General features: G+C 36.3%; 3 protein-coding genes and 1 long non-coding RNA gene across 4 annotated transcripts; 3 read left to right on the top strand and 1 right to left on the bottom strand.

The window, feature by feature from the left end:
- Positions 1–8,617: 8,617 nt before the first annotated feature.
- LOC145114255 (uncharacterized) lies at positions 8,618–9,646 on the top strand. Its single transcript, XM_079050257.1, has one exon. The coding sequence runs from the start codon at positions 8,618–8,620 to the stop codon at positions 9,644–9,646; it is 1,029 nt and encodes a 342-aa protein (XP_078906383.1).
- Positions 9,647–12,615: 2,969 nt separating this feature from the next.
- LOC145114390 (uncharacterized) lies at positions 12,616–34,308 on the top strand. Its single transcript, XR_013710978.1, has 3 exons — positions 12,616–13,235; positions 13,821–13,894; positions 34,045–34,308. It is a non-coding gene; the product is annotated as an uncharacterized LOC145114390 (long non-coding RNA).
- Positions 34,309–37,167: 2,859 nt separating this feature from the next.
- SDD1 (Subtilase family protein) lies at positions 37,168–40,347 on the top strand. Its single transcript, XM_079050376.1, has one exon. The coding sequence runs from the start codon at positions 37,231–37,233 to the stop codon at positions 39,583–39,585; it is 2,355 nt and encodes a 784-aa protein (XP_078906502.1). The 5' UTR covers positions 37,168–37,230; the 3' UTR covers positions 39,586–40,347.
- On the bottom strand, positions 39,744–40,674 carry PSB28 (photosystem II reaction center PSB28 protein). The gene is made up of 2 exons (XM_079050377.1): positions 40,520–40,674; positions 39,744–40,344 (listed from the first exon to the last, which is right to left on the bottom strand). Exons 1-2 carry the CDS (start codon positions 40,590–40,592, stop codon positions 39,872–39,874), a joined length of 546 nt encoding a protein of 181 aa, XP_078906503.1. The 5' UTR covers positions 40,593–40,674; the 3' UTR covers positions 39,744–39,871.
- Between the last annotated feature and the right edge of the window lie 31,415 nt (positions 40,675–72,089).

The following is a 72,089-nucleotide window of genomic DNA, read 5'->3' as shown; positions in this document are numbered from 1 at the left end:
AGAAAATTCTATTTAAAATCGGAATCAAACAAGTTTACATTTTTAAAGTCTTAAAAGTATAATGCTATAAGCCTATATCTGGCTTGGTTAGATGTTATAAGTTAAACGTCCCAGAAATAATTTAAAAGTATAATTCTATAAATAGTAACAAAAAATAAAGAAATATATTAAAAATATAATATGTTAATAGAAAAAAAAGAGAATTATAAAGTTATTTGGTAACCAAATGTAAACAAGTTTAGGTTTCAAAGAGTAATTCGTAATAAAAATATAAGATTATAAATGAAATTAAAATGTTATAATCTGTTAAATTTTCAATAAAACAATCTCCTAAATCAAAAATATATATAATATATAATAATATAAACTAGTACCAAAATCAAACATGTTTAGTTATTCGTACAATGATTTATTAGGTTAAAATATAATTACAATGCCTTAATTAGTAAAAATTGAAAGTATAATGCCAAAATCCATAGTCAAAATTAAAGGTGACATTTTTAAACTGCAATAAAAAAAACAAAAATACGTCTTGAAAAGTTGGATTTTGAAAGAATAATATTCAAATAGAAAAAAAATAATGCTTCATGTTGTTAGATTTTCAAAGTATAGATATATTATTGAGAAAAACATTAAAAGTATAATGCTATAGCAACTAAAAAAACAAAACCGTTATAGACTTTTAAAGTAGTCTTGTTATAAGTTAAATTAACAATGTATAAATTCTTAATAACATAAAAAGTTTAGAAATACAATGAACTCATAATGTCAATTTATACACCGTTTAACTCCGCGGACGTAACTTGGCATATATGTCCGCGTAACTGACTTGTCAGTCCGTATAACTGAATTGACAGTCTGCGGAAGTGACTTGTCAGTCCGCGTAACCTATCATGTTAGTCCGTATAACTGATTTGGCAATCCGCGTAATCTATCTTATTATATAATAAAGCTTGTATCTATATGAAATTCACATCTTTTATTCACAAAATGGCCTCCAATGTACCAACTTCTTCGAATGCAGCAAATCCGTCAAATGCAGCAACTCCATCAGATGGTACACGTCCATGGACGACAACAGAGGTGTTGGTCCTAACACGATGCTGGATTACCGTTTACGAATGTCTACCAGCAATGACTCCCCCTCATTGCATTGTTGGTGATTATGGTCTCGCCTAATAGCTTTGTTCAACCATGAGGTGGGAGAAGGACAAGAACGACTAAAACCTTATATTGTTAGTAAATGGATAGATTTAAAGAAAAAAGTCACATGGTTCAATCGATGCTACAATTATGAGAAAATGCGACCCTCTCATACAGACGATGAAGAACTTTTTGAAGAAGTGAACAAATATTACATTTTCGAGTTTGATGGAAATGAGTTCGAGTATAATGATGTTTGGAATCTCGTTAAAAATAAACATTTTTTCACGTAGACGACTCTTTTATTTGTATTATTTTATGTAATGTTTGTCAGTCCTATATCTTATTCGTAATGTTTATTTTTCTGTTTTTTTTTTGTAATATTTTTATGTTATTTGTAATGTTTTTTTTATTTGAATTTATCGTAATATTTGTTTGTGCATTCTGTTTCAAAAAATAAAAGATAAATAACATAATACAAATGCAGAAAAAAATCAACCATAGTACATATAAATAAAGCAATACAAATGTAGTACAAGTTAAAAATACGAGAGATCTTTTAAAAGATTCCAAGGGGTTTCATAGTCGAAAATCTCTCCGTTGCTAATGGATTTCTATTATTCTTTAGCCGCCTCCAAGATGTCTTCCTCAGTATCATTCACACGTACGTCTTCAATGCTCTTATAAAGATCGTTGAATAACACAACTTCTGTTTTTAATTCATACCATTTTGATGCTATATCAAGGGCGCTGCGATGGTTTTCTAAGGTGGTTTGAGTGTCAGTATTGAAGGTATTTGTTAAACGGGGCCAAAACATTATATCATTCAAACTGTTGTTCTCGTGGACATTAATATATGCACGAGTTAGAAGCAAATACTCCTCAGCGGTCCATGATTAGATGAAATGATACATATTTTTGAGTCATTTTATAGTGAAATGTAATTTACAACTTCTTAGTCCGCATAACTGACTTGGCAGTCCGCGGAAGTGACTTGGCGGTCCGCGAAACAAATATAATAACAAAAAATAAAACACATATTTATATTAAACGAAATTACTAAAAACATGTATTCCATATTAATATATACAAAGTTCCTAAAATCAAGTTATATAGTGTCCCAAATAATATTCATCATCCTATTTCTATATATAAATCCCGCATCTCTACGTGGCCTATCAATCTTCACCGATACCCTCGAAACAATCATTTCCATAAACATGTATACGAATACTCCACAATCCTCTCTATCTTCGATGTATTCCTGCTGTGGCACGTCTATAGCTTCAACAAACTCCACAATTGCAGTGTCTCTGTGTCCATCGGGGAAATCGTTTCAGTACTTAATCACATCTAGCTCTGAGATAATACTATCCCCAAAACTTTGGAATTCTCCACCAATCTTGTACTTTGTGAAGAAATTCATAGATCGTGCTGAATCATAAATGTTTAATTTCCATATTTTTAAATGTAGCACTGCCAAAAACCAATGGACACCAACAACATTTATGGTGAATAGAACCTGGAAAAAAATAATTAATTAAATAGTAGTAAATTCGGTAATATATATATATATATATATATATATATATATATATATATATATATATATATATATATATATATTAAACTAAACTAACCCTATCCACATCCTTCCATTTAGGATAGCCTCCAACACCATTTGTTACATTCTTAAAAAAATGATTTTTCGGGTTGCAAATTGAGTTCTTGAGGGTATATTATCCATCATGCGTTCGTCGGCCATCTTTCCATGAGCAAGCCACTCCATATTGCAATATGTTGTATATTTTAAGATAAAAATGTTACAATTATTTATATAAATTATCGTCTAAAAAGTAGTTAAAATTTAACGAATGTTACCAAAGAAATTAACCACCCAAAGTCAGTAACTGAAAGTAACCTTGACCAAAACTCTATATCCAGTGGGAGTATATGCAACCTGTGTGTAGTGTTAAGGTTGGAAGAGATCATATTCCATTCTTTCCAAAAACCCAACATACTAGCAACATAAAGACTGTCTAATAGTAGATGATTTGAAACATCACTAATGTCTTCATTTGCTTTTTGGGACACCCCACTGCTTTTTTTCCTTGTTTTGGTGATTTTCTTCAATTTTGGTGTGGAGTCCATCTAAAAAATTAAAATGTTAATTAATTATCAACAACGTAATATTTTAAAAATACATCAAATTTAAAATAGATTAATACTACTGTGAACGACATCCGCTGATACCATGAAGCACCCGTCGTTCGTTGCGGCCTAACAATAGGGGTGACTGTTTTTTTGTGATGTTGAACCATGTCCGGTGACGGCTCAATATATTGCCCCGTAGGTGTAGGCCTAACTTCCCCCTCCAAACCATGCATAAATGTATCATCATAATGCAAATTTGTACCATGGTAATATGTTTCTTCCTCCTCTTCATTTACCATGTCCTCCTCCTCACTAAACCCTCTATCCAGTTTATCTTTTTTCTGTAATACATAGTCTACTTTAGATGTTAAGTCAGCTACAATGCCTATTAGACGCTTCACCAATGCCTTTGTGCTCGTCTTTTTCTTCTTTACCGACCTTGTAGATGTGTCGCTTGACATATAACTTCTTTCTACTTGAGGCTGTTGCGAGGTAGAAGTATTTGTGGCCGTTTCAGTCGAAGATGTTTCCAACTTGTACTTCTTTCTTCGAGGAGGCGAGGCAACAATAGGTGGTGACTTTGCTGCCGTGGGGGAGATTCTTCATGGTTAAGAGTCCAATTCACATAACGAATATAAAACGGCTCCATGATCCCCGTCTCGTTTGCCACGAAAACAACATGATAGTTGTTAGACTGCAAAAATCAGATTGTTAGTTTAGCATGAGAAAACATTGGAATTTGTAATTATATATAATTTTAATATAAAAATCATACCACAGACACGTTGATTATTCGACAACATTGAACCCAAGATAATGGTATTTTTCTTCTCCACGACCTCATTCGTGGCAATTCTGTCGGCATGCGAACATAATATTGTGTTGCCTTTGGGAATGTCTCCAAAATCCATATCTATGAAAAAAAAAAGGTAAGTATGATGCTATTATAGTATAAAAATGAAAGTACAACGGTATTATATAGTACAAACGGAAGTACAATGCTATTATGGTATAAAAAACGAAAATATGATAACTATTTAAATACATTAGAAACTAACCTTAAACGGAAACATAAAACCGGCAATGGTATACCTGTGTACTTTCTTCGATTCGGGATTGGTCTGCTTGAATATTCTAAAATTTTATATTTTCTCAAACATTTCACGCATCAACCCCGAAGTATAGGTCCAGAAATATGTACCCCATGCAACCTGCAATTTTCAAATTATTTATTATAATTATTATTGTATTTATACACAATTTTTAAATGTAATACGTGTTCCAAGCATATATGTTATCAGCAAGCTTGTATACTGGCGCCGGAATGCCCGTTAACGTACCGTCCATAGAGACCTTTCAACATAAAAACAAGCTGGATAAGCATTACCGCATCTTCATCCTGAAGTGCCAAATAATTCGGAGACATAATGTAGTCTTTAAATCTTTGAGCCACAAACGTGCATCTGTAATGTCTGGGAACAACCGAGCCTGAAGATTTGAATTTGACCGGCCTCTTTCGTCATGAAGTAAATCCACATAAGGACCAACTCTTAACCCACTAATCAAAATATATCCAGTTTCACCAAAATCCAACTGCATCCCCTGTATCTAAAAAAGAAATCTCCCAATTTCAAACATTTCTTGAGACCGTACTTCATGCAACATCATCAAATACACAAGTAAGGGGTCACCATTGGCGACATGCATTCCTAAGAATCTTCCAAACGGTGAAGCTTCAAACAATGCTCGTTGCGATTGTGTTAGGTGCAGAAAATAGTATTTAATGATCGTACTGACCACACCTTTTAAAGTTAAATCTGTTTTTTGTTGGAGATCGTCGTGCTACGAAACATATACATTTAATTTAATATAAAACGTTAGTAATTGAAAATAAAAACAAGGTTTGATCGTACTGACCTATCCCCTCCGCATAATGGATATTAGCCATTTCAATGTAAGAGTAGATCCATTCCGCAGAGAGTATACGTCACTCAGCGGAATGACCTATCCCTCCGCGGAATTGATCTTCGCTATTTCAAACTCATTTTAATCCTAAATCTAAATCTAAACATTTTGCAGGTTATGAATTGCATATTCATACCATTTTAATCTTAAATCTAAACAATACGAAAAAGGGAAACATTAATCTAAAGAGGGAAACGTGAAAACGGATTACCCAGGAGCCGTATCCATCGACGAAAATGTTGGGGCAATTCTGCTCCATCTGCTGTCGCCGAAATATTTCGTCCGAAGTGGGGTTGAAGTCGATGTCGGAAGAAATCGAGGCTGACGACGGTTGTTGTCGGATGAAGGGGAGTAGCGATGCGGAGACACAGAGAATAGATTGAAGTCGAAGAGGAGACCCGTTTTTACAAAGAGGGGAAGGACGGAATTACGAAAATACCTCGATTCCGCGGAGCTTTCTTCAGTCTGCAGAGCCCGTAAATGGGTGCTCTGCGGAATGCATGTTTATAGCCAAAATTTTAGATTTTTGTAACTAAATTTTGAAATTAACCCCAAAAAATGTTTATAGCAGTCTTTTCCCCTACCTCCACATAAAACTTACATGTACGCAATTCAATCCTTTACGTTGTCGCTTTCCCTTTACCATTTCATGCTCTGCATGTAGAAACATCCATCGATTCCCCATTTCCCCTGATCACCTTCCAACGACACGTTCACATCTTTTCTTCGTTGACATCACCCCCAAATTGGGTTTCCAAGATTCCTACTAAAATTAGTTTTCCATCGAATTTCTCATGAATATCGATTTGGTGATCGACGATTACGCCAAAGGTATATTAAAAAAAACGATGTTTGTTTAACCATGATATTTTACTTTTCTAAACTAGGGTTTTAAAGATTCCATTTGATTGTGTAATTGGTTTGATAATTATTGGTCAAATGTGAGTGGTTGATTTGTTGTTCAGAAGCGACACCTTTTTAATGAGAAAATTATAAGCCCTTTTCCGAATTTTGTACTGTATGTTGATTTTGTGGGATGTGTTGCTAAGCGTAAATACATTTAGATAGTATTTTTTTATCACAAAAGAATAGCTTTGATTGTTATGATTCTTACCATTTCTATTTATTTGACTAATATAATCAATTATAGCATTTGCACGTTTCTTTTTAAGGATGATCATAGGTTACTTATTGACATCCATTCAAACATGGGCATAATATCAGAGCATATAATGAAGAAATTGCATCTATCAAGGCCCCTGTCAATATTGAAACTACAACTATTTATGAAGCTTGCTGTTGGATGGATATATTTACAGACAAGGTTTTTCTTAAATCATCATGTAAAGTTAAGGTCAACAGAACATCCATTGTTTGATCAATGTAGGATAAAATTTCACTAATTACCCTTGTGGTGCTTGAAGGATATTGTAACAGGATTTCGTTGCTTGTGAAGTTTATTTTATCTCTTATTTGATACATTTGTAGTGGAAGCCTTGGAAAAGATGGTTTAAGTAAAATTTAGATACATTTTTGTTTTAGAGAATGGGGAGGTTATTGCTTTACCAGACCTAGCAAAATGTTTATATTTTGCTATTGTTATTGTAAAGGAGGCTACCAAGAGATTAACTAGATGCTATACATGCAAATGACATTGTGGTTTAACTTTTTTACATTGAATTTGGATCAATATTTGTTCTAATACTCATTTTTGAGCGAGACCAATTAGGTGGCTGAAGATATATTGTGAACACATGACGTATTTGTAGTTGTGATATATTGATTTTTTAATTTCCAATTTTACCCGTTATTTGATTAAATAACACAAAATGACAATGATGAAGATGAACTCTATGATAACGCAAAAAGAAACTAAGAAAACAGAGAGGTGCAGAAGAACAAGCAACCGAAACAACCGATTCTATTCTAGACAAAAAGGTGCATATGATAGACGATTTGTAGTAAAAATGAAATTGATTGTTGATGAAAAAACTGAGTAATTTCTGACAATACGATCTTGGCAGAAGATGGATATAAAAAAAGCATCCATAGATTACTGCCTTTCTCTACTGCAGACAGATACAAAAGACGTCCTTTTCATTTGTGGTGGAGCATTTGTTGGTTTGGAAGGAACCATATTGAGACGTGATTTCTACATTTTTTTCCACTAAATTCTTTTTGTAAAATAAAAGTTCTTTTGTTTTTTCATATATTAAGTTTAAACTCAAATGTGTATATCAGACGACGAGACTCTTCGATTGGTTTTGGAGTACATGTTCATGCTAATATGAGAAGCGCTAAACTGACTGATGCTAAGTGACATCATCCTTAATTGAATCTGTCCTTACTTAGGGTACCGTTGATTAAAATACCCTTTGAAAGTCATATATTTCAATATAATCATCACCACTTAATTTGTCATATGATACATTGCCTTACTTTTACCAACTTAGTCAAGACTTTGCACTAGGTTAATGTGCTGTTCAAACTTTGCCAGCCTAATAGGCTAATATAGTGCAATTTCTTGTAACTGTCACAAAAAATAAACCCTTATTTCTAATCACTATGTTTTTAGTTAGTTTAAGTTTTGCAATTCTATTTAGGCAACATAAAAAATTGAAAAAAAAAACTTTTTATCCACAATAGTAATATACTTGATATCTATTAGGCCGGACGGAATGGTATGCGGGGAGGGGTGCGGGAAGCGTCCCGCATGCGGGAACACCGCACCGTCGGTGCAGGAAGCGAAGCGCGGGAAAGGGGGTGGGGGTGGGGATGCCGCTTCTCACTCTTCATGCTATTCGTCTGTTATTTTTTTTTTCTTTTTTTGCTTCAAACGGCTATATATATATATATATATATATATACATTAACGGCTATATATATATATATATTCTTTTATTAAATTATAAATACCACAACATCCAACCATTTTTTTAATCCATACCTTATAATTCTCTTCAAAAAATATTAATCAAAATGTCATCATCTTCATCATCCGATTCGACGGCTCTAGAGGAGGCTAAGTTTATCGGTTCCGTCATGGTGAAAACGGTTGCATACTATCAAAACCGACTAGGCGAAACATCACGTGCACGATCTAAACCAAGAAAGCCGCGGTTACGTAGAAATCATGAAGCCGAACACGATCGTCTTATAGAAGATTACTTTGCAGATGACGCCATCTACGCTGTAAAGTTTCGACGCCGGTTCCGGATGAGGAAGGAACTATTCTTACGTATTGTTGGCGATTTGGAAGGCCGCTTTCCATATTTCCAATGGAAAATGGATGCGAGGCGGATAAAATGTTTCTCTCCCATTCAAAAATGCACGGCAGCAATTCGTTAGTTAGCATATGGCATGGGCGCAGACAAATGGGACGAGTATTTTAGGATGTCAGAGTGTACCGTGCGGGAGTGTGTACAAGTTCTGCAAAGCGATCTGTTTGGTTTACGGGCAACGATATTTGCGCAAACCAACTATCAACGATATCCACCAATTGTACACGGTGAATGAAGGCAAGCATGGATTCCCTGAAATGCTTGGTAGTATCGATTGCATGCATTGGGGTTGGTCATTATGCCCCGACGCATGGCGTGGTCAGTATATGAGAGGCGACCACAAAGAGCCGACGATCGTTCTAGAAGCTATCGCATCACATGATCTTTGGATATGGCATGCATTCTTTGGTCCAGCTGGTGCAAACAATGACATCAATGTGCTAGACCAGTCATCGGTATTCAACGATATCTACCTTGGAAAGTCGCACGATGTACCTTTTCAAGCAAATGGGGTAGCATATAAGCATGGATATCATCTTACTGACGGTATATATCCTCCCTTGTCTGTTTTTGTGAAATCGTTTACATGTCCTAACGACCCGAAAAGGAAAAAGTTTAAAGAGGCGCAAGAGTCGGCTAGGAAGGATGTGGAGCGAACATTTGGTGTACTTAAGAGACGTTGGCAAGTACTAGCAATCGGGGCAAGGTCATATGAAGTGAAAATGTTACAGCACGTAATGTATGCGTGTATCATATTGCATAATATGATTCTTGAAGATGAAGGAAGAGCGATATGTCGATACAACGAAAATGAAGTTTTGCCAAATGTCGAAGGAGTAGCCGTTGGTACACAAGAGTATAGGGCGAATAAAAGAGAAGTACACAATCGCGACATTCATCATGCCCTTCGTGCTGATTTGGTGGAACACATTTATAGGGCTCATATTCAGCCCCCGGTAGAGTTTTCTCACGATGATTTGTTTGACGAATCAGACAAGGATTCTGATATGTTCATCGAGAGCGAAGATTCCGATGACGAGAGTGACGTTCGGGAGAATGATGAAGACGATGAGGTCGATGACGAGGACGATGATTCCGAGTGACGTATTTTGTTTTTTTTTTAAAATTAGGATATTAAGGGGCTGTTTGTTTACCTCTTAATTGAAAAATTAAGAGGTAACCTCTTAAAAATTCAGATATGCTATGTTTGGTAGCCTCTTATAAAATGTCTCTTAATTTGATAAATGCCTCTTAAAAAATCAGACATACAGCGGCATCTGAAAAAGAAAAAAAGATGTTTGTGGGTTGTTTGATTTTTTGTTTGCATTTTTTTTAATTTTCTACTTATTTAAATATTAGGTTTAATGTAATTTTTATTTTAATTAATGAAATGCTTTTTATTTTTAATTAAATTTTATGTTTAGTATTAATTTAAAAATTATAAATCATAAAAAAATTAATTTTATTTAAAAAAAAATATAGTAAGGGAAGCTCATCCCACCCATTCCTTGGGTTTTAGGTGAGGGAAAGGAAAGTGGGAGAAAAAGTGGTATGACCCACAAAAAGTGAGGGAAACTTCCCTCCCACTCCCTCGAGTCTTACATGTAATGATAGTCAGGGGCGTAGCTAGTAACATTTAGCTTGTAACATAGAAGATAGGTCCTAAGACCTATCTTTTTTATTTTTCAACAGAGGAATGTATTAATTAAAAAAACAAATGAAGTACCTTAATACATTATCAAAGGACCTATCTAAGAATAGCCCAACATCTTAACCCATAGCCCAATCCACTCTTATTAATCATTTGTCCAATCCATTTAATATAGAAAAAAAGAAAGAAAGAAAATAGAAACATGGCAGGGCGCAACACCGGTTGATAACAAAATTTTGACAATAGTTATTAGTTTCATGCTTCGTAACATTCAATTTCATTTTTCAATTTCAAAATAAAAAATGTCCTATTTTTGAGTGATAGTTTAGTGCCATATATTTTAGTGATAGTTTAGTGTCGTATATTGAAAAAAAAAATTGAAAGTTGAGTATAGTTTACTGTCGTATATTGAAAAAATGTCTTACAAATTATCGACAACGACATAATTATGAATATGTTTCAAGATATAAAACATCTTAGGGTTCAATTGTAAGAATTTTATTATAACTATTGAAGTGATGTTGAAATATTTTTAGGCATACAACCCGATCCGCCATCACTAGTATTTTTTTTTTCTCTTTCATATTTTTTTAGTTTTATTTACATAAGGAACCACGTTGTTTTTGGTTGTAGATTCGCCACTGATGATAGTGTAACTACATCTCTCTAACACTAATACAAATATATAATCTGAAATTTGTAAAATGCTTACAAGTTCTATTTTACATATTCCTATTATCGGTAAAAAAAAAGGGTTAGTACATTGCTGTCACATGTATGTATCTGTAAGTTTGTTGCTATTATGTGTACAAAAATATATGTTTGGTAACAATCCAAATACCAAAATAAGTCCAGGTTGTGATAATAATACTTACTTTTTGCATTTTTTTTCTTTATCTACAGTGTGAAATTTCAATAAACAAACTATAGATAATTTAGACAAAAAATTTGGACAATAACTTTGAAAAATTAAATTATATAGAAAGTTTACTATCTTCAATAGCTTAATTTTAAACTATCAAAGTCTACACATTTATTTACGTGGACCGTGCTAAACACGATCTTTGGAAACACCTAGAAGTTTAGTGACATATAGTTCCATATTGTTATAATGTATTTCAGTTTCCAAAGTGGCCATGACTTTGCATTTTTTTTTCATATCATTATTAATAATACTAATAATTTTTTTTAAAAAAGTAGTTTTGGGATATATTTTTTTTGCTTTTGTGATGAAAGTCTGATAGTCGAAATTCTTCATAAGATGTTTATGGTTCAAACTTTGGCATATCTAAAATATTAATAAAGTTGTGTGAGTGGCCTCCCACATGGACCATGTGACATGTTGATGCGGGTCAATCACATGATACGGTTTACTATATTGTTATAAGAATAAAATCACATGCATAAAATTAACTTTTTAATATAGAGGAAAAACGAACAAAAATGTAATTGATGGTTTTGTCAAATCAATACATGTTAGTTGTATAAAATACAAAACAAAAAATTAATACATTTATGTATGAATTTTGACACGTAACTCATTACTGTAATTACATCTTAGATGTGATATTAAATTTGTGACACCTTAACTCCTTATTTATACATGCTATATTTTTATCACTTCAAGTCATTCAAGTCATCGATAGACGATTAAGAAATTCCTATATGAAGTTTGTTAAGACTTTTGTTGTTTTAGTTTTTTATTTATTAATTTGTACAACTTCCATGGTTTATGGTGGAAAGATCGTTGGAGGGGAGAAGACATTTTGCAGAAATGTAAATGTACGTGCTGCACTTAAAAATGCAAGAACAAATTACATTGCAGCTAAACTTGGTGTCAAACTTGCTGCTATGATAATCAAGAATTTGGGTGGAAAACTTAGTGATCGGGATAAACAGACAAGAGGAAATCATTTAGGTACGTTTATAGGTAATACTCAAGAAATGGCCAATAAGAGGTTAAAAAATGTAGGAAGGGCTATTAATAACCGTGATGGTGGCAACACATCTTAATGAATGATTTACGTGCTTTAGGATATGAAAATGGTGGTGGAAAATAATTATATGTCAAATTTGCATACATTATATCCTCTTTATGTATTATATATTTTTATGTCTAAAAAATCAATAAAATCTTGGGTGCTTCAATATTATCATTAATTTTCATATATATATATATATATATATATATATATATATATATATATATATATATATATATATATCAAAAATCAAATAGGAACCTGGGAACTTATATTTTTAGCTTTATAAGGAAGAGTGTCTGTGTAATATAAATGTTACTTTTGTCAATTGTGAATTTTAATTAAATCTACTGTAAGGGTATTTATGTCATTTTGAACTTTAACACTAAAAACTATCACTTCTTCATTTAGATCAAATACAACACTTCTTCAATTTAGATTAGTTCTAACACTTCTTCATTTCAAACCATCTCAAACTCTCCCACAACACAAACCCTAACACCACCTCCTTTAGGCTTATCATATTCTCACTGACTTACTCCGATCTACAAATCATCAATTATAGCTTAGATGTTAACTTTATTCTGGCAACACATCAACTGCGACGACTTCACCTTCTTTAAAGAAGGTTATGAATACCACCACAATTGACTCGTTCCTCTGCTGCCTCCCATTACAGAAACCTAGGCGGAACCTTAGACCTACGATAGGGTGAAATGTTGTCACCAGATCTACAACTGTACCAGATCTACCATCATCGCCATCTTTCTTTGCCAAGAACCATCGACCATTGCTGCTTTTTTATGACTGGGCTATCAGCTATGAAGTGGCCCGGTCTGGATTTATGATCTTCAATGGTAGATCTACGATCTCCGACGACAAATCTACAATTTTTGTCTATAGATCTATGATTTACACATCAAGATATAAGAGCTCTGATGAGATTGAGAACTAGAGGTCGGCGTCAACAGCCACCACCATTGTTACCCCATAGTAATGGTGAAACACCTCCAATTTACTTCCATCTCTTTCTCTTTGATCTATGGTGAAACACATTAGGTATGCCGATATTTCTGTTGTTTGTTTTTCCTTTTGTGAAACTATGTATTTAATATTTTAATCTCTTATTTGTTGTTTACTTTTGTTAATATTGGTTTTAGCAATAGTTAAGTTGTTAATCCAATTTTGTTTTCTTTTTTGTTATTATGTTAGTGTTTTCAAAAATAATGTTAATTTAGATTTTAAGTTGTGAATTATGATGTTTTAATGTTTCAATTATTGAATTATGATGTTTTAATGTTTCAATTATTGATTAGTTATTTTAATGTTAGTTTTAACTGTTATTAATAGGAAAATATAAGTTTTAATTTGTTAATACATGAATTTTTATAAGTGCTAAGTTGTAAATGCATGACTTTTTAGAATTTAAGTTGTGAATGCATGATTTTGTATAAAAATATGAGTGTTTCAATGAAAGATATAAGATTTAAGCTATAAATGCAAGGATTTTTTTATAAGTTTTAAAGTTGTACACACATGATTACTTATACATATCTAATTTCTTCAATTAAAAACTTAAGTTTTAAACCGTAAATGCATGATTTATCATAAGTAATAAGTTGTGAATACATGATTTTTTTACAGATCCAAGGAGGGAAAGATGGCGGCAATGGTCACACCGGTGGTTGGAGGCAGCGTGTGACATCCCCAATTTCACGGTCAGAAAAAAATGATTTCGTTTATGCTTTTATAGTAAAACCAGAGTAATCTTTCAAAGAAAAGTGTTGCATAATGTGTTCCCAAAACAAAATATGATAAAGATTTATCAAAGCATTTCCTTAAAGAAATGTATTTTCATTGTATTACAAAACTCGGGATGTCAACATCGATACAGATCAAAAGCATAAACCAAAAGACATCCTAGGCCACAAAACAAAATTGGCCTAAAAAACAACCTAGGCCTTACAACATTCTATTTATTTTCTACTGGCCTAAAATCCATAATCTCTCGTCAGTTCATCCAACTATGCTCTTGCCACTACCTGTAATACAAGAAACTGAATGAGTCAGGCTGGGGAGCCTGGTGAGCATATAGGGTTTTCAACCCACAATAAATAAGTTTATTAATTTTATCAAACCAAACAAACCCGATTACCCGTTCGTGTTATCCTCACTTTATGTCCCTAAATCATCTAATAAAAGGGACCTAGCCTAAAGAATTTCATCGGGGTGACAACACTGCTTAGGGGATTCCTGAGCAATTTATGTCAAATATGGCAACAATGAGGGGGATGGAGTACAACTGGTGAGCACATATTTCAAATAAACACCTACAGGTTGCGAGCCTGCTAGCGTTCCACTGGACTGTCTAGAAAAGTCTTTGGTCGTCATCCATACTCCGCTAGATTACTGGATCATCGTCAAACCGAGGCCTATCATCATTTTATTTCATCACACACCACCTATTACATCTACCCATGTTTTACCCAACATATTTGTAGATATAAAACACATATACAGTTCAGATATGAAAACGAAGTTTAAAATACATATATAGTTTAGATCTGAAAAGTTTAGATCTGAAGTGAGAAAGTCTAGATCTGAAGGAAAAAGTTCATATCTGAAAGAAAAAGTTTAAATCTGAAGGAAAAAGTTCAAATCTGAAAAAAAAAAAGTTTAGATCTGAAAGAAAAAGTTCAGATCTGAAAAGAAAGAGGTTTAGATCTTTTATCCAGCATAGATCTCAAGTAAACAGATAATATATATACACATAACACGTAATTTATATAAAATACTTCATAACTATGTGTAAGATGAAAGTGACTATACACTCACTTGATAAGGTGGTGATTTGGACAGCGTTTCGCTTCTTAAAATGATCTCCTTTGATGAAACTGGGAGGTTTGCTTGAAAATCGGGCTCTGCGGGGGCAGAGTTTCTAAACCGAAAAACTCTTTTTCTCGGAGCCTTCGGGCGCTCTGGGGCCTTCTTCTAATGCTAGGGAGGTTTCCTAGGCTTCGGGGTGGTTTTGGTGGGTAGAGAGAGAGTAGAGAGAGAAAGAAGGTGTAAAAGATGTGAAAAATCCGACAACTCTCGCACCCCTTTTATAGAGGCGAGGCCTCGCATTACGCTGGGCGTACCCTCGGTGGTACGCTGCGCGTAGAGGCACGTGTACGATATTCGGTGGGGCGACGCGGCACGCTTCGGACCGTAGAAGAGAGAAGACCGCTGAACGTATGTGTGACATCCCCATTTTCACGGCCAGAAAAGACCGATTTTGTTTATGCTTGTTTGAAAATTAGAGTAACATTTTAAATAAAAGTGTTGCGGAATTTGTCCCAAAACAAAATATGATAAAGATTTATCAAAAGCATTTCCAAGGAAATGTATTTCATTAAAAGACTCGGGATGTCATGTTCGATACAGATCAAAAGCATAAACAGTACAATATAATCCTTACTACATTATTTCATATCTACAGGCCTATATTCGTAATCCTCATCCAAAACGTCACATCTATGCTCGAGCGCCACTACCTGTAATACATGAAACTGAGTGGGTCAGGCTTGGGAGCCTGGTGAGCACATAGGGTTTTCAACCCACAATAAATAAGTTTATTAATTTCATCAACCAACAATAACCCGATTACCCGTTCCCGTTATCCTCACTTTACGTCCCTAAACACCTATCATAAGGGACCTAGCCTAAGGATCATCATCGGGATGGACACTACTGCTAAGGGGGTTTGTAACATCCCAAAATTCAAGCCCAAAAATTTCATTTTTGATTAATTAATTCATAAAACATTTATTAGAAAATATTGTATAAACACGTCATCTCAAAAAACCAAGTATCATGTTTAAAACCCACAACATAAACAAATGTCATATCAGAGTACAATCCCAGAGAACACCATGCGGAAAATCATGTGTGTGTGTGATGCCATGCTACGCCGCCGGCTCCTTCCCCTTAGACGAAGAGGTACCTGAAACCAAAACTGAAACCGTAAGCACAAAGCTTAGTGAGTTCCCCCATCATACCACATACCATACTATATCATCGGTATCTTTCAACCGGTAACCATTCATCGGTATCTTTCAACCGGTAACCATTCTTCGGTATCTTTCAACCGGTAACTATTCATCGGTATCTTTCAACCGGTAACTGGGGACTATTCCACCCCCTACCACTAACATACAATACAAGATATAAGCATACAGTCAGGCATATCCGGGTACTGACCTACCCCTCGGTCCTAAGGACCACTATCAGGGAAACTATCCCTACCATGCACGTAACATATCATACAGATATAACTCATAACCAAACACATAACCATACCAAGATGAATATCACAAAGACAATCATCTTCTAAATACTCCTCATTGGTGGGCCAGCATTGTGGCCGTAGACCCACCCCTACTGGAAGGTAACTCACCTCGTACAAGTGGCTGCTGATAATCTGTGCGGGAAACCTCCGTCCGCTGCTGCTCCGGAAATCCTCCGGCTACAAACCCCATAAACACTCAGTTAGAAACTGATCTCTATACTTAGGGTAAAATGACCATTTACCCCCAACCAAGTTAAGTCAAAGTCAAAGTCAAAGTCAACTTCCAGTTGACCCGACTCGCCGAGTTGGGCCGTCAACTCGCCGAGTCCCTCACTCTCTACTCGTCCTCATCCGTGACCCTACTCATCGAGTTGGGCCGTCAACTCGACGAGTTCTTCTCTCATTCGAACGCCCCATGAAAACACATCCGACTCGCCGAGTTGATGAACAACTCGTCGAGTTGGCCTTTATCTGATGAACCAGATCTGTCCTCAACTCGCCGAGTTGATGAACAACTCGCCGAGTTCTAAGGAGATTGCCTTGGACTCGCCGAGTCCGTTCATGCACTCGCCGAGTCCCATGAACTTCCAGCACAATGGCTTAGTCCAGAACGTTGGGTCACTCCCTAGGACCCCCTTAAAACCTTTCCACACTCAACTGGGTTCTTTTGACCCTCAACAGAAAGGGCAAAACCCTTAGACTCGCCGAGTTCAATAGTGGACTCGCCGAGTTGGTCACGTCCATACCCTAAATCTTTGCTTTCTGATGTACACATCGTTCACAAACACCTACAGGTTGCGAGCCTGCTAGCGTTCCACTGGACTGTCTAGAAGAGTCTGTGGTCGTCATCTATACTCCGCTAGATGACTGGATCACCAACAACATCGAGGCCTCTCATCATTTTATCACACATCGTCTTATTACATCTACCCATGTTTTACCCCAACATTTTGTAGATATAAAATACATATACAGTTTAAAACATTTAAAACATGTATAAAAATCTTTCATCAGCATAGACAGCAAGTATTCAGATAATATGCACACATAACACGTAGTTTATAATAAATACTTCATATCTATGTGTAAGATGAAAGAGACTATGCACTCACCTGAAAGGTGGTGACTCGGTACTCGAACATCACTTCGTTATCTCAAAACAATTTTTCCTTGACCAAAACCTAGTATTAATACCACTAGGGTTTAGTTTTAACGTTAACCGCGACTAATTAATAGTCTAGCTATTATTATTATTATATAAGCGTTAAATAACACTCAATATAACTCATAATAATAACCCAAATAATTATTTTAAGGACCTAATAAAATTACTATAATTATTTAAAAGTTGTATTAAAAATTGCATAGGCGTAGCTCACTTACAGCGGATTTTAAAGAAAACCGGGCCTTGCTCGGTGCAGCGTTTCCGAACCGAAAGACCCTTTTTCTCGGGACTCCGGGAGCCTCGAGGCTTCCTTTGGGTGCTAGGGATTTTTCCTAGGGTTTAGGGGGTTAAAATGGGTAGTGAGAGAAAGCAGAGAGAGAAAGGAATGAAGAAATGAGTGATTTCCTCGGCAGCCCTCGCAGGGTATTTATAGGGGCCGAACTTCGGATCTACGCGGGGCGTTCAGCAAGTTACGCGGGGCATAACTTCGGATAAGGGTGCCAGCTCGCACCAGCTGGCTCGCACTCGCAAGAGGATCAGGTTCGAAGGTACGCTGGGCGTACCAGCCTTGGACGCGGGGCGTAGCGAAGGGGCGATGTGTCCTTCATCCGAAGCGAGACCGTGGGGAGCAAGCAACGGCTAGGATCTTGCCACGTCATCACAGTTTCACAAATTGCACTATCGACTTTAAAAATTTGTAACTTTCACATACGAGCTCCGTTTTCGACGTTCTTTATATCCACGCGTAGGCGGGAACGTACTCTACAACTTTCGTTTAGACTCCGTCGGCTAACTTTGACTTTATTTTAAAAGTTATATTTTTAACAGGCCGGGACAGGATTGGTCCGTTAAAAATTCATAACTTCTTCATCCGACGTCCGTTTTCGTCTGTCTTTTTATCCTTACGCTGCTATTAACGAGATATTCGATTCTCGTTTAGGTTGTGTCGGCTAAAAACCGCTCGATCTAATATTCGAACTTCGGGCTGTACACTGCTAAGCCGAAACTTCGAAAAATCATAACTTCCTCATACGAAGTCAGATTTGGGCGTTCTTTTTATGGACGTTCTCGGTTTAACGTTTTCTACGACTTTCATTTAGATCGCTAAGGCTAAAACTCGCTCCATCGTAAATTCACTATTTACGCTTCCCGGTGCCGTGCCGGTTCCGTCACGAAACTTCGACGAGTTATAACTTCTTCGTTATAACTCGGATTTTGGCGTTCTTTATATCTCCGGAATCCTTGTTTCGACCACTACAACTTTATGTAAAGATATCGGGCTTATCTCATACTTTAATTTTGACGCTTATTTTTATCCTTTATTAATTATCCTTTAAAAAGCGTTCTGAGTGAGTTATTTCAACTACACACTTTCTTTCCTTTGAATCAAAATTAGAACATTAAGTTCAATTATTTTGAGCAAACAAGTAATTAGTTTATCGGAATCCAAGTTAAAATTAGACGAATGGGGTTTTCTTTGTTGGCATAAGATCTAATTATATTATATAAAGAATCAAAAGTCACAGAAAATCCGCCCCTACATTTATAATTAAACAATAAGCATATAAATTTACATAATTCACAAAATACTCAAATATTTCATCTTTATTACATCAAAAGAGTTACAATAGTTGACCTAGACTATTACATCGTCTAAAATGCTTAGCCCCGAAACCCGGGCGTTACAATTCTCTCCCCCTTAGGATGATTCTGTCCCGGAATCATGCGTCAGCAAACATATGCGGATAGCGACTCATCATGTCATCCTCTGTTTCCTAAGTGAGATTCGGCCCATTCGAATGTTTCCACTGGACTAGCACTAAGTCGACCATCTTGCGTCGTAACTTCTTAGTCTTACGGTCAACAATTGCCTCGGGCTCTTCAACCAGCCTCTTGTTTTCATCCATTCTTAACTCTGAGATCGGAATTATGTCGGGAACTTCTCCCGTGAATTTTCTCAGATAACACACATGGAAGGTGTTATTAATACCATCGAGTTCTTCGGGCAATTCCAGCTTGTAAGCTTGGTTCCCAATCTTATGAAGAACTTTGAATGGTCCAATAAACCTTGGACTCAACTTTCCTCGTTTCCCGAATCTTATAAGTCCCTTCCACGGTGAGACTTTAAGCAAAATCGAGTCCCCAACTTTGAAGGTCATCGGTCGTCTTTTCTTATCAGCATAGCTCTTCTGACGATCCTGAGCTGCTAACATTCTTTCCCTAATCACCTTCAGTTTCTCAGCAGTCTCATGGACTATCTCGGGGCCCATAAACTGCTTTTCTCCGGCCTCAATCCAACAAGACGGCATATGACACTTCTGTCTGTACAAGGCTTGATAAGGTGCCATCTTGATGCTCGAGTGGAAACTATTGTTGTAGGAAAATGCTGCCAGAGGTAAGTGTTCATCCCAGTTACCTTGGAACTCGAGGGTACATGCTCTCAACATATCTTCAAGCGTTTGAATCGTTCTTTCGCTCTGACCATCAGTCTGCAGATGGTAAGCCGTACTCAAACACAACTACCCAATTCCTCTTGTAGACTTCTCCAAAACCTTGACGTGAAACGACTATCACGATCCGATACAATCGTTAGAGGAACACTGTGAAGTCTCACAATTTCCTTCACGTAAGCATTTGCAAGCTTATCCATAGACCACCTTTCGTTGGCAGCTATGAAGTGTACACTCTTTGTGAAACGATCCACGACCACCCAAATCATGCCGTGACCGTTCTTCGTCTTGGGTAGTTTAGTCACAAAATCCATGGTGATGTCCTCCCATTTACCCATGGGTACAGGTAAGGGTTCTAAACTCCCATACAGTTTCTGATGTTTTGCCTTAACTCTTGCACAAGTTACACACTCGGCCACATACTTTGCAAAATCGAGCTTCATCGTCGGCCACCAGTAGTAGGGTTTTAGGTCCCTATACATTTTTGTGCTACCGGGATGAATCGAGTACATGGTCTTGTGAGTTTTTTCCATCAGAATATCTCTTATTCCTCCCGTCTTAGGTACCCAAATCCGATCTTGGAATACCTTCAGTCCTTGACGGTTTGTACCGAATACCAACGTCTTTCCCAAACGTTCTTCCTTTCGGTCATTCTTTTCTGAGGCTTCTTCTTGAGCTTTCTTGATACTTTCCACAATTGTCGAGACAACTTCAATTCTCAATGCTCTTGGCCTTTTCCTTTCAAGATTGACTTTCCGACTGAGAGCATCAGCTACAACATTTGCTTTACCGGGGTGGTAAAGTATCTCACAGTCGTAGTCCTTGAGTAATTCTAGCCAGCGTCGTTGCCTCATGTTCAATTCTTTCTGATTAAAAAGATACTGGAGACTCTTATGATCAGCGAAAAGTTTGTACTTCGTGCCATAGAGGTAATGCCTCCATATCTTTAGAGCAAAAACTACCGCTGCCAACTCCAAATCGTGAGTGGGGTAGTTCTTCTCATGCTCCTTCAATTGTCGAGATGCGTATGCTATCATCTTTTCTCTTTGGGTCATAACACAACCCAACCCGACTCCAGATGCGTCACTATATACTGCGAAGTCTTCAACTCTATCGGGTAGAGAAAGAATCGGTGCTTCACATAACTTCTTCTTTAGCTTCTCGAATGCTTCTTCATGATTCTCGCTCCATGTATAAGTAGCTCCTTTATGGGTCAAAGCAGTCAATGGAGCAGCTATCGAAGAAAAGCCTTGGATAAATCGTCGGTAATATCCGGCTAATCCTAGAAAGCTTCGAATCTCTGTGGGAGTCTTCGGTCGTTCCCACTTCATTACAGCTTCGATTTTTGTTGGGTCAACCATTATTCCCTCCTGGTTAACCACATGACCCAAGAATTGGACTTCTTGGATCCAAAAATCACATTTGGAGAACTTAGCGTAAAGCTTCTCCTTTTTCAAGACTTCCAACACTTCTCGTAGATGCTTGCCATGCTCCTCCTGGCTTTTCGAGTAAATCAGAATGTCGTCGATGAACACTATCACGGATTTATGGAGGAATGGTTTACAAACCCTGTTCATCAAATCCATGAACGCTGCTGGAGCATTGGTTAGTCCAAACGACATAACCAAGAACTCATAGTGTCCATATCTTGTTCTGAACGCAGTCTTCTCGATATCCTGCTCTCTCACCTTCAGCTGATGATATCCTGACCTAAGATCGATCTTTGAGAAATAGCTCGAACCTTACAGCTGATCGAATAGGTCATCAATCCTTGGCAATGGATACTTGTTCTTCACCGTTACCTTGTTCAACTCTCTGTAGTCTATACACATTCTCATGCTTCCGTCTTTCTTCTTCATGAATAGCACCGGAGATCCCCAGGGTGATGAACTAGGTCGAATGAAACCGTTGTCCAACAACTCCTGAAGTTGCGTCATAAGCTCCTTCATCTCCGTCGGTGCTAATCGGTATGGTGCCTTTGCTATCGGTGTTGTACCTGGTAACAAGTCTATTCGGAACTCTACTTGTCTATCGGGCGGTAATCCGGGAAGATATTCGGGAAAGACTTCCGGATAATCACACACGACTGGTATACTCTGCACCTCCTTCTTTTCCTTCTTAGCATTGATAACGAATGCCAAGTATGATGCACATCCCTTGGACAAACATTTTCTGGCTTTCATCAGGGAGATAATTCCAGAATTCACTCTGCGTTTGTCCCCGTACACCATAAATGACTTCTTTCCGGGTGGGTTTACCCTTACTATCTTCTTTCGGCATTGAATTTCAGCATCGTTGGCGCTAAGCCAATCCATTCCCAAAACGATGTCAACTCTATGGGTAACAGCTCCTCGTGGAATTCGTTTCCATTTAGGTCGATGACGATGTTCCTAATACGATCACTAATAGGTACGAATTTGCCACTGGCAACTTCTACAATCAGGGCATTATCAAGTTTTTCTATAGGCAATGCTAATTTCCCACCAAATTTATGCTATACAAAGGAATAGTTTGCTCCCGAATCAAATAGTATATTGACAGGCAATCCATTTACAAGAAAGGTACCTGAAGCGACGTCTGCTGCCTCCTTTGCAGCCTCGAGCGTCATCTGGAAGGCTCTTGCCTTCGGCTTCGGTGGAATGTTGGGTCTTCCTGCCTCCTTCTTCTTCGGGCAGTCCCTAGAAATGTGCCCTTCCTCGCCACACCCATAACAGACTTTTTTGGTGAGGGTGCATTCATTGGCATAGTGTCCAGGCTTTCCACATTTGAAACAAGTGACTCCTCCGTCACATTTCCCCTGGTGCTTCTTCTTACACTTGTCGCACCATTTGGCTTCACCTCCTCCAGACTTCTACGTACCAGACCTTGAGAACTTGCTTTTCTTACTGAATTTCGACGACCCATCAAATTTCCTTTTCTCTCCCACCTCCGCTCTCTCCAGACCCTTCTCTCATATCTGGGTCTCCACATTCTTAGCAGCCCAGATGGCGGCTTTCAGAGTGGTTGTTTGCTTGACCATTGGACCGAAGTCCACTGGTAATCCGAGGGCAAACTTGTTAACCTTGGAGAGTTCAGTTGGGACGAGGTGAGGAACAAGCTTCATTTTCTCTGTAAAGCTTGCAGCGTATTCAGTAACGCTCATTCTTCCCTTCTTCAGATTCTGGAACTCATTGTTGATCTCCAGAAGATCATGCTCAGAGTAGTATTGCATCTTAAGTTGCACTAGAAAATCCTCCCAAGACATCTTGCTCGCTTCACCCTTGGGCATTGAATCAGCTAGCAGCTTCCACCAGCTTAGTACTCCAGATTTTAACAGAGGAACAGCGAAAGCGGTCTTCTGCCTGTTGCTGCATTCGCAACTCTCAAACATTGTCTCCATCTCGGAGATCCAGTTCATGACTTCCACCGGTGTCGGGTTTCCAGATAGACACGGTGGTTTGGATGCCATGAAATCCTTGTATTTGCATCCACGTCCATCATTTCCTTCATCCTGGTGGTTTCGCCTAACTATCGGTGGGTTGGCTTGACCAACAGTCCCACTGTAGTTTCCTCCTTCAGACGGCCCATCATTCAGCTCGGGCTCTACGATTGGTATGGTAGCTTCCTCGCGATTTTGTTGGAGCAAACGCCTGGTTTCCTCCATTTGACGATCCAACATCATCTGGATCATCGCTTGCACTCCGGCCATCGTGATTGGCTCAGGAACATCTGCTACAACAGGTATTTGCTGAATCACTGGGGGTTGATTCCTATTCCCATTTGCATTCCCAGCTCCACTGCGGGTTCTTGCCATTTTGATCTATACACCGAATAAGGTGAATTTAGATCTTTATTCAGGATAGACGTTTAAATCATCCTTATCTCTCCGAAACGTTTATATGCTAGTTCTAATATCGTAGTCGTACGTTTAGAATCCTAAACACATAAGGTTTCCAGATCCGGTCGGCAACAGACCATAGATCCGAACAATTAACAGCACATAAGGCATAAAACATTTAGCACATAAAAGCATTTTTAAATAAAAGTGTTGCGGAATTTGTCCCAAAACAAAATATGATCAAGATTTATCAAAAGCATTTCCAAGGAAATGTATTTCATTAAAAGACTCGGGATGTCATGTTCGATACAGATCAAAAGCATAAACAGTACAATATAAGTCTTACTACATTATTTCATATCTACAGGCCTATATCCGTAATCCTCATCCAAAACGTCACATCTATAAAATACATATACAGTTTAAAACATTTAAAACATGTATAAAAATCTTTCATCAGCATAGACAGCAAGTATTCAGATAATATGCACACATAACACGTAGTTTATAATAAATACTTCATATCTATGTGTAAGATGAAAGAGACTATGCACTCACCTGAAAGGTGGTGACTCGGTACTCGAACATCACTTCGTTATCTCAAAACAATTTTTCCTTGACCAAAACCTAGTATTAATACCACTAGGGTTTAGTTTTAACGTTAACCGCGACTAATTAATAGTCTAGCTATTATTATTATTATATAAGCGTTAAATAACACTCAATATAACTCATAATAATAACCCAAATAATTATTTTAAGGACCTAATAAAATTACTATAATTATTTAAAAGTTGTATTAAAAATTGCATAGGCGTAGCTCACTTACAGCGGATTTTAAAGAAAACCGGGCCTTGCTCGGAACAGCGTTTCCGAACCGAAAGACCCTTTTTCTCGGGACTCCGGGAGCCTCGAGGCTTCCTTTGGGTGCTAGGGATTTTTCCTAGGGTTTAGGGGGTTAAAATGGGTAGTGAGAGAAAGCAGAGAGAGAAAGGAATGAAGAAATGAGTGATTTCCTCGGCAGCCCTCGCAGGGTATTTATAGGGGCCGAACTTCGGATCTACGCGGGGCGTTCAGCAAGTTACGCGGGGCATAACTTCGGATAAGGGTGCCAGCTCGCACCAGCTGGCTCGCACTCGCAAGAGGATCAGGTTCGAAGGTACGCTGGGCGTACCAGCCTTGGACGCGGGGCGTAGCGAAGGGGCGATGTGTCCTTCATCCGAAGCGAGACCGTGGGGAGCAAGCAACGGCTAGGATCTTGCCACGTCATCACAGTTTCACAAATTGCACTATCGACTTTAAAAATTTGTAACTTTCACATACGAGCTCCGTTTTCGACGTTCTTTATATCCACGCGTAGGCGGGAACGTACTCTACAACTTTCGTTTAGACTCCGTCGGCTAACTTTGACTTTATTTTAAAAGTTATATTTTTAACAGGCCGGGACATGATTGGTCCGTTAAAAATTCATAACTTCTTCATCCGACGTCCGTTTTCGTCTGTCTTTTTATCCTTACGCTGCTATTAACGAGATATTCGATTCTCGTTTAGGTTGTGTCGGCTAAAAACCGCTCGATCTAATATTCGAACTTCGGGCTGTATACTGCTAAGCCGAAACTTCGAAAAATCATAACTTCCTCATACGAAGTCAGATTTGGGCGTTCTTTTTATGGACGCTCTCGGTTTAACGTTTTCTACGACTTTCGTTTAGATCGCTAAGGCTAAAACTCGCTCCATCGTAAATTCACTATTTACACTTCCCGGTGCCGTGCCGGTTCCGTCATTAAACTTCGACGGGTCATAACTTCTTCGTTATAACTCGAATTTCGGCGTTCTTTATATCTCCGGAATCCTTGTTTCGACCACTACAACTTTATGTAAAGATACCGGGCTTATCTCATACTTTAATTTTGACGCTTATTTTTATCATTTATTAATTATACATTCATAATTAAACAATAAGGATATAAATTTACATAATTCACAAAATACTCAAATATTTCATCTTTATTACATCAAAAGAGTTACAATAGTTGACCTAGACTATTACATCGTCTAAAATGCTTAGCCCCGAAACCTGGGCGTTACAATATGGACTTCGTACGCGAGGCGTCCTTCGAACTACGCGAGGTAGCCTCGCACCCATCTCGCAATTTACACCTTCAAATTCTTAAATTCGTAACTGTCGCATACGAGCTCCGTTTTCGACGTTCTTTATATCCACGCGTAGGTAGAGACGTACTCTACAACTTTCGTTTAGACTCCGTCGGCTAATTTTATTTCTATTTTTAAAGTTATATTTTTAACAGGCCGGGAAACGAAAAGTCCGTTAAGAATTCATAACTTCTTCATCCGATGTCCGTTTTCGTCTGTCTTTTTATCGATGAGCTGCTATTAACGAGACCTTCGATTCTCGTTTAGGTTGTGTCGGCTAAAAATCGGTTGATCTATTATTCGAACTCCGGGCTGTGTACTGTTAATACGAAACTTGGAAAAATCATAACTTCCTCATATGAAGTCAGATTTGGGCGTTCTTTTTATGCACGCTCTCGGTTTAGCGAACACTACGACTTTCGTTTAGATTGATAAGGCTAAAAAGCACTTTATCGTAAAATCACTTTTTACGTCATGTAGTGTCGTGTCGGTTCTGTCGCGAAACTTCGACATGTCATAACGTCTTCGTTATAACTCAGATTTCGGCGCTCTTTATATCCCTGGAATCCTTTTCACGATGACTACAACTTTCTTCATAGATATTGAGCTTATCTAACGTTTTATTTTTGACGCTTATTTTTATTATATCTTTACAAACAAGTATATAATCACATAAAAGCAAATAATTCACATAATATTCAAATAATTCATCTTTATTACTTTAAAATAGGTTACAACAGTTGACCTAGACTATTACATCATCGTATCAATGCTTAGCCTCGAAACACAGACGTTACACAACGTGTGGTAATTGGTGGCGGCGGTGGCGGTACAGTTTGAGTTTGACTTATGTTAAGCTGCAAATTTGTATATAATGGATTGTATTAGGTTGTGAATTAATATATAATTTTGTGTTAAATAGTAAATGACTGAATTAATATGTTGATTAAATCGTGAATATAATATTTAAACTATGAATATGTCTTAGTTGAAATGTGAAAATGACGTTTTTTTCCCTTTTCACCTAAAAAACAAAAAATGAAATTTTCATAAATACAACATATCCATCCATCCATCCACATATATATATATATATATATATATATATATATATATATATATATATATATAAAACTATTTTCTCTATCGAGCTCAAACCATAAGCTTTTAAAAGGTGTTAAAAAGCCATAAATTTATTATATGTCTCCAAAATAATCATTACAAACAAGTTTTATTTATACACTTGAAACTAATAATGAATTATGAAATATTTTTCATCCAAGTATTTTGTTGTAACATGATTTAGTTTAAACTAGGGAATATAGACTACACAAAGTAAATAAGACCCATAAACCAATACAATTCTTATGTGGTTGATGTATTATATCTTTATACCACCTTTTTAACAAATACTTTGATGTAATCTATTTCATAAACCCTTTTTCATGATGCAAAAGATATATACAACAAATTAAACCATAATGTGATACAATGTCATCTAACCCTACAAAGCTTCCAGTAGAGTTTGAGAATGGAAGTCTCATCGAGCGACCGCTAATTGTTTATGGATATTCGAGTGTCTTACACAAAGGCTTCCTAGCAACATGGGTGATGGAAAAGTAGGGGTAGTTATCTATAGTATGCGACTTGGGAACGGTTCCATGAGTTTAAGACTACATATGCTCATTGCCACCTTGAGGACAAGGTAACCAAAGTATGGAAATAACAATGAACTTTCATGTACGAGAGAGAGAGAGAGAGAGATCTTGACAACCTAGGAGGTAACCAAAAGCCCAAGATAGCATTGAGCTTAAGTGATTACCATGTAGAAACATTAAAGTACAAATAGCAATGAAATTTAGTGAAGGAGAGAAGCAAGTCAACCTTAAAGGTAGCCAAAGTCGATAAATAGAAACGAACTTCTGAAAATACCATGTTGAGCATCCAAGAAGCAATTGAAGCACCAAATCGCCAATAAACATATATGTAACAATTTGTTCAAGGGTCACTTGTATGGGTAGACAATCAAATTAAAAATATAGCTAGTCCAAAATCCAAAATAACCAATCAACTTATGTTTTAGTGATGAACACTAGATAACACCAAACAACAATAATGCATAAGGAGTCAACTGCATTGATGTAACGACACTTGATTTGAATTGGAATTGGGGCCAATATAGCATATCGCAAGCCACTCAAACCTTCATAACAACCAAAGATAAACATATCAAGTAAAAACCATGTGTATTATTAGCTAATAATTTGACATTTTTAGTAGATTTCATCTTGACCATATCACATAATGTGCTGAGTTTTAATCTACCATAAAAAACTATCCATAAGATCATCTAGATAAAATTTGACCAAAACTCAAAATAAATGTAATTGTACTCATTTAGGATTTCACAGACTAAAAATTAGAACTCGAAGAACGTTGTATACCTATGTACTTTCCGTGTAATATTTTGCACACATTGTTTAGCAACATCAACTTTATGTTGGGTTTTGAGCACTATAACACTCCTATGGTGCACATGCAACCCTAAATGCTTTGGATCTATGTTTTCTCTAATTATACATGCATTTTCTTTTTCCAAAGCATTCTCCCTAACTAGCATACAATTGAAGCTGTATAATATAAAACTTAGTTTGGATGCTTACCTCTTGAGTAGGGTAGAGTTCTTGACCTTTGAAAGATTGAGCACCTCAAGTGTGATGCCTCTATTGGTTCACAAACACCAAAATGCAAGAGTAGGTTTTAGGAGAATAAGATTCTTGACTCCAAAGAGTGTGTAGGCGATTTTGGCTTATGGGGGTACTATTTATAATGTGGCAAACACTAGGGTTACACTTTGTAAACCCTAATGCTCCATGACTTTTCACATTCTTATGCTCCATGGGTTAACCTCCATGGACTATCCATGGATTATCTTATTGGTTTAGCCCAACCATATAGTCATGGATCATTAGCCCACATTACAAGAATCATTGATTTACATAATCAATCCCTATATATTTAACTAGTCTCTTTTGATCACAAAATTAATTCCAAATTAATTCTTGATCAATACCAATTAAACAATATTAATATATTATACTTGTAATATATTAATAAATCACAAATAACCTTATTCTCAAAAATCCTTCCTATCAAATTGCACTGGTGAAGGCAACCCAAAAAGGGACCATGCTACAATCGGGTCAAGTATATATCAGTTATAGTTATGGTCTTAGACACCAAATCCAACAGTCTCCCACTTGGATAAGTCTAATAACTATAGCTGCCTATGTAACTTCAGGATCCGACTTAGCAATCGTAAGCTTTCAAAAGCCTTTGTCAACTCTGACCCAGTCAGTGACGCATCCTTTAGATAAGTGATCATATACTCCTCTATTCTCAAGATATCGGCTAGACAAATACATGGAACAATGTCATACTCATTGTCCAACAGTTTGTTTCCCGATTTCTGATTCATTTGACATAGAACATAACTGAACACGTCAATTTAGTTCTGACCGGGCCCGACACATAAGTCAAAACAGAATCATCGAGGGGCCCAATATATCGCTTTTAATCCTCTTAGGATAAAAGGAACAGATAAACTTCGACATTATATGCTTGTACTAACAACTCATCAAATCATGCACAACGACACGTTTTATAACATCAATTTACTGATGCGTTTTCGTGCCATCAATGCACAACCGACTCGTAGTCAACAACTCATATATCTTGGTTTGAAGACTATATGATATTATCGTCTCACAATTACTCGTGATAAATTCCATGAAGTAATTCAGGTGAGCGCGGGTTGATCCAATACTCAAATCTTATTTCAGAAGTACTCATGAATGGTGTAGAAAACTGTTGCTCTGCCTAACTCCTTAGACAATCTACAAGCCAACTCATGACAGTCTTCTTTCATACTTACTTCCAACGTATGATCGACTGTGGATAATTTGAATAATAATTATAATCACATTTTTTATTATTATTCTGGAAGTCAAAACATGCAAAGTGAAACAATAGTAAATAATTGGCACAAGACAGTAACTTTACTTATAAATAAAACTCATTTTATTTAATCATCAAATGTCAATTACAATTTAGCTATTACAAGTTTCTATTTATCTAACTACTAAAACTAATATCATCCGTTAGCTCAATGCCCCTTGCATGTTGCAAGTGCTTAACCCAAGTCAGTCCCTTTGTAAGAGGATCTGATGGGTTGTCCTCTGACGATATCCCCTTTACCATGAGGTGCCCTTCTTCTACTTGATGTCTTATAAAGTGGTACTTTCTGTCGATATGTATGGATCTACCATGATCTCTCAGTTCCTTGGTTAAGGCAACCGCCCCTTTATTATCGCAGAAAATCTCCATAGGTTCCTTTATGGATGGAATGACTCCAAGGTCTCCAATGAAGTTTTTAAACCATATTGCCTCCTTCGATGCTTCGCTTGCTGCTATGTACTCTGATTCACACGTTGAGTCAGCTACAGTCTCCTGTTTGGAACTTTTCCATGTCACTGCTCCTCCATTCAGGGTAAACACCCAGCCCGACTGAGAGCGGAAATTATCGCTGTCGGTCTGAAAGCTGGCGTCACTATACCATGTCACTCTCAAGTCATCACTTCCACTGAGGGTAAGGATCAGGCCCGGCCCATGGGGGTGGGCAAGCTGGGCGACGGCCTAGGGCCCATCGTTGGAATGGGGCCCCAAAAAAAATGGACGTTAATAATTATATATAATTAGTGTTATATTTTTAACAAACATGATTACAGACCAACTGGAAAAGGCGCTGCCTCTGTTCAAATCTTGTACGTCCCAAGTTCAATTCTTGTAGTTAACGTGACTTTTTGAATTTAGATTAAATGGGTACAGTAATATTCATTAGTTTAAACCTTAAATAGACCGGCCCAAATCTTGGTTTACACACATATTTACGGCCCAAATGCTTTACACACATATTTAATGACAATTAGTTTAGACTTTACACACTTAAATTATTTTTTAATATCACACAAAATTCTAATTATAAATTATCAAGTCTATTTATTTTCTTATGAAATAAAAGTTAGTTATTTATCCATTTTTGATAAAAATCATACTCACTAAAAATTTATAAAACGAGTTTTATTTAAGAGGGCCAATTTTAGAACTTGACAATAGTTTATTTTAAAAAAAATTAATTTATATTTAATTATTATTTTTTAACCCAAAAATATAATTCACTTCTAAACTATTTTTAATTTTATCTATGTTTTAAATAAGACGTAAACTCTCCATCTCAAAAAAGAAAGGAAAACATTTGATACGGTTACACTAAAAACAATTTGTTTTTCGAAGGGCCCCATTTTTGTTTTTGCCCCGGGCCCAAAATATCCTTGGACCGGCCCTGGTAAGGATCCAGTCCTTAGTCCTCCACAGGTACTTAAGAATATTCTTAACCGCAGTCCAATGAACTTTACCAGGATTCCCTTGATATCTGCCGATCATGCTCAAAGCAAAGGCCACATCAGGGCGAGTACAAGTCATAACATACATGATCGAGCCAACTGCGAAAACATATGGTATTCGACTCATCTCTCCTATCTCCGCCTCTATACTCGGACTCTGAGTCTTACTCAATTTGGTATTGCTTAGGATAGGTAGGTTACCTTTCTTGGAGTTCTCCATGCTGAAACGTTTCAACACCTTGTCCAAGTATGTACTTTGACTAAGTCCAATTAGTCTTTTACTTCTGTCTCTCAATATCCTTATCCCTAGTATATAGGCAGCTTCTCCAAGCTCCTTCATAGCGAAACACTTCCCAAAGCCAGGACTTAACCTCCTGTAAGGTTGGGATGTCATTTCCTATGAGTAGTATGCCATCTACATACAATACCAGAAAGCTCACTATACTCCCACTAGCTTTGACATATACACAGGACTCATCCTCGCTTCTCGAAAATCCAAACTCTTTGACTTTCTCATCAAAACAAAGATTCCATCTACGAGATGCTTGTTTCAATCCATAAATGGATTTCTCAAGCTTACACACTCTATTAGGGTACTTTGCATTGACAAAACCCTCTGGCTGACTCATGTAAACATCTTCAGCCAACTTTCCATTAAGGAAAGCAGTTTTGACATCCATTTGCCATATTTCATAATCAGGAAATGCAACTATGGCCAACATAACCCTTATAGATTTAATCTTCGCTACTGGTGAGAATGTCTCATCATAGTCAACTCCCGGAGTTTGAGTAAAGCCCTTCGCAATCAGTCGCGCCTTATATGTGTGTACTTTCCCATCCATGTCAGTTTTCTTTTTAAAGATCCATTTGCACCCGACTGTCTTACGAGCCGATACATTATCAACCAAGTTCCAAACTTTATTGTCATACATGGACTGAATCTCGCTGTCCATAGCCTCTTTCCATTTTGCAGACTTTGGTTTGATTTCGGGTTTTTTCTCCACATTGTCTTTTTGGGAGGTTTTATCTCATAACATTAACTTATAAAAGTTCAATAATATAAAAACTTAGAAATTATTAAATAACTTTACATAATTTGGAAGATAAAAAATCATATCATTGCAACAACATATCTATAGGGAATTTTTAAAAATTGTAGATGTTGCTATATGGATAATCTTGCTCGGGGTTGTAATATTCTTGGTTGGTGCTGGTTTTAGACACGGCCTTTTCAAACATAAAGGTCGTTCGAAGATGAAACATAATAAAAATCCATTATTATTATTATTATTAATTTATATACTTCTTCAACAATGAAACTTAATAAAAATCAACTAATTTTTTATATATAGTTTTTTCTGACTTTTAGATATGAAATTACAAATAATATATCAAGATCAGCATTTAAAACGAATAAGCATGATCATCGTCTTAGATGATTTCCCTTTTACTAAATGTCTTCATCATATTTTGTTAATTGATATTCATAATTACATGCCTTACAAAGAATGTCTTTATATGTTTCTTGTTAACCTCTACTATAAACATAATAACCATAAAACTACCATCAAGAGAAAGGATGTACTGTAATATATAAATGTTTGTCCTTTTCAACTCATGGGGTGGTTGACTATAAACAAAATTTGTGATTTTAGAAGAAACTCAAAATTAATCATATCATTAAAAACTTGCATGCTTACCATACATATTTAGGACTGTAAACGAACCAAACGTCCCATGAATTGTTAGTAAACCGTTAGGCAGAAAGTCTGTTTATATAATAAATGAACGAACATGAACACAAGTTCTCGTTCGTTTAGTTAAACGAACGAACATGAACAATGATCTCATTCATTCAATTATGTTTGTGAATGTTCGTTTATGTTATTCGTTTATGTTCGTTTATTTAAGTTCCTTTTATGTTCATATAAATTCAATTGTCTTTGATTTCATTACTATCTTATATGTTTGCTATGTTCATATATGTTCAATTATGTTTGTTTATCTCCGTTTGTTTATGCTCGTTTAGCATGTTCACGAACATAACAAACGGATATGAACAATCTAATTTGTTAAACGAACGAACATGAAAAAAGACAACTCGGTCATTTATTCGGCTAACTTAAACAAACGAACATCAACAAGCACGTGTTCGTGTTCGTTCAGTTCGTTTACAGCCCCATATAAATATCCAATATTTTAATTTCATAAATCAATTCATAAGAATGGTTTGATAAGCATGGGGGCTATTTGTTTTGAATCATGACAAAAACATGTTGCATCGAAAAGCACATGCTTATTAATAAACTTAAGCTCATAAAAGATATAATTATGAATAATACATATTGTAAGTGAGTCATATGCCATAGTCTTGAACATATATCATTCATAAATTATGAATTTCGTCTCTAAGCTTAAGATAAAAAAGAAGTTAGAATGTTATAAATCACTTATTACTTCTAATGATTTCCTTTTTCGTTCATAATGTAGTTGACACCTGACGAATTTTGAGCTTCGGAAATGGGAAAAAAATGTTTGCTATGTGATTGCTACTGGTTAAGGCCAAAAATTTTGGGGCCCCTTGGAATGATGGGCCCTTGGTGTTCGTTTATGTTGACCACCATCTGAGACGGCCCTGGTTTTAGACAATGTATTTGGTCTGTAATTTGGATTACGTTCTTGATTGTCAACAATAAAATCTTCCTTCGTTTTTTCGACGTGGGTGTTGTTAATATATGATGACATTTCTGACTATCTTTCCAATTTGTATTCAAAAATCTAATTTTCCATATCGTTTAAGCATTTTCTTCAAAATATGAGTACGTTTGTGCTCTCTCTCTATCACATCATAGTAGTCTTTATACATCAACATTTGCACCAATTCTTGCGTCAAAATACACTTTTTAGAACTTAATATACCTTGTCACTAAGATACAACAAATGTTTTGAAGTTACGGTACTATGTTGGACCGTCAGTACATTCATAGCCGCTGATGTTAGTATTTCATATTAAGCAAATTGTTCTCTTTAGTGATACCATTTAAAAAAAAATCAAATTTAGCACATTTTTTGATGTTAGTATTTCATATTAAGCAAATTGTTCTCTTTAGTGATACCATTAAAAAAATCAAATTTAACACATTTTTCGACAGTTATATTACAAGCATAGTCGGTCAATTTATAAATAGAAAGTTTGTCTTGGGACGTTTGAACTTTTGAACGTTTTGATTGAGAATAATGTTCAAACCATGAGACCCTGATGATACTCATATGATACAAGCCCGCTCGAGAAGGCAAATCTCCCAAAGAAGAAGACAAGAGAATGAAGCAATTTTTTGGGGTTTTTCACTCATGTACCAAAAACGACACTTACAAACAATTTAAATATGCATGCAACTAAAGGAGACTAGGAACAAACTGGTCATGGACCTTGTGGAAAATAAACATGCTGCTGACTCTGACTTTAAAATTAAGGATTGACTAATTCAACTAAGAGACTTCTTCTGCCCATGTGCTCTTTGTTATTCTCTGAACCTTGCAGGCTTTCAGTGTTCCTTTTGGGCCTTGCATAGTCACCTGATGGTTTGGTAGTTTGTGGGCTTGCATCCTCCGTATGGGTTCGTATCATCATATCTCGTGTGTCTTTATTGGAGTCTTCATTATATTACTTGTCACTAAGATACAACTAATATATGTGTGTGCGCGCGAGCGTGTGTGTTTGTGTGTGTGTTTTGATAGCAATCAAACCCAAAATGAGAGCGTGCATCAACCATTCGGCTAGACCAAACATGAACCGAATCTAGACCGGTTCAAATATATATTAGGCTCACAACAATAAAAAAGAATTAGAACTTTTCAAGGTATACACACTTCGTTAAAATATCTATGATCAAACTGTCAACAATCATGTATAACAAAAACAATAAGTTACTTACAATATAAATTGAACTAATTTGTGAAAGATAAATATTTATTTAATGTGAGACTAATCCACGTGGTAGAGGTTTTGCCTTTTAAATTAAATATCCCGGGTTTTAATGCTGACCTTGATGATTTCTTTTAATTTGGTGAACCACTAGTCACCCGTTAAATAATAATAATAATAATAATAATAATAATAATAATAGTATCAGATCAACATGATTTAATATGTCTTCACTCTTCATGATGTGAAATGGCCAAACCATGTAATATTTTCTTATGACATTAATAATATAAAGTAATTGCTTAGCAACTTAATTTTAAACAAACATATATCTATGGATGCTATACTGACAAAAATAGTCGATAAGAGAGATACACCTTGACTTCTATAATTCTTAAAATATGTCATCATACTTGATAAATGATTAATTATAGTATCAAACCACAGTTTTGTATTACATTTTTTTTAAAAACCATATAAACAGTAGAAGGAATATCATAACAAGTGCGCCAAGTATTATCTTTTTGGACCTTAAAATCTAATTGTTATATCATACTTTTTTTTTTCTAATCTTTCAACAATTATCGGATAAAAATTTCAAAGTTAAACTCGAAACCTTATCTACATCACACTTTCCATATTTTAAAATAACTAGGAAAATAATGCATATACACTTTATAGAGTTTTGTTTGTTTAATCTCTCAAAACTCAAAAACGTGCTTTGTGATCATTTTCCGTTGGTATTGGAGTATCGTCAAACAACTTAACGTCTATTGCAGTTAACAGTCCAAATAAAGCTCGATGCAAGGAACGTAGTAGGGTAATATCTCTAAGAAGAACAAAACTTGCCCCATATAGGCAAAAATGTGCATTTGTTTGAAAAAGACTATTTAAGACAATGCCGAAGAGATACAAAATATTTCACCCCTTAGCAAAAGCCGAAAAACAAATACAAAAAGAAGAAAATAGCACATATAATTGCTTCTAACAATTCATTTAAAAGTCCAAAAACCAAAAACAGTTTCTTTTTTTATATGAAAAAACTAAAGAAAAGAATTGATGCTGGTCCGGTTCCCGTTTAATTTCTCGTTTTTCTGAATCTGAAGTCTGAACCCAGCCAGAACCACTCGTAGTCGTAACTTACTAGCCCAATTCTGGCCAATTCTACTTTTTTAGGAAAAAAATACTTTGCTAGGAGCCTGACGAGAAATAAATGTACAACAATAAATATGATGGAGCCATTTTCCTCATTAATAACTACTGTACTACACATATGTGTCTCACCACTAACCAAACAAACATCCTTCCTTAAACCCCTACTAGGCTACTACACTTATTGCATCCTTATATATCCTTTTATGTTAAAGATGCATGTTAAATCACCAAAATAACCTTAATCCTTACCCAAAATTTGGTTCAAGGGCCGGGTAATTAAGTATTAAGTATTAACTAAACCAAAAAAAATCTCGTGAAAACCAAGCTCCTGCAAGACACCCCCACTCTCTCTCTCTCTCTCTCTCTCTCTCTCTCTCTCTCTCTCTAATCCATGCAACAAAAGATCCTCGTGATGAAGAGCTCTTAATTTTCACGAGTTTTATCTTTTTTTCTCAGAGCCTTCAGACATTTGAATTCTCTTCTTCAGTTTCAATTCCATTCTATTCCTCCAATCCTCCTAGTCCAACACATAACATAAATGATAAATACCCCCCAAATCCACCATTTTCTTCTCTACACATTCCACACCTTCTTCAATGGCAACATTCAAAAGCATCTTCCTTTTCTATTATTCCATTCTATTACTATCCTCCATCTTTTCCACCCAAACCACCTCCTCCGCTGATCACCAACCCCTCAAAACCTACATCATCCAACTCCACCCACAAGCCATGTCATTATCACCCTCCCTTTTCAAATCCAAACTCCATTTCCACCTCTCATTTCTCCAAAAAATCATCACCGACCCTCCTTCCTCCCGTCTCTTATACTCATATCGATCCGCCATGGACGGTTTTGCAGCCCAGCTCTCAGACTCCGAGCTACACTCCATGCAAAAACTCCACCACGTTATCGCAATACGACCCGACCGAGTCCACAAACTCCACACCACCTACTCCTACAAGTTCCTGGGCTTGAGCCCAACAATAAAAACCGGTGCTTGGGTCAAATCCGGGTTTGGACGCGGGTCCATCATCGGTGTACTCGACACCGGGGTATGGCCCGAAAGCCCGAGCTTCAACGACCAAGGAATGCCACCTGTTCCTACCAAATGGCGAGGCCTTTGCCAACCTGGAGACGACTTTAACACTTCCAATTGCAACAAAAAACTAATCGGGGCGAGGTTTTTCAGCAAAGGTCATCGGGTCGCTTCATTGACTCCAACCGAAAACGAAGTGTCCGAATATTTATCTGCCCGAGACTCCCACGGGCACGGGACCCACACCGCGTCAACCGCAGCGGGGTCCGCGGTCCCGATGGCGAGTGTCCTCGGGAACGGGGCGGGTGAGGCGAGAGGTATGGCACCCGGGTCGCATATCGCGATATACAAAGTGTGTTGGTTTAGCGGGTGTTACAGCTCGGATATATTAGCAGCAATGGATGAGGCAATTAGAGACGGGGTAGACATTCTTTCGTTATCTCTCGGTGGGTTTCCGATTCCGCTTTATGATGACAGCATTGCAATCGGTAGTTTCCGGGCCATGGAGCATAAGATTTCCGTCATATGTGCCGCCGGGAACAACGGGCCGATTGCAAACTCGGTGGCCAATGTGGCTCCGTGGGTTGCAACCGTTGGTGCCAGCACACTTGACCGGCGGTTTCCGGCGGTGGTTCGTATGGGCGATGGAAGGTTTCTGTATGGTGAGTCTATGTACCCTGGGAACCTACACCCGGGTTCCGAGAAGGTTCTAGAAGTTGTTTACTTAAATGACGGAGATAGAGGAAGTAATTATTGCTTTCAAGATTCTCTTCCGAGAGATAAAGTCGCCGGAAAAATGGTGGTCTGTGATCGTGGTGTCAACGGGCGGGCGGAGAAAGGGCAGGTCGTGAAGGAGTCTGGTGGTGCCGCCATGATTCTGGCCAACACCGAGATAAACATGGAGGAAGACTCCATTGACGCCCATGTTTTACCCGCGACATTGATCGGGTTCACAGAATCGGTTCATTTGAAGATTTATATAAACTCTACAAAAAGACCAACGGCCCGGATTATATTTGGTGGGACCGAAATCGGGAAAACCAGAGCCCCTTCGGTGGCTCAGTTTTCATCACGGGGTCCAAGTTTCATGGACCCCGTGATACCTAAACCCGATATTATTGCCCCAGGTGTTAATATTCTAGCGGCTTGGCCACAAAACCTAGGGCCATCGGGGCTTCCGGAAGATTCTAGAAGGGTCAACTTCACGGTGATGTCGGGGACATCTATGTCATGCCCTCATGTTGGCGGGCTAGCAGCTTTGATACGGGCCGCACATCCGAAATGGAGCCCAGCAGCCATTAAGTCAGCACTTATGACAACAGCCGACACGACAGATCATTATGGGAAACCTATCATGGATGGAAACAAACCGGCTGGGATTCTTGCTATGGGGTCTGGACATGTGAATCCAGAAAGAGCTATACAACCTGGATTGATATATGACATCAGTCCAAATGATTACATCATTCATTTATGTGGCATCGGGTATACAAAATCACAGATTTTCACCATTACTCATAGGAACGTGAGTTGTCATGATATCATGAAGAAGAACAGGGGTTTCAGCCTCAATTACCCTTCCATTTCTGTGGTTTTTGGATCCGGGATGAATAGTAAGATGATCAAAAGACGTGTGACAAACGTGGGAGACCCCAACTCGGTTTACACAATCAAAGTGGTTCCACCAGAAGGAGTCAAAGTACGTGTGAGACCAAGGAGGTTGACATTCTCACGTTTGAATCAGAGTTTGAGTTACAGAGTTTGGTTGATTTTAAGAAAATCATCAGGGTCAAAAAGAGGGAAGTTTAGTCAAGGGCAGTTGACATGGATGAACTTGAAGGATGACAAAATCAAGATCCAAAGTCCTATTCTAGTCACAAGGTCATCTAACAAGAACAAGAATCATATGTAGTAGCAGCAGCCTTAGCCTAGGCAAATTTTATTTTAAAGTATTGCTAGATTCTTTATCATTTGATAAAGATCCACAACATTCGATATAAGGAATGTATTGTTCCATTATCCATGCCAATATATTCAAAACCCCATGAATGATATAATATCTCAAAAGAATTGAATTTGAAACTTTATCCGTAGATTGTACTCATAATATCTCAAATGTGTCACATTTCGGATGACCTAATTACAGTAAAGAAAAACACAGGGGTGGGGTAAGGTAGGGTAGGATATATACATTGCCTTTAGCTTTTGATGAACTGCAATCCATTGACATTAGCATAACGCTCCATGAACCTCATGAACCTGTCCCAATCTCGTGGAGTCCGCATCACATACTTGGCTTCAATCCCTGCGGGTCTTCCATTGACGAATTTGGCACTGACATCAACTGACTGGAGTGTCCCTTCATCATCAATCATGAAAAAACCAGTAATATCTCCAACTTCACCAGATGAGTCAAACACAGATGGTTGGTCAAACTTGAAAATCGCCATACCATTAGTCCCATCCCTTGATTTCGTTAGCTTCACGTCTGGTATCGTCTGTTCATCTTTACCTGGTATGAACTGGATTGATGGTTTCACCATCTGTATAGTGAGTGTAAATGTGCGACAGTTGTTCAATCTGTTGGGATTTTGCCTTGAAATCGGTATGCTTAATGCTTGACCAGTGAATGCAGATCGCGAACTGTGACAAACAACTCCTGATATCATTCCTGTGCACAAACAACAGAAAATGTATCAGCTACAATACAAAATCGAGTTCTACCACTATTTTTCATCAACAAACAAGAGAAAATCTACAATTTATAGATTCGTGTTAACCCTAGTTGATTACAATTTACAAAGACGAGTGAGCTAAATGGAAGCGCCATTGGAGGTAAGAAGTACCTGGAAGAAATTGAGGTTTTTTACAACAATGAGAGACCGGTGATGAGAACGCCATAGTTTGCAGAGTCGCCATTGTTGCAGATGCCAGAGAGCCAAAGGTGGTTTTATGGTAGTGCAATTGTGGGTGTGTTCAAATGGTAGCCATTCAGTTGAAGGGATAAGGGAACTGCTTCTTCGAAAGGAAAATCAAGTCGAGTGAAGAGTAGCTATGCATCGTTAATGTGTACGCAACGCATATACAGTTGTATCTTGTTTTGGATACTAATTAACTTGTACTAATTAACTTTGAGGCTTCTAGGTTTGCGATATTGTAAAGTCGTTAATAATGTTTCATCTTGTATACCATTTTTTATACCAAATCTAACAAATTTTTCCTTAATTTGACCACAATAATAAGCTTTTTGATTTTATTTTTATTTTTTGTTTTGTTGATATCTAGAGAAAACAAAATAACATATATGTTTAATTATACATTTAAATACACGCCAAATACAAATTTCTTTGAATAATGTCTAACACTCTACCCTAAAACATTAGTACAAACGATGGATAAATAAAGATATCAAAAAGTTCAAGTTCTTTTATAAAAAATAGAAACTAAACAAATTGATATAGAGTTAAGTTGCATTATAAATAAATAAATGATGATGATTATTATTATTATTATTATTTTTAAATAAACCTAGTTATCACAGTACAACGAATGAGAAGACAAACAGACAACAAGCTACGTCGCAAAACCTTTTTCTATGATAAATCCAAATTTTTGAGTACATGATTTAATAAGTTATTTGTATAATACTAGTAGTAGTATTTTCGTTGGTTGCAGTGGAAATTTTATGTATGTGTAAAAAGACAAGTTAATTAGAAACTATTTATATTATCCTTTTTGGTCTGAAATTGCTATCAAAATGTGTCTAAAACTTTTTTTTTCAAATTCTATAAAAATGCTATTTTTTTTTTTCAAAATATATGTTAGTTAAGAGAAAAAAGTTGGGAAAAATTATATAAAAAAAAAGTTTTGGACCATATTTGAAAAAAATTTAAAACTTGTGATCAAGTATAGGTTGCGAAAAATATATTGCGAAAAATATAGTATGTATAACAAACAAGACATCATTTTCGGTAGGATTACAATTAATTATAACATAAAAATGCTATTTTTTATTTTTAGAACGAATATCTAAACAAATACAGAAGAAATCTTAAAATATATGTATAAAAGTGAAAATGTAATTTTTTTTTCTATAAAATATTAATTTTGTAAAACGATTTGATAAAATAGAATGCATAAATTATTTTTTATAAAGTATAAAAAATAAATTAAAAAATGTAGTCTATAAAACAAAATATCTTTAAAAAAATACATAAAACACAGATAAAAGAAAATATTTGTAAACAAATAAAAAATGATTTCATATAAAAAGAAAGTTATAAAAACTTTCTAAAAGAAGTTTGGTATAAATTTGTAATAAAATCTAAAAACTAGGTCAAAATGTAAAATCACGTAATAAAAAATAAAAAGTTTGGGTTAAAACAGTAAAAGTAAAAAGTTAGGGGGTTAATCATAAATGGAAATGTTTTTTTTTGTTAGTATCGTAATTTAGAAAGGTGTTAATTTTGGAAAGGTTTTATAAAAGAGTCGTTTGAGTTGGGAAGTCAAAAGGGTTGGGTCGGTGTATTGGCGCGTAATATATACCTTCCTTCACTCTTCTCCCATTCCCTCATCCCGCTGCTCTATCCAAACACCGTTCTACGTCGGAGACATGTTTCTTTGAAGAAGAAGAAGAAGAAGAAGAAGAAGAAGAAGCTTTTATTTGGAGCGGACATCTTTCACACCACCATGTTCTCTTTTTCTTCTAAGGACACCACCATTTTTTCTTTCTTTCATTCCTCGCGTTCAAGAATCCTCTATGTTTCTTCGTCTCTTAGGTAACGTTCTTGATTTTTTTTTTGTGTTTTATTAATTTTGTTAGGTATTTTTAATTAGGACAAGATTCTTCTGGTTCTCTCTTCATTTCATTACTAGATTTATCGAGCTACTGAGTTGTACTTTTATGCTTTGTAGTTGTATGACGTCTGGTTGCGGTGTCAGTTTGGTTCACCATCATCATTGATCAAGAAAAGGAGTAAATAACTACAGATATTTCCCTCTGATATCTAGGTAGCGTGTTTAATTGTATCTTTTCAATAATGACGTGTTTTAGGCCAAGTGTATGGTAAGTATTTACAACCTGTAACACTCCAAATCAGGTATAACCTTGTAACCCTTGAAGTATTTCTTTTATATCATAAGAGACCCTTAAGTACGCTGGGCGTACTTATGAGTACGCTTAGCGTACTTGGCAAGGAGGATTGCGGAGAGGTAGCATGTACGCTGGGCGTACGTTCCAGGATGTTCAAACCCTAAAATCCGGACCTGATACCTATATAAATACCATTAACTCTTTTGAGCCTCACCCTTAACAGCCTCCTCCACCTTCAAACGCCTATGAAAACCCTAATATCATTTGTGAGTGCATTTTGAGCTTCAAGAGTGCATTTTTGGTCCTTTTAGTGTTCATCCAAGAAGAAGAAGTTGTCAAGGAAGCTTGGAGTGTCACTTGGCTTCAAGAACCTGCATATTGTCGACCTTGAGGAGCTTCTGGAGGTATAAAGCTTGCAACTTTCCATTTAAATCACTAGATCTAGCTAGGGTTTTCTAGTTTTGTCCCTTTGGTTGGTTTTGGACCTCCTCTTGTGAGCTAAGCAACTCCAAAGGATGGAAATAACAGATCTGAGGTCCCTTAGTCCTTTTTTAACATAAAAATGGAGTCTTGGTGGGTATTTTTACCTCATGCATGGGTTAAGAGCTTTAAAAAGGTCTTAATGAGGGTGTTGGGAGCATATGGGACATGCAAAGGCATAAAGTTGCCAATTTTATGCCTTGAGTCGTCTTAATAGGGTTAGATCTGACTTCTGGACGTAAAAAAATCTAGTATTAAGCACTTAATGGAAAAAGTGCTTAATATGTTAGTACGCTGGGCGTAACCCAGTGTACGCTGCGCTTAAGCCCCAGAACCCCACTACGCTGCGTGTACCAGGATGGTACGCTAAGCGTACGCATCACAGTTGGGCTTGGTTCTGTTTTGGGCATTTGGACTGTTGGGCCTCATTTGGTTTTTGGACTAGGTTGCATTTTGAGAATAGTGGTCCATTTTATATGTTTGGGCCATTGGTGTTATGATTGGGTCTTATTGGGCCAAGAGGCCCATTAATGATTTTTGGACATGGACTTTGGGCCCATTAGCAAAGAAAGGATATTTGGGCCTTCATGGAGGGACTTGGGCTTTGGTTTCTCCCTTTGATTATGATGTCCTAACATGGGTTAATATTATTATTCAGCACGGGAGGTTACCGACTGTTAGGAGAGCAACTTTCGCATTCAGCAGACTGAGGTGAGTCTTCTCACCATACCAATGGGTCTAAGGCACCAAGGCCGGCCCATTTTATGTGATGTAGATTGTGGATTGAATAGGCGATATGATAGTATGACATTTGCATGAAAGACCACGTGGGGGTTCCCGTGGCACTTGGTATAAGACCTTGGAGGGTTTCCATGACATCCTAACATATCTACTTGTATAGTTTGCATTATGTCTTGTTTGGTAAGAAGACCTTGTGGGGGTTCCCAAGGCATGAATACCTTGTGGGGGTTCCCAAGGAAAGAAGACCATATGGGGGTTCCCATGGCAGATAAGACCACGTGGGGGTTACCGTGACATTAGGTGTATGACCCTGGAGGGTTTCCAGTGCTTCCTTATATGTTGTATGCATTGCTTATGTGATATGTGTATCTTTATAGCTAATTTGATATGTGTTATGTGGTTTGTGTGTGGGGTATGCTCTGGGGACTCACTAAGCATTAGCTTACAATTTGTGTATTTGTTTCAGGTACATCTGAGCCCAAGGGCAAGGGCAAGGCGTGATGGTGCGGCGTGCACTCTCTCGCCGACATTTTATGGGACACTCTGATATTTTGGAAATAAAGTTGTAATGAATATGGTTTTGAAAATAATTGTAACTGGTTTTGTGGATGATGAGCACACATTTTGGATAATTAAAAATGAAAAAAATTTCTTTTGAAAATTTGGTCATTACACAACCTCTCTGGGTTTTTTCTCTTTCTCCTCTACTTTTTTGTTCACTTTTTGAATCAAGTAACCTAACCGTAAGCATCCATCATACGAAGATGATTGACCAGCAATTGGTGATGTCAATAAATGTAAATAGTTTTGAATTCCAAAAAGGTATTGTTTAGTTGTAGTCTTGTAAATTGTTATTTTGTGCACTATTGATGATTTTAGTGTCACCATGTCATTTTATGTAATTGGAACTAACAAGTGATCTAACGAGTTTCATAATTTGTACTCTAATATATGTATGGGTATGTGCGGAGTGACACATGTATAAGATCGAATTAGAAGCCGGTTCAACGACAAGTCGGGGGTCCGGGGGCAGCATCCCTGGGTCCGGGGTTTCCAAAGGGGAAAACTTAGAGCTGTATTCAGAGACATAAGAGTTACCCTTTTTTAGGCATCGAAGGGAGTCTCTTAGGGTTTGCATACGTTCATGAGAATCATGCCGATAGGAACGCTCAAGTCTTGCCATACTTCAAAGGCAGTTGCGAGTCCAATAGTTTCCTTCATGGCTGTTTCTGTCAAGGATGAGTGAATGATAAGGAACACACGCTGATCATCTTCAATCCATTTGGCATAGGCCGAATTAAGAACCGGAGGAGTGGCAGCATCAGTGGAGACGATTGTCGTGGCAGGGACAGGAGGGGTGCCAAGGATGTGATTTGAGAGTTTTTGGTAGGCAAGAAGGGGTTGATTGCGCCATATCAGGTAATTTGAGGGGGAAAGTTTCACAGTGATCATGTGAAGTATTGTGTTGAGAGAGAGACTAGTATCGGAAGAGGAGCCGCCTGTCATGATTGGAGATGAAGAGAAGGGATCGTAACCCTAAACCGATACCATATAAGGATTACCACAATTCACCTCAATAAGGTGATCATGTATATATGATGTATATATAGTACAATGAATAACAAATACAAACTAAAATACAGGGATAATCTTATCTAAATCTATACATCATAATATTTGAATATAATGTGATCTTATTGCTAATAGGGGTCTAGGGCACGCCCCTAGCGGGGTCCAAGGGGCAGAACCCCTGGCTGGGGTTCCGAATTCTTGTGGGTGATTATGGTAAAACTGACGAAATCGTCAGTTTTGGAAACCATTGATTTCTTCATTAAATTCCGGATTTTCCTGACTTGCTTCCAAAGCAACCCATGACGGCCAACCCTAAGAGGCAAACCCTAAATCTTGTTTATTATATAAACGACTCTTCTCTTTGAGAAAATACATGCAATCATTAGTTCTCTTTTTCTTCAGACGAACATAGAATCCTTCTATCAATTTGGCTTACGATTTCTATGCCTAGATTCGTAAGTGTCCACTTTGATTATCCTAGACTGAATTTCTTACAACCCAGACATAGGGTAGAAATATCAGTTCAGAAAATGTTCACACGATCAAAGGGACATCCAAATCTCCAACATAAATCCTAATTCCTCCAAAATGCACTTTAGGTGTTCGATGAAATGTCTTAATTAAGTTAAAGAGCATTTTTGCTTTGTTTTGAGGATGAAAATGTTCTTGGGTTAAATTATGTAGAGAAAAGTAAATAATCATCAGCCAAATTAACGAAGGATGTAATATATATTTGTATTTTTGCTACTGGAGATTGCTTCTTGCTCCAAAAGAAAAGTAAAACTTCAAATATTTTACGATTATCCGTATTAAAGGCACAGTATCTTTGTTTGAGTTGTTAAATTCATGTACTATTTGCTTTTACCTTTTGTTACTGACATTGCTTTACAATTGTCCAAACAAATGTTTGACTAAGAAGTTTGATAGTGACTATTAAAGTCTGTCATGCGAACGCTATGTATTATGCTTTATATATATATATATATATATATATATATATATATATATATATATATATATATATATATATATATTTTGTCTTTTGTGAATGGCTATTGATATTTTTGCTTATGTACATATTAGATAAAATTAATAAGTATTATTTGTGCCAATACAACTTTAAATTAACATGCAAATATTTGTGGATTGTAATTTGTTTTGAAGTCGTAAGTTGTTTTGGAGACCACATATACATGCACTTTGTTAAAATAAATAAATGCCTTTAGCCCTTGTGTTTATATTATCTCTCGTTTTGAGCTGTACATATAATACACATATATTCTCTTAGCTTTTATTATTATTTGACTTTGCCGTGTATATGATTTAAGAAAGCAGTTTTTTATGTGATAATGTTTACTGTTGTCAGCATGTCTACAATTTAATTACGTTAGTGTGCATGCAATTTAATTAAAGAGCTACATTTTTTATTCGATAAGCACTGTTAATGATATTTGAATTTATTATCAGTTTTTTATGAAATTATTTTGGTTGTCAACAAATTCAGTTATGACATTATTTATTTTCTTGGCAAATTTATTGACGCAAAGTGATGTTTTTTTGTGAAAATTAATTTTCTAAGAATCTAAATATTACGGTTTTTGTGTTTATTATTGCGGATACCAATCGACCCAAAGGTAGATTGATATTTTGCCGAATAAACACGAATATGATAATGAATATGCGACAATTATTTTTTGGTTACATGTCGTTAATAAGTCAATCCAAAGAGGGGCTTGTTAGATGAGATGATTTATTGTCATATATTATTATTAAATTTTTTTATGGTTTATGTGTTTGTCAATGCGGATATTAATCGACCTAAATATAGGTTAATATTTGGTCGGATAAACACATATATATAGTGGTAAATATATGATAATTTTTGGGTTTCATGTGATTAATCAGTCAATCTAAAGAGAGGCTTATTGATTAACATATTTTATTGTCAATATTTTTTTACTACTTAAACAAGATATCTTTTACAAGTTAATATTGTTGTCTAAAGACTTGATATTAATGTTGTGTTGATATCTTGTGATGTCATAATTTGAATTTTATTGATTATAATTATGGTGTAATAAGCATGAAAACTAATTAATATTTTGTTCTGAAATACAGCAAATGCTAATTGTGGCATAATATCTTCCAACTTGAATCACATTCCAGTCCTTAATGGGACTAACTTTAAGGAATGGAAAGAGAACATTATGTTAGTTCTCGGCTGCATGGATCTTGACCTTGCACTTCGGATTGGGCAACCCATCCTTACTGCCACAAGTTCAGTGGAGAACAAAAGGGATGCTGAAAAATGGGATCGCTCAAATCGCATGAGTCTAATGATCATTAAGCGCGGCGTTCCAGAAGCTTTTAGAGGTGCAAATGAGCAGTCTATTAATGCTAAAGATTTTCTTGCTGAAATTGAACAACGTTTTGCAAAAAATGATAAGGCTGAAACAAGTACTTTTTTGCAAAAGATGATTTCAATGAAGTATAAAGGCAAAGGAAACATAAGGGAGCACATCATGGAAATGTCTCATCTTGCTTCAAAACTTAAGGCATTGAAACTAGAAATTTCTGATGATTTTCTAGTTCATTTGGTGTTGCTTTCTCTTCCTGCACAATTTAACCAGTTCAAGGTCAGTTACAACTGCCAAAGGGACAAATGGACTCTTAATGAGCTCATTTCCTTTTGTGTGAAAGAAGAAGAAAGGATGAAGCAGGAAACAACTGAGAGTGCTCATTTTGCTAGTACCTCTAAAAGTAAGGGCAAAAGAAAGAGAAAAGAAGCTGCTACTAAGGGACTAGTGCAAAAGAAACAACATTTAGGTAATGATCAAAAGAAAAAGGAATCGGGACCTCCTAAATGCTTCTTTTGTCAAGAACCTGGTCATTTGAAGCCGGATTGTCCAAAATACCACGCTTGGCGAGTTAAGAAAGGTATAATTCGTGCTTTGGTCTGTTCTGAAATTAATTTAGTTTCTGTACCTAGAGATACTTGGTGGATAGACTCTGGTGCTACTACTCACGTAAGTATTTCTATGCAGGGTTGCCTGAACTACCGAAAACCAAATGATGTTGAAAGATACATCTATGTGGGTGATGGCAAGCATGTTGAAGTCAAAGCAGTTGGCACATTTCGTTTATTACTAGATACTGGTTTTTATTTGGATTTTCAAGACACTTGCATTGTACCGTCTTTTAGACGCAATTTGGTTTCTGTTTCTAAATTGGATAAATCTGGTTATTATTGTTCTTTTGGAAATGGTGAATTTAGTTTGTCTTTAAATTCAAATGTTATCGGTACTGGTTCTCTAACGTATTGTGATAAGTTATATATGCTTGATATTGTTACTTCATATAATGAAACCTTGCACGTGGATTCACGTGGTACTAAGCGAAAATTAAATAATGAAAATTCAGCAACACTATGGCACAAACGCTTAGGCCATATCTCAAAAATGAGAATTGATAGGCTTGTGTCAGATGGAGTGTTAAGTAACCTCAACTTCACAGATTTGAAAATTTGTGTTGAATGCATCAAAGGAAAACAGACAAAAACCAAAAGATTAGATGCCACCAGGTCTTCAGATGTCTTAGAATTGATACATACAGATATTTGTGGACTATTCCCTTCGGCTTCTTGGAATGGTCAACAATATTTTATATCATTCATAGACGATTACTCACGTTATGGGTATCTATATCTTATTCATGAAAAATCTCAGTCACTGGAAGTGTTCAAATCTTTTAAACTTGAAGTTGAGAACCAACTTAATAAAAAGATTAAATGTGTTAGATCTGACCGTGGTGGTGAGTACTATGGTAGATATGACGGATCGGGTGAACAACGTCCAGGATCTTTTGCTAAATTCCTAGAGGAATGTGGAATCGTCCCACAATACACAATGTCAGGTTCGCCTAGCATGAATGGTGTATCTGAAAGACGCAACAGAACTCTTAAGGATATGGTAAGGAGTATGATAAGCCATTATACTTTACTAGAGTCACTCTGGGGTGAAGCACTTAAGACTGCAGCTTACATTCTTAATAGAGTACCAACTAAAGCAGCTGTTAAAACACCTTATGAGCTTTGGACAGGGAAAAAGCCTTGTTTAACTTATCTTCGTATTTGGGGATGTCCAGCTGAGGCAAGGCCTTATAGGCCGAATGAAAAGAAATTGGACTCCAAAACCGTTAGCAGCTACTTCATTGGCTATTCTGAACGATCCAGGGGTTATAAGTTTTATGATCCTGCAACAAAATCAAATTTTGAAACAGGAACTGCAACGTTTTTTGAGGATGTTGAGTTTGGGGGAGAAATAAGGTTAGAGACATTGTCTTTGAGGAGGAATCAATCTCGATTCCTACTGTTACTTTTGACGATACACAAATTAATGTGCCTGTCGGAGAAGAAGTAATTCAGGAACCTCAACAAGACAATGTTATTCACTCTCCTGTTCATAATGAACAACCTCAACAACCTCAACTTAGGAGATCCACTAGAGAAAGGAGAAGTGCAATCCCTTCGGATTTCCATGTATATCTCCAAGAAAATGAAGAACCAGATGGAATGATTGAAAATGATCCAATCAATTTCTCTCAGGCCATGCAAAGTTGAAATTCTCAAAAGTGGATTGATGCCATGAACGAGGAGTATAAGTCCATGCAAGACAATAAAGTTTGGGAACTTGTTCCATTACCTGAAGGTACAAAGCCTATTGGTTGCAAATGGATTTTTAAGACCAAAAGGGATTCAAAAGGTAATGTGGAAAGACATAAGGCACGTCTTGTAGCTAAGGGCTATACTCAAAAGGAAGGAATTGATTTTAAAGAGACATTCTCTCCGGTTTCATCAAAAGATTCTTTTAGGTTGATCATGGCACTAGTCGCACATTACAATCTTGAGTTACATCAGATGGATGTTAAGACAACATTTCTCAATGGTGACATTGATGAAACTATATATATGGTGCAACCAGAAAACTTCGTATCGAAAGACTCAAAGGAAATGGTTTGCAAACTAAATAAATCTATCTATGGACTCAAGCAAGCCTCCCGTCAGTGGTACCACAAGTTTCATCAAATCGTTGTCTCATTTGGTTTTGAGGCAAATATAGTAGATGATTGTGTATATCACAAGTTCAGTGGGAGTAAATACATCTTTATGGTGTTGTATGTTGATGATATATTACTTGCCACCAATGATTTAGGGGTCTTATATGAGACCAAAAAATTTCTTTCAAAGCATTTTGAGATGAAAGATCTTGGGGACGCCTCATTTGTATTAGGAATCCAAATTCAACGAGACAGATCTCGTGGAATTCTAGGATTATCACAAAAGAGATATATTGAAAAGATCCTTGAAAGATTTGGCATGCAAAACTGCAAACCAGGAGACACCCCTATTTCGAAAGGAGACAAATTCAGTCTCGATCAATGCCCTAAAAATGACCTTGAATTTAAAGAGATGCAGAAGATTCCTTATGCATCGGTTGTTGGGAGTCTTATGTATGCTCAAGTGTGTACACGTCCCGACATATCTTTCATTGTAGGGATGTTGGGAAGATATCTAAGCAACCCAGGTATAGACCATTGGAAAGCAGCCAAACGGGTTTTGAGATATCTACAGAGAACAAAAGACTACATGCTCACATATAGGAAATCAGATGTTTTGGAGATCATTGGGTATTCTGATTCTGATTTTGCTGGATGCCAAGACAGTTATCGATCCACATCAGGCTACATTTACCTATTAGGAGGAGGAGCTATTTCATGGAAGAGTGCTAAACAAACTTTAGTAACTTCTTCCAACATGGCGGCAGAATTTGTAGCATGTTTCGAGGCATCAGATCATGCAATATGGCTGCGGAACTTAGTCACGGGGATGCGTATTATTGGTGTTGAAAGACCACTAAAGTTGTATTGTGACAATAAGTCGGCAGTGTTGTATTCCAACAACAACAGAAGTTCTACAAAGTCAAGGCACATTGACATTAAGTTTCGGATTGTTAAAGAAAGAGTGCAAAATGGAAAAATCGCAATAGAGCACATCGGGACAAACTCCATGATAGCGGATCCGCTCACGAAGGGATTACCTCCCAAGGTCTTTCATGAGCATACTACACACATGGGTGTGATAAATATTGATGATATTTTGTTTTAGTGGGAGTTTTACAATTTATTTTTGGGTGCTTTATTTTGGTTTAAGAACAATTATGTTTTTCTGTACAGACTTAAGAATTCGGTTAATTCCATTATTAGTTGCACTTATTTGAAGTTTGATCTCATTTCAAGTTAAAGAGGAACTCGTCAGAAATCAATTTTGATTTTGTGACCACGCATTATGTTTAATCTATGTCGTTAGTTATACTTATATATGTGACCATTGATGGTTTAGTTACGTAAATTGTAACAAAGACCACATTGATCCTATACAATTATGATTAATGGACAAGACTGTTTAAGGGTACCAATATCATGATAACATACATTAAAGCGCTAATATGGTTATATGTACATTTATAAATTCATGGTCCAGTGGGAGATTGTTAGAAAATCATGGACCATTCTATAAATGAACATATATATTGTTATCATTTAAATCCAAAATATTATGACAAGTGTATAAGATTGTTGATGGACCGATATTCACTTACCATTTGTGGCTTGATTTCCCGGTTTGACTCAAGATCCTCAAGATCCCTTCCATCTCTCACATTAGGGTTTATCTCCATCTATAAATATATGTGATGAGGAGCAAATCCAAGAGGACGAAATTAATTCACAAATTCGTTTTTTTTCTGATTGCTAAGGGGTCTTGGAGTTGTCTGGAAAACCAACCTTGTTCTTCAGATCCAAAAGCTTCAATGGAAGCAGGTACACAATCTCCTTCTCTTATTATTCTTTTATTCAGATTCGAGTTTGAAGGTCTGGCCTTAAAAAGCTTCCGCATTCATAGATTAAGTTATTAAAATTATCAACATAAACAACTTATTGATCTATTAGAGATTCAATTAGGAAAAAAAGTGCACTTTTGTTCTAACCATAAGTTGCATGTAAAGTTGTGTGTTTCTGTTTAATTAAGTTAGGATGAATTTGTCGTGTTGATTGTTAACCAAATACTGTATAATTTACATATTTGAAACAGTTTTTGATTGTCATTACTACAAAATATCTGGACTTATGTTTGTAATTTTCTTACTACAGGATTTTAGAGATTGAAATTTGATTTTTGGGGGCCTGTTTATATCATCGCCTCTCCTCTTATTTCTGAGATTCTAAGATTAAATAATTATTTATTTACTTTCTTCTGTAGCTTCTCAACCTGATATTGTACCAACATGGCTCCAGTTTTTCCATAAAGAACTTGTATCCTTTTCAGAACATGAAGCCTTTGATCACCCTATTACATGTAAGTTTTTAAAGTGCATTGTTTCCATCTTTTCAAAAATAAAACTTGAAAGACTTGGATCTTTTCAAAAATAAAACTTGAAAGACTTGGATCACCCTGTTACATGTAAGTTTTTAAAGTGCATTGTTTCCATCTTTTCAAAAATAAAACTTGAAAGACTTGGATTTTTTGACAGATGTCTAATGTTTCTCTTGGTTAGCATCTTGTCCCTTTACTCAACAAACAGAATGTGGATGAGGTTCTTTCTGAAAAAAAAACTATATTCAATAGTTTCTTATATTAAGATATTCTACTTTAATTTAGCATTATACCTTTATAGCGTTACATTTTCAAGAATTAACTTATTAAGAAATTACGCTTCTTATCTTTCCAAACCCAACTTATTTAAAAACAGTTGAGAGCACCTAGAAATCTGAAGAAAAGCTAAATGACTGACCATTATATGATGCCAAGGTAAGAAACCAAACTATACATTGTTGAGTACTTAATATAAATACTACTGGTGCACAAAGACTTGATTAATAGAGGGCTGCAAGAGCTTGTTAAAGAATTTGAATAAGAAGGCAAAACATCAACTGTAAAAAATATGTTTTTAACCCCCCTACGGTTAAAAGCGGTTATAGTATATCATATGCAGGTGTTACATTTTCTTCGGCAAAGAAAGAAAGACACGACACAAAAACGAAAGAAAGAAAAGTATTTTCTTTTCAACTGTTTTCTGAGATGAAACTTTTTTCCATTGTAAATGCCATGCCAGGTCATCATATTAATGTACTTTTTGATGGTGTTGTAATGATATCAGCAGAGATCAAGTTGTCAAAGTCTATCATTATAAACTTTGTTTGATTTCCTAACATCATGTTTATATTTTATTGATAATCTAATGTGAATTTTCTTCCCGTTTCATAATGTAGTAGGAGCTTATGGTACTGAAAAGTATATAAATCATGATTTTAAGGAAACCATGTAGAAGTAAAACACTATACTTGGATAATTGTTTTTAATAAATTGTCATAATAAGTGAAAAGTTGAAAGTACGATATGTCATACATGTGTAAAATGATGATTAGCAGGAGGAAATGTGAGGGGGAGATGTCAGGAAAATTGTAGCAAAATAGAGTCATTTGGTGTTGAAAATATATACATTCATACATAAGTACAAAATATATAAAATAGCATCCTCCTTATGCTAATCGTGTTTGGTACCAAAATACTCTTATTATAAAATGCAGAATTAAATAAAAAATTAATTTTAATTGTAAGATTTTTTTTACAATTATCAAAATTTATTATTGAATATCAATATACACTTATTATAGTGGCAATATACTTCCGTTGGTTTGTTCATTTTAGCATTGGACTTTTTAGTTCTTGCTATTAAACATTCTACTTTTTAATTCACATGATTTAGTAATGCCGTTCAAGTACTAACGAAGTATGATGTTATAATATAAAAATAACTCAAAGTTGATTGCTAATTCTTATGTTTAGCCCTTACTCGGTCTTTCTAATTATTTTTGTTCCCTTGCATCATGGCATTCGTGTATTACATCGGTGGCCTGTCTATTCTTTTAAATGACCAAATTCATATCGTCAATTATAATCACAACATTCAGGTTAGACATTCTATTTATTATTATTTTACATATTTCACACATCCGTAATTTTATTTCATTTATGATTAATTTTATTTATTTTGGTATCAGAGCTAGAATTATGAGTTTTTCTAGTCTAGAAATGAGTAAATAAGAAATAATTTTTTTTTTCCGTAAAACAATAAAAGAAGCTAAAAATCTTCTTTCTTTTTTAGAAACAGATTTTAACACATCGATACCTAATGGCATATATAATATTAAAGCAATACGTATAGTAAACAATAGTATAAGTTGGCAACAAGAACAAATAAAAAATCTTGAAGATAAAATAATAAAATTAATCTATTAAATATGTCTCAGGAAATAGAAAATTCACCAATAATTATTAATAATGAAGAAAACAAATCTGGATATACTTTCGATGCCCTCGTTAATAAAAACAAAATTAACAAAGATGCTATACGAAAAACAAATTTTACATTATCAGAAAAACATAATTTGAAATATAACACTTTAAAAACTTATTTTCTAGAAAAAATAGGGAAAATGACATAAATGCCCTACAAACTTTTTAGGGTTTACCCATTTAGTCCCTAAAGTTTTTGTCGGGCTTTATGGGTCCCTAAACTAGGATATGACCTGCTCTTTTAGTCCCTGTCAACCTGTAATAGTCGGTTCAGTGACCTTTTAGACAAAAAAAAACTCACATTGTGCCCCTATAAAGCCAAAAAAATAAGTTTGGGGATCAATTCGTACCAAAAAAACTTTCATTCTTTTCTTCTAAAGTCGATTCACACTCAATTTTGTACCCTCCCAAGAAATCGATCGTTGCTCTTGTTTCCGTCTTCACCCTCGATCGTCACACACAGTCACCGAAGATCACAACCCTCTTCCCCTTTCAGAAAATCAATTAACAGGAAACATTCCCAACACTTTTGATGAAATGAGAGAGCTCGAATCTTTGGATTTGTATGTGAACCATCTTGATGGAAAGATTTCTTTGAGCTTGGTTGGGTTAATTGCTCTGAGTTTGTTGAACGTATCATACAACCATCTTACAGGAACAATCCCGACAGGGCATCAACTTCAAACCTTCAATGAATTTAGTTTCATTGGAAATCATGCACTTTGTGATGCTCCTCTTCCAGGTTGCTGACAAAAAACTGATGATACCAAGGGAGCTAAAGACGATCATGGCGAACCTGATGATTGGATCCTAGTGATATGTATGATCGTTGGATTGGCTGTTGGTTTATGGATCACGATTGGTACGTTGATTGTCAGCAAATGATGTAGAGATGCATATTATCATTTTCTAGAAGAAATGAGGATCAAGCTCACAAATTTCATTCTTCTCGTACCCATGTACGTAAGTCATATCCCATAATTTTAGTTTTTGACTTAAATTCTTTGTTATGATTACAAGTAAAATTACTTGTTACTTTATAGGTTTTGAAATACAAACAAAAGTAAATGTATACTCTCAAAGATTATATCTGTATATTTCTTAAAATTTTATTCATCTAAATTTGATGAAAATAGAAGTTTAGAAACTTTACACGTAAAAGTGTTTTGGGAGGAATAAACCGGAAGAAAAAAGAAAGATATAGCCATATTTATATAAGTTTTTTCGTAAAGTTATCCAATATTTCCACTTTTTATAACATAACTATCACTTAAATCATTATTTGTTACGAATTGATCCCCGAACTTATTTTTTGGCTTTATAGGGGCACAATGTGAGTTTTTTTGGTCTAAAGGGTCATTGAACCGGCTATTACAGGTTGACAGTGACTAAAAGAGCAAGTCATATCCTACTTTAGGGACCCATAAAGTCCGACAAAAACTTTAGGGACTAAATGGATAAACCCTAGAAAGTTTGTAGGGCGTTTATGTCATTTTCCCAGAAAAAAATATTATATATTATGGAAAAATTATAGGAGAAGAACATATACCTATAGAATCAACTCAATGAAATATTATTATACCTATAATAAATAAACAACAAATAAGAAATCGATTATCTAATATTAAAGAAATAGATAGATTAAAAATCGCATATATTCATATATCAACAATTCAAGTAATTTAAAAAAATATTTTTAGTGATTTAGATACTCCACTAAAATTAGAAATAAGAGACGATCGTATAATTAATGACCAAGAAAGTATTATTGCAAAAGGAAAAAGTAATTTAATAGAAGGAAAAATAAAATTTAATATCAATATTCAATTAGGATTAAGTCTTAAAGATAAAAATTTAAGTAACGGTATTACTGTACGATATAAATAATTAAAAGAAAATTTTATGCTAAAAGGTAATTATTCGTTTACTATAACATATCAAATAAACTATGCATTAACAAATTCTCATCATAGCATTACATTCAAAATAGAATATAGACTTTACATTGATAAACTATTTATCCATTTATTATCCCTTGAATCACCAAAAATGACAAATAATCGAATATTTAATGAAGCTAAGTTTCAACCAATAATCACTCCTCTAATAAAAAGAAATCCAATTATAGAACCTCGAATTTCAACCATAATAGGCAAATCTTCCATCTCAGAAACTCAACTCTCAACATCTTCTGAAAATAAAGATGAAAAAATAGAAGATATCAAAGAAATGATTAGATCTTTAAGTCTACGAATATGACAGAATCGTCTAGTAATTCTTTGAAATATTTTAAAACACTCGAAGGTCCATATCAAAACTCGAAACCATGCATACTAGATAAAGAAATGATTATAAAAATACCACAAAATTTACCACAAGGAACATTATATAATATCGGTCTTAGTCCTGAAGAAGACAAACTAGAATGAGATAAATTAAATATAATTAGTTAAAAAACTAAACAATATTATAGAAATAGATTGTTTACTTTTGCTTAAACAAATTCCTGAATTATTAGAAAATATAACTCAACATAAAAAATTACTTGAAAAACATCTAAAAATAAAAACTAACAAAGAAGAGCCACTTACTATTAAACCACCTTTAACATGGTAAAATTAAAAATAAATAATAATCATGAGCAATGAAATTCAAATCACCTGTAATTCCGATAACAATTATAAAGTTAATTTACTTAAAAAAATTATGGAAAGATTTAAACTGTTCAACACAACACTTAAAAGAAAAAGAATCAGAATTAAAAGAATTAATGTCTAAAAATCTAAACTTCATTGCATCTCAACTAATTAAAATCGGAAAACTAAGAGTTGAATGTAATCATTTAAGAATAGTAATAAAAAATCTTAATACTGCAATTAACTTTGTTTCAGATACTTTATTAATTTGCTAAATAAGCTCAAAAGTACAGATTAATTGTTCCAAAGACATTGGAAAACAAACTCTAACATATTTAAAAATATTCAACATTTAGAAGATACTCTATTATGTCTTGATTAACAGAAGGAATTAAGATATATAAAAAATCATGAAATCGTAATTTAGAAACAATAAATAATGTTTCAACTATCCTAACAAACACAACTTGTTAAAATGGAAACTTTACAAGAAAAAATAGAAACATTAACTAAATTATTAGCTGCATTAGAAATCCCGTCTGAAATACATGATAACGAAATAAATACATATATAGAAAATAATACGAAAAATGATGTCGAAGTAGTATATGATTTTTCATCTGATGAAGAAAATCCCTACTCTAACCAATATAAAAATTCACATAATAATTTCGGACTAAAAAGAAAACAATCTTATGTCGAAGATGATTATCAAAATCAATATATTTATGGACCACCCTTCTTAGAAGAAAATTTATTATATCGCAAAGGAATGGTTAGAAATAAACAAAATAAATGGGAAAAAATATCACCCCAATATGCACCTAAATTATTTACGTTCCCAACAAATTCGGATATTCTTTTTATTAATTATGATCAAAATCCCGAAGCCAAAATTCAAGAATGGAGTAATAAAATGGGAATTCAAATTCAATTAACCAATGAATTATGAAATTTACATCCAAAAGGTTTTCTAAATTATATTATTCATAAAACACAAGGAAATGTGTATCGTTTCCTCTCATCTCTCGATGAAAACAAAACGATGATGATAGCTACTACAGACGCTATGGAAACATTTAAAAATGTGCTAAATTGCTTTATTCAATAATTTATAGGAAAACAAATAGAAGATAAAGCATCCCAATAAACCTTTCAATTAGAATCATTATGGCATTTAACTAATTTATGAATTTGTAACATGTGTTATTTAGATCCCTTCATATGTAAATATTCTGAACGTCACTACAATCTAGATTCCTCTAGGAAAAAGATAGTATTAGATATGTTTTATCAAAAATTACCATCATTAGTATGTTAAAGTGTACTAAAAGATTTTGAAGAAGCTTTACAAGAGAATAAAATAGCAGATACTTTGGGAGCACGAATTAGTATACTAAAAGCATGGATGCAAAAGAAATGTTTAAAACAAAAAACAAAGCAAGATGCAGACATTAATTTATGTTGTGAAAATCTTCTATAAAGTTAATCAATATGGTTGTAAAAACACTAAGCGACGACGATATAAAAAGAAGATTTGTAAAAAACAAACTTATAAACCTAAATATAAACAATATTATAAACAGGGTGAACGGAAATATTTTCTTAATAGAAAACAGTATAAGCAAAAATATAAACCTAAAACAAATTATTGCCCATCTAAAAAAAAATTTGTAAATGTTGGATATGTCAAGAAGACGGATGTAAAGCTTTTGAATGCCCAAAACAGAATAAAATGGAACGGGAAACTAATTTATTAAAAATCGCTTATGATCTAAGATATGAACCTATAGAAGATTCAGATGTAGAGTCGGATATAGAAATCTATGCATACACAACTGACTTTAATACTGAAACAGATACAGACGAATGAATAAAAGAAAACGAATATTAATCCTAATAGCACATTTATTACAACTAAAATACAAAATAAAGAATTAATCTCATATATAGATACATGAACTACTTTATGTTTTGGAAGAAAAAAAGATATTAAAACATTGGGAAAAATTAGAAAAACCGTTAAAATTTTCAATTGCTGACAAATCAATACACAAAATTTGGTTCGTAGGAAGAAACATAGACATAATAATTGAGAAAACACCATTTAAAACCCCCTCATAATATATCAACATGATTTAGGAATAGATTTAGTAATACGAAATAATTTCTTTAAATTATATCAACCATTTATACAAACAAACGATCATATAAGTCTTAACACTATAAAAGGTGATATGAAACATTATGATCTTATAAAAATAATAAAACAAGAAGTTGGTTTTCAACTACGAATATTACTAACATTAGCAAAAGAAATTGCTGAAAAACAACTAGAAGAAGTATTTAGTGAAAACCCTCTAGATCATTTAAAAAATAGAAATAATTAAGTAATAGTAATATTATTAATAAATCCTAATGATGAAATTAATGTTCCAACAAAAATTCCATATAGTATAAGAGATGTAACTGAATTTAAAGAAGAATATACCCAATTATTAGAAAAAAGAATCATTCGATCTAGTACAAGTCCTCATTCAGCACCAACATTCTATGTAGAAAATAATAATGAAATAAAACGAGGAAAACGAAGAATGGTCATTAATTATATAAAAAAAATGAATGACACTACTATCGGAGACTCTTATAAATTACCTCGAAAAGAATATATTTTAGAAAAATTAAAGGGAAATACACATTTTAGTACATTTGATGCAAAATCGGGATATTGACAACTACGTTTACATGAAATTACAAAACCACTAACTGCTTTCTCATGTCCTCCTCAGAAACATTATGAAGGAAATGTCCTTCCATTCGGTTTAAAGCAGGCACCAGCAATATATCAACGATTCATGGATACAATCTTAAATGGTGTAGATAATATTTGTCTTGCATACATTGATGATATAATTGTTTTCACAAATGGAAATGAACAAACACATATAGATGCAGTTATCAAATTTTTACAAAGAATAAAAGAGAAAAGTTTAGTTTTATCAAAAAAGAAATCAAAACTTTTACAAACTACAGTTGAATATTTAGGTTTAAAAATTGGAGAAAATGGTCAATTATCTTTAACAAACATTATACGAGAAAAATTGAATATGTTTCCTAATAAGCTTAAAAATAGAAAAAAAAAATAGAACACATTCTTGGTTGTTTAAATTATATTGCAGAACAAGAATTTTTAAAAAATTTAGCAAATGATAGAAGAGTTTTACAAAATAAAATATCAGAAAAAATACATTGGTCTTGGATCGATACAGATACTTCTTTAGTGCAAAATATAAAACAAAAGATCTAGGTTCTCCTAACTTTATATTATTCAAAAACAGGAGATTTTTTAATTGTGGAAACAGATGCATCAGAAGATACTTGGGCAGGTTGCCTAAAAGCAGTTATACATGGAAAAACATTAATGAGACTAGATAATGAGGGACATCTCATATCTAACCCATCAAAAGCATACAATGATATGAATATATCATCAGAAGTATTAAAAACAGACAAATATGAGCTAAATTTATGCAAGTATATATCGGGAACATTTTCCCAAACAAAGCAAAATTATAGTACACATGAACGAGAAACACTAGCTTGTCTTCGAACACTGAAGAAATGGAAGGTCGAACTTTTACAAACAACATTCGAATTACAAACAGATTCCAAATACCTACTAGGATTTTGACGATATAAATTACAAGAAGATTATTGTCGAGGAAGATTGTTTCATTGGCAATTACAATTACATCAGTTTCATCCTTATCTCAGGTACATAAAAAGTGAAAACAATCACATGGCAGACACATTAACGAGAGAATGGAAGTCATCATGAAACAAGTTCAACATCAACTAAAACAGAAGCAAGAACAAAAAGTGTCTCTACTCAGACAGCTCGAAATAGTAAGACGAGAAGAAGACCAACTACAACAAACACTTCAAGTATTATCATCATACTCAACAACTAAGGAAGAAGCAGCATGTAGCTCAACCACAAAGCACCTAAAAGAAGACATACAAGATATATAATCCAATAACAGTCAGCCACAAGAAAAATTCACCAAGACAACAGAAAAAACATCCACTACATCAATTCCAGAAGACTTTCCAAAAATTCAAACCGAACACAAAGACGCAAAAAAGTGATATGTAATATTCAACGGTCCAAACAAAGGCATATACGACGACTGGGGAATGGATAACTCATACATCCTCGGACAAAATGTTATCCATAAAACTTACAAAACAAAGACCGAAGCAGAAACAACTTATGAGGAAGCATACAAAGCAGTCACTATGGATCACGTTCAACATTCCTCTAAAATAGTTCTCCTTACCCCACAAAAACCAATGCCCATCCCAAAATCATTAAATCAACTAAATGCAAAAGTATCCCTTGATGCAATTCTATCCACCAAAGAAAAAGAAGCCATAAAAAACCTACATCCCAAAAGTTTGCTAAACTATAGGATAGCCTAATATCATACACCGAAGTCCATTCTTTGATGGGCTTTTACCAGTAGCCAGGCGTCCAGACCCAAAAGCAGTATTCCTAGCAGATCTAACCGATCCCATGACTTTATGGAACTACTTTATCCATGGGTTTATAGATACTATATATTTAGAAGGAACTAATCTACATTGCATTAGTGAATTTCCATCATCCGTTCAATCCATAATCCGAAGCTACAAAACAAGGTTTGCTAAAACAGAGCGGGGATTATTTATTAAAATGTATTCTAGTTATCCAATCTTTGATGAAGACTCCCAGCTACTTGTCCCAAGTATAACATTTGCAAACATGGGAATAAGCAATGGTTCTAAACCAACAAAAGATGAACTTCCACATGAAGCACCTACACACGACCATTTAATTTTTGCATTAGCATGTGTTTATCTTGCATCGTCCCGAATAGGCAATGCAAAAGATCAAAGATCACGAGTCAGAATAAATTACGCAAGAAAAACATTCCTTATCTATTTGCTAACCGATAATGAAATTACTCTAGACGCGTTGAAAGCATTAGAAACTTTCGAGAAGGAAGCCATCCTCACAACCATCAACCTAGGCTCCTAACACCCTAGAGTCTGAAATGCGAGGATTCCCTACAGATTACTAATGCTACCAAATCTAGGACGATTCAAAAATAAATTCAATAGCTGATAATGACCCCAAATGCGATGTAACATCCTGTTTCGAATTGTTCCCAATTTGAATTGGTGATCAGAGGGCTGGGTATTATCAGGATTCGGAACATCGAGGGTTCGAGTTTTGGACCTAGTTGGAGTTAGATAATGTATCTTGGTTGCTCGGGTATTCAGTTGGAGCTTTTGGACCAAAGGGTATTTCGGTAATTTATTAGCTCGGACTTTTATGGAAAGTGGATTTTAGTTCGGGATATTTTATAACAGGCAGGAATTGATAATAGTGTTGAGCGTCTCGATACCTTTCTATGGATATATGAATGGTTGGAATCGGAGTTGTATCGAGTGAGTTATGGCCTTCGGAAGAATTAGGGTTTTGGGAAATGTAACACCCCAACTCCCAGGTATATAATTTAAAGCTTTATATTCACATTCTTAGACCTACTCGATGAGTTGGATGCCCCAACTCGTCGTGTAGAAGCTGATCAGGCCGCATGATTTATGGGACCTACTCGACGAGTTGGAGGACCCCAACTCGACGAGTAGGAGCTGAATGGGAAAACCCTAAATTTTAGGGTTTGCACCCTATTTAAAGGACTTAACCCGCATCCTTTAGCCTCCCTTATCACCTCATTACCCATAGAAGGAAACCCTATCCATTCTTTACTACTTCCTTGTGTGTGAGAGGCTAAAGTGTGTGTTTGGTGCATTTCTTGAAGAGGCTTGAAGACTCAAGAGCTTGTATCAAGGAGAAGCTTGTAGATCTAGTACCTACTCCGTCTTGGCTTCCATTTGAAGGTAACAAGTTGTTACCTTGATCATTCTAGTGTTAGATCTCCTCATTCAAGGGTTTAGGCCATTTCTAGCATATTTGTGGGTCATTTTTGGTATTGAGCATGATCTGAAGTTGTAACTTCAGATCTGGACTCCTCTAAGCCCTCATAGTCATAAAGTTATCAAATTTATCAAGCTTTGGCCCTTCTCTTTGGCTTAAACCTCTTCCTTAGCTTGGTTTTAGCATTCAAGGCTTTGCATGCAAGTAAATTTTGCAACTATACGTGGTAACTATGCCCAAGGAGGCTAGATCTACAATTTGGAGCTTTGGGGTTGCTTAAAAACGTCTGAATGAGAAATGGTTGAAGGAACTCGAGGAGTTGGATAACCAACTCGACGAGTTAAGACAGGTTTTCCCGCTTTCTAAAATTTTGCATGAACTCGGCGAGTTGTGAATTAACTCGACGAGTTGGTTAGGGTTTTCCCGACATTTTGGTCACTGCATGGACTCGACGAGTTGTCTGGAAATTCGGCGAGTCAACTGGGGTTTTCATGATTTTTTGAGTTCTGAAGGAACTCGACGAGCCTGTAAGCTGCACTCAACGAGTTGGATCAACATGGACTGTTGACCTTAACCGTTGACTTCTGAGGGTATTTTGGTAATTTGGGAATTTATGGAAGTGGATCATTGGTGGTTATAGGTGTTGGTGTTTGGAACCATGTTTCGGGAGTTTGATATTTCAGTTCCGATCGACATTGTGAGGTGAGTTTTCCTCACTATACTCAAGGGTCGAAGGCACCAAGGCCGGCCCTTTGGATTGTTATCCTAATTTATTGCTAGTGTGATATGTTAGATCGGTATCCTGGTAGGTAGGATGTTCTATGTGGTTATGATCAGTTAGATCGGTATCCTGGTAGATAGGATGTTGCTATGCTTAGTGATATGTAGATCGGTTTGTCTATCTGTAGACTGTTATGTGATTATCAGATATATGTGCACATGATTGATTGATGGTTGAGGCTTATCTGCTTTGTGCGAGAGCCAACAGACCAGAGCATTCCAACCCGATGGTTATGGGCCATGAGTATTCCATCCCTAGGATGATTGCACTCATAGTATGTGGGCATTCCAACCCGATGGTTGTGGGCCGAGGGTATACCATCCCGAGGATGATTTGACCCATAGTATGTTGGTATTCCAACCCGATGGTTGATTGGGCCCATAGTATGTTGTTATTATATGTGTGTTATTTGTTGTGCGGGTATTTTGGGGGAACTCACTAAGCTTCGGGCTTACAGTTTTGGATTTTGTTTCAGGTACTTCAGATGGTCGTGGGAAGGCGAAGGCGTGATCGTGCACCTCCTCGCATTTTTATGATCTTGATTTCTGGGATACTCTGATATGAAACTATTTTGAAAACATTTTGTAATAATTAAAGGTTTTTGAATGATTGAAAAAGTTTTAAATTGGCTTGAATTTTATGGATGTTACAAGTTGGTCCCAGAGCCTTAGTTTGAGTGAATTGGAGGAACACTCGTGTGAATCCAGTCTCAAACTAAGGAAACAAATTTTCAAATGATTTTCAAAATAAGAAAAGAGGATGCAGAGTGTACGATCATCTGGAGCCAGTAAGTATACCCCAAAATACCATGTAGTTATTTGTGTGACATCCCCATTTTCACGGCCAGAAAAGACCGATTTTGTTTATGCTTCTTCGTTATAACTCGGATTTCGGCGTTCTTTATATGGACGGAACCCTTGAGACATATTCTATAACTTGGGTAAGATTATTTATTCTAAATAATCTTTTGTCGAAAAGTCTTTTTCGACCCCTATTATCTCTAAATTGACTAGCCCGGATCTACGGGCGTTACAATTATCTCCCCCTTATGATGATTACGTCCCGGAATCATCAACGAAACAGGGCTCACATGATGACTCCATACGTTATCTCTTCATCCTAAGTCATAACTTCGATGTTTCTTCGAAAGAGTATCTAACTCTTAGACTCCTTGACTACAGGCGGTGCTCGATCTTGCATCCGCTCTCTATCTCATGTTAGACTTCCAATCATGATCTTCATGTCACGATCTCGATCTTTATTAGAGACTCCTTATTTAACAAACTTGAGATAAGTTTCTTCCTTCGATTATCATAATAGACCGATGGGTCATGTTCTAATGACCTCTCATCGTATGATGCAACGTTTAGACTCAGGTCTCTTAGAGTCAAATTCCATAACAGACTATACCTTCCTTCATGTTCTTATGTGATTTAATCACATCGTAGTACTTCTAACTACAAGTTTCTTACTTTAACAACGATCACAATTGCTTTGATTATCTTCAATCTTCTGGCTTAAGTCGGATGCTACATCAAACTTGGTTCTCTGAACCACATAACGTACTTATCTTAGTCGGACTCAATTTGGTATGACCACTAGGGTCGGAATAACAATCATTTTATTAGTCACTACCGAAACGATGGTAACGACATATTTGAATAAAACGAAATGAATTACTAGCTCCTTGGTAACCTTGTGACTTTCCCTGATCCAAGCGTGAGTCCTGTGCTTCCGGTAGTATATGCATCTACTACCTTTCACACCTACTCATACTCGTCCCAAGTATTGTCTCGCAGTGCCCAAGTCACCATACAAAAATCACATAACAGTTTAACACACCAGATAACAAAACGAAAGCTTTATTATTTCTTTAAACTATTACATAGGTGTTCGAGTTCACCCTAGTTTATGCCTCTAATAGGCTACATCGTATGATTCTATCCCCTTGGCTACTTCATAACTCGATCTTCGGATATGAATTCCTTATCCTTGATTCCTCGCGTTATTGTCTGCTTTGTCAAGGATCATGTGGAATGCCCTTGGCTTTGGCGGTGCCTCTAGCCTTGCTGCTTCATTTTTCTTCGGGCTGTCTCTAGGCATGTGCCCCTTGCCTCCACATCCGAAGCATACCTTATCATTTTGTGTACAATCCTTGGAATAGTGGCCGATCCTTCCACATTTGTAACAGGTTACCTCTTTGTTGTATCTTCCAAAGTGTTTCTTCTTGCACTTTTCACACCACTTGGCTCCATACCTTTGGTCATCCAGGTTAGACTTTGAGAACTTTCCCTTATTATCAGGTCTTGAGGATCCTTCAAGCTTCCTTTTCTCGCCAACTTCAGCTTTCTCCAGATCCTTTTCCCTTATTTGGGTCTCAACATTCTTGGCTGTCCAGATGGCGGTTTTCAAAGTGGTTGCTTGTTTGACCATTGGAACAAAGTCCGCTGGTAATCCATTGGCAAACTTGTTGACCTTGGAAAGTTCCGTTGGAACTAGGTAGGGGACAAACTTCATCTTTTCCGTAAAACTTGCAGCATACTCGGTGACACTCATCCTTCCCTTCTTCAGATTCTGGAACTCATTGTTGATCTCCAGAAGATCCTGCTCAGAGCAGTACTGAATTTTCAGTTGCACCAGGAAATCTTCCCAAGACATCTTGCTTGCTTCTCCCTTGGGCATTGTGTTAGCTAGTAGCTTCCACCAGCTTAGTACTCCAGACTTTAATTGTCTGACTGCAAAGACGGTTTTCTGCCTGTCGCTACAGTCACAGCTTTCAAACACCATCTCCATTTCGGAGATCCAGTCCATAATCTCAACCGGCTTCGGGCTTCCAGAAAGGCTTGGTGGCTTGGCTCCCAAGAAGTTCTTATACATTCGTCCATCCTTGTCTTTTCCCCTTTCCGAGCCATTCCTTCGTTCTCCTTAAGTCCCAACTTGACTCACCGGAGGACTATAGTTCCCTTCCTCCGATTGCTCGGGACTCAGCTCAGGTTGCTCAACGGGCCTGGTAGGTTCGTCCCTATTCAACATCTGCCTCATTTCTTCCCTTTGTTCTGCTAACATGGCCCGAATCATGGCTTGTACTCCAGCCATGGTGATTGGCTCGGGTGCAACTTCTACTACAATAGGTATTTGCTGAATCACTGGGGGTTGATTCCTATTCCTATTTGCATTCTCGGCTCCACTACGGGTTCTTGCCATTTCGATCTATATACCAAATCAGACATTCGGTGTGCAATGACGAGAATTAAGATAGGAAAGATTTTATTTACGATCGACGTGTAATTCTCCCTATTTCTTCGAAAAGTTATATGCCAGTTCTAATACCGTAATTAAACGTTTAGAAATCTGAACACATAAAGTCTCTAGATCCGGTCGGCAACAGACCATAGATCCGATCATACAATGCATATCATGAATCATTTAGCACATAAAAGCATGTTAGGCATTTTCCCTAAATTAGCTAGTGCTTGTGTCTATTCAGGTGCTTTACCTAAATTTTATTAGACACACTCCTCACAATCCTTGCTTAGCATTCTAAGTTTAAGTCTAGAAATAAATCCATATTCTTAGTTCGCTTAAACTAATGCTCTGATACCAACTGTGACATCCCCATTTTCACGTCCAGAAAATACCGATTTTGTTTATGCTTTATAAAAATCAGAGTACTTCTTTTAACAAAAATGTTGCGGAATTTGTTCCCAGTAAAACATGATAAATAAGTTATCAAAGCATTTCCGAAGAAATGCATTTTTTTATTCGTTTTTAAAATATTCGGGATGTCATCTTCAATACAGAAACATAAGCATAAACAGAACATACATTCATTATCACTACTGATTTACATCTCCTTAATCTCTCAGTGTAATGTAACTTCATATCGACACCTGTGATATAAATAAACTGAGTGGGTCAGGTTGGGAAATCTGGTGAGTACATAGGGTTTTCAACCCACAGTAATATAATAATTATGTTTAAACAATCAAACAATCAACCCAATTTCCCATCCCAATTATCTTCTTTACTCTTAAGGATCTACCCTAAGAGTCATCTATCCTGCATTCGTTCATTCTGTAGTCCCTTGCTTCCAGGGTTATAGGACTGGCACTAAATCCATAGCTGCCAATGCTCGTTCGTAAAGCACTAAATCCATAGCTGCTATAGTTTATTCATCGGGTACTAAATCCATAGCTACCAGTGTTTATCTAATAGGTACTAAGTCCATAGCTACCAATTCCTAACAGGTACTAAGTCCATAGCTACCCGTGTTTATCTAATAGGTACTAAGTCCATAGCTACCAGTGTCTAACAGGCACTAAGTCCATAGTTACCAGTGTTTGTCCAATAGGCACTAAGTCTATAGCTGCCAATGTTTACTCACATCATCTTTTATCTCTCATCATTCATCTACCCATGCCATACCCAACATATTTGTAGATATAAAATACATATACAGTTTAAATCGTTTAAAACCTGTATAAAAACGTTCATCCAGCATAGACAACAAGTATTCAGATAATATGCACACATAGCATGTAGTTTATATAAAATACTTCATATCTATGTGTAAGATGAAAGTAACTATGCACTCACCTGATTAGGTGGTGACTTGGCACTTGAACAGCACTTCGTTATCTCAAAACAATTTTCCTCGACCAAAACCTAGTATAAATACCACTAGGGTTTAGTTTTAACGTTAACCGTGACTAATTAATAGTCTAGCTATTATTATTATTATATAAGTGTTAAATAACACCCAATATAACTCATAATAACAGCCCAAATAATTATTTTAAGGACGTAATAACATTACTATAATTATTTAAAAGTTATATTAAAAATTGCGTAGGCGTAGCTCACTTACAACGGGTTTTATTAAAAACCAGGCTTTGCTCGGAGCAGCGTTTCCGAACCGAAAGACCCTTTTTCTCGGGACTCTGGGAGCCTCGGGGCTTCCTTTAGAGGCTAGGGATTTTTCCTAGGGCTTAGGGGTGTTTTGGGGAGCTAGAGAGAGAAAGAAACTAGAGAGAGAATGAGAATTGGTGTGAAAAATCCGGAAACCCTCGCCCCCTTTTATAGCCTGCGAGGCCTCGGACTACGCTGGGCGTAATCCTTGGCTACGCGGGGCGTAGATCGGATAAGGCTCCAGCTCGCGTACAGCTGGCTCGCACTCGGACTCGGAAGGATAAGGCTAAAGGCACGCTGGGCGTACCCAACTTTGGACGTGGGGCGTAAGGCAAGGCGACGTGTCTCCATCCGAAGCGAAGCCTTGGGCAACAAGCAACGGCTCAGATCTTGCCATGTCATCACAATTTCGCAAATTCGACTACAAACTTTAAAAAATTCGTAACTTTCGCGTACGAGCTCCATTTTCGACGTTCTTTATATCCACGCGTAGGCGGGAACGTACTCTACAACTTTCGTTTAGACTCCGTCGGCTAATTTTGACTTTATTTTAAAAGTTATAGTTTTAACAGGCCGCGACAGGATTGGTCTGTTAAAGATTCATAACTTCTTCATCCGACGTCCGTTTTCGTCTGTCTGTTTATCGATACGCTACTATTAACGAGATCTTAGATTCTCGTTTAGGTTGTGTCGGCTAAAAACCGCTCGATCTAATATTCGAACTTCGGGCTGTACACTGCTGAGCCGAAACTTCGAAAAATCATAACTTCCTTATACGAAGTCAGATTTGGGCGTTCTTTTTATGGACACTCTAGGTTTAACGTATTCTACGACTTTCGTTTAGATCGCTAAGGCTAAAACTCGCTCTATCGTAAATTCACTATTTACGCTTCCCGGTGTCGTGCCGGTTTTGCCGTAAAACTTCGACGGGTCATAACTTCTTCGTTATAACTCGGATTTCGGCGTTCTTTATATGTACGGAACCCTTGAGACATATTATACAACTTGGGTAAGATTATTTATTCTAAATAATCTTTTGTCGAAAAGTCGTTTTCGACCCCTATTATCTCTAAATTGACTAGCCCGGATCTACGGGCGTTACAATTTGATATTGTGATATGTTAGAACATTATGCTATCGATAGGCTAGGGATCTTCAGGAATTTCATGATAGAATTGCATGATTATATGATGCCTAATAGCCTAGGGTCTTCCTTATATGAAATTGACATCATTATTGTAGTTGCTCAGTGTATGCATCATGGTTATACATAATTAAGATCTTATATCATGATAATGTTCAGTTTAGCCTTATTTCATGTTCTTGTTTGATGAAGGGCTTAGGGTAGGATCAGATATTCGAAAGTCTATAGGGTCCAACGTTATGTATGACTAGCATACACTAGCGATGCAGGGTTGGTGGAAGTTTCATGGGTGAGTTGTGCGGGGTCAGTCGGCCAGTTACGAGATATTTAGCCTACCTCTAGGAGTGAGTATTGAGCGCTCACCATGCATATGTATATTGTTACGGTGTTGTGATGATACTTGAGACAAATATGGGTAGGTGTGGAAGGTAGTATGGGCCCGTACTACTGAAAGCACATGACCCATACGCGTAGAAAGGTAGTCACAACCCCTAGGGTTTAGTTGGGAGTTGGTTCCCTGTTGATTATGCGGATTATCTGATACTTTCCTGGTGTATTTTCAGTATGGTGGTTGAGGAGGTGGTTGAGGTTGTCCGGGGGCAGATTCCGGAGATGTTTGGGTCTATCAAGACCGCCATGATGGAGTATTTTGATGACAGATACGCAGCCATTGCTGAGACTGCGGTTGCTGCCGCCGTGGCGGCTGCATATATGGGGACAAGGCGGGATTTTTAGTACCGGGACTTCGATAACATGAAGCCCCCGACTTTCGATGGGACTCAAGACCCTATCATAGCCATGAGATGGTTGTCTGACGTGGAGGGATGTTTCTTCACATGCTCATGTCCTGCTGACCAGAGGGTCAAGTGTGGTCTGAACCTGTTGAGGTCCGGAGCAAAGGACCGGTGGAGGTTGATGACTGGGTCGTATACTGCTGATCAGAGAGCTACAGTTACTTGGGAGCAGTTCAGGGAGATGTTCTGTGCTCGCTACATTCCACGGGTCGAGCACGAGCGGCTGTTACAGGAGTTTTTGGATCTGAGACAGGGTACGGAGACGGTGACATAGATCACCCGCATGTTCACTGAGAGGGCGATGTTTTGCCCGGAGTTTGTTTCTGAGCAGGCTCAGATGACACATTATCTGAGCATGCTCAAGACTGATATCCGTCAGTTTGTTGCTACCCAGCGTTGTGATACACTGCTGGAGTTACAGGAGGCCGCTAGGCGGCGTGATCTTGAGATCGAGTTACAGTTACGGGAGCAGAAGCAGTCCCCGACACAGTCACAACTGGCGCCAAAGCGGTCCAATACCGCTGATTCTAGGTCTGGAGGTCAGCCCATCCACACTTGTGGGAAGTACGGGAAGGATCATCCGGGGGTTTGCCGATCTGGTAGCGGGTGCCACAAGTGTGGAAAGCAAGGCTACATTGCTAGGGATTGTAGGCAGCAGACTCCAACTTCTGGGGTTAGACTTTGTTATCATTGTGAGCAGGTGGGCCACATGAAGGCCCAATGTCCCCTACTAGCCGCCAAGCCGATGCAGGCTCCCGTTCCAGCTACACTGAGGATCACTGACGGGGGTCTGGGTAGAGCAGAGCCTCCGAAGGCTCGGGGACGCACCTTCCAGCTTACAGCCGAGGAGGCCAGGACAACACCATATGTGGT

The sequence above is a fragment of the Lactuca virosa genome, chromosome 5, assembly GCF_052849685.1.
Source record: "Lactuca virosa cultivar CGN04683 chromosome 5, Lactuca_virosa_CGN04683_v6, whole genome shotgun sequence".
Taxonomy (NCBI): Eukaryota; Viridiplantae; Streptophyta; class Magnoliopsida; order Asterales; family Asteraceae; genus Lactuca; species Lactuca virosa.
The sequence above is the reverse complement of the archived record's forward strand: the minus strand, read 5'-3'. Positions and strand labels throughout refer to the sequence as shown.

Excerpts from the sequence above, each read along its gene's own strand:
- PSB28 (XM_079050377.1), bottom strand. The coding sequence starts at position 40,592 with ATGGCGACTCTGCAAACTATGGCGTTCTCATCACCGGTCTCTCATTGT. Across the intron at positions 40,345-40,519 it reads AAAACCTCAATTTCTTCCAG|GAATGATATCAGGAGTTGTT; the intron begins GTACTTCTTACC and ends GTTTGTGCACAG.
- LOC145114255 (XM_079050257.1), top strand. The coding sequence starts at position 8,618 with ATGGCATGGGCGCAGACAAATGGGACGAGTATTTTAGGATGTCAGAGT.
- SDD1 (XM_079050376.1), top strand. The coding sequence starts at position 37,231 with ATGGCAACATTCAAAAGCATCTTCCTTTTCTATTATTCCATTCTATTA.